This window comes from Echeneis naucrates, chromosome 18 (genome assembly GCF_900963305.1).
Source record: "Echeneis naucrates chromosome 18, fEcheNa1.1, whole genome shotgun sequence".
Taxonomy (NCBI): Eukaryota; Metazoa; Chordata; class Actinopteri; order Carangiformes; family Echeneidae; genus Echeneis; species Echeneis naucrates.
Window position 1 is genome coordinate 13,086,647 of NC_042528.1, and position 52,795 is coordinate 13,139,441.

The 52,795-nt window shown below is 40.9% G+C and overlaps 4 protein-coding genes across 6 annotated transcripts; 1 reads left to right on the top strand and 3 right to left on the bottom strand.

Moving 5' to 3' along the window:
- Window positions 1-1,491: 1,491 nt before the first annotated feature.
- slc1a1 (solute carrier family 1 member 1) lies at window positions 1,492-15,537 on the top strand. The gene is made up of 12 exons (XM_029526158.1): window positions 1,492-1,591; window positions 4,074-4,214; window positions 8,343-8,435; window positions 8,592-8,706; window positions 10,736-10,778; window positions 10,910-11,005; window positions 11,935-12,119; window positions 12,235-12,342; window positions 13,138-13,260; window positions 13,383-13,577; window positions 14,833-14,967; window positions 15,068-15,537. The coding sequence occupies exons 1-12, from the start codon at window positions 1,492-1,494 to the stop codon at window positions 15,306-15,308; spliced, it is 1,575 nt and encodes a 524-aa protein (XP_029382018.1). The 3' UTR covers window positions 15,309-15,537.
- Window positions 15,538-20,031: 4,494 nt separating this feature from the next.
- spata6l (spermatogenesis associated 6-like) lies at window positions 20,032-34,235 on the bottom strand. Its single transcript, XM_029526962.1, has 10 exons — window positions 34,188-34,235; window positions 31,999-32,136; window positions 30,460-30,508; window positions 28,229-28,270; window positions 27,993-28,117; window positions 27,292-27,384; window positions 26,875-27,120; window positions 25,664-25,848; window positions 20,359-20,440; window positions 20,032-20,097 (listed from the first exon to the last, which is right to left on the bottom strand). Exons 1-10 carry the CDS (start codon window positions 34,233-34,235, stop codon window positions 20,032-20,034), a joined length of 1,074 nt encoding a protein of 357 aa, XP_029382822.1.
- Window positions 34,236-34,521: 286 nt separating this feature from the next.
- Window positions 34,522-38,143, bottom strand: trmt10a (tRNA methyltransferase 10A). Of its 2 annotated transcripts, none has more exons than XM_029526627.1 (7): window positions 37,849-38,143; window positions 37,370-37,541; window positions 37,212-37,283; window positions 37,060-37,134; window positions 36,196-36,252; window positions 35,989-36,094; window positions 34,522-35,154 (listed from the first exon to the last, which is right to left on the bottom strand). In XM_029526627.1, exons 1-7 carry the CDS (start codon window positions 38,025-38,027, stop codon window positions 34,937-34,939), a joined length of 879 nt encoding a protein of 292 aa, XP_029382487.1. In that variant the 5' UTR covers window positions 38,028-38,143; the 3' UTR covers window positions 34,522-34,936. The 2 variants fall into 2 exon arrangements, with proteins under 2 accessions (XP_029382487.1, XP_029382486.1); XM_029526626.1 differs by having other exon boundaries at window positions 36,196-36,345.
- A 3,870-nt stretch (window positions 38,144-42,013) lies between these two features.
- Window positions 42,014-51,063, bottom strand: c18h4orf54 (chromosome 18 C4orf54 homolog). Of its 2 annotated transcripts, none has more exons than XM_029526870.1 (2): window positions 46,416-51,063; window positions 42,014-42,933 (listed from the first exon to the last, which is right to left on the bottom strand). In XM_029526870.1, exon 1 carries the CDS (start codon window positions 50,975-50,977, stop codon window positions 46,436-46,438), a length of 4,542 nt encoding a protein of 1,513 aa, XP_029382730.1. In that variant the 5' UTR covers window positions 50,978-51,063; the 3' UTR covers window positions 42,014-42,933; window positions 46,416-46,435. The 2 variants fall into 2 exon arrangements, with proteins under 2 accessions (XP_029382730.1, XP_029382731.1); XM_029526871.1 differs by lacking the exon at window positions 42,014-42,933 and having other exon boundaries at window positions 46,539-46,785; window positions 46,863-51,063.
- Window positions 51,064-52,795: the final 1,732 nt, after the last annotated feature.

Below are 52,795 nucleotides of genomic sequence, written 5' to 3' on the forward strand. Positions count from 1 at the left end.
AAATTAATATTTTGTTTGAACAAGTTATAATCTTACCTAGCTTTTTTTTTATATATCTTGTGCACACAAGTTATTATCTTGATAGAACAAAATATTAACTTGTGCGCACAAGAGAAAAAAATACTACCTTTTGGGACTTTATGGGCTCTGTATGAACCATTCAAATCAAATCATATAATTACAGTAGCACTACTATTAATGTATTAACAGTACATTACTGCAATTTCAAAAAATATAATAAGTTACTGTATTTAAGAGCACTATACCCATAATGCAAAGCAAATTGCGGTAACTAACTGTAACAATGTTTTAAAGTAGTGCTAAAGTAGGTTTATTGGTCATTTTGTGGTATTTTACTGTGAAAAATACAGCAAAGGCTAACAGTGAGGGCTGACTTACATGCAGTGGGCAAACCATCAGGGGTCTGCACCCCTTCCTGTGATAGTTTGGCCTGGGTCCTGGTCTGATCACACAGGCTGCAGATGTGTGGGTGCATCTTTTGGGCTTTGGCCACCAAGTTCAAACTGGTATGAAAGGGTGGTGCACTCTCCTGTCAGTGCATCCACTCCTCAAACACTAGCTTCGTCAACTCAAACATAGTTTTTCACATTGTACATGGGTGTAACCTTATCATCCATGTGTGGTTCAAGTGATGTGAGTTCAAACGTTTGACTCTTTTTGAGAATTCCACTAGTATTTAGTGCTCAGGGAAGTCAGTGCATGAAGTAGGCAGCCACTAGTAACACTAGAAGTTAACAAAGCCTAAAGTCTGTGTAAGCAATAACTTTGTCACTAAACAAGAAAACCAACAAGCAGGAAGGTTCTTGGTAGAATTTCCTCTTCCAGACCTTGGACTGTTGATGGACAACATAATAATGTTGAACATGTTCCACAACATATATCACGCAACAACATAAGTGGTAAGTTGGACAAAATAAAGATACTGAGTAAAGTGACCTTCCAACAGGAATTTGAAACAGCAATTTTACGGCGGTACTTCTCATGAAGACCTGGGACACTACTTAACATAACTATTTGACTCTAGGATGGGGCAACAAAGACGGAGCATATTTCATCATCCCATGAAATTCTTCGTTTTACTTATTTAAACAGGTATAAATCACCTCCGGTTTAGTCTGGTTCTTTTAGTCCTGATTCCTCTGCCCACCACTGGTGGGAGGAGGCTGGTGTCAAAGAAAAAGTAGATAATTTTATGGACACACTGTGTGGGGGAAGGGTAATGGAGGGAGCAGGCGACCATCTTCCTCTCTCCCTCCTTTCCTTCCTCTCCCTCCCCACACACACACTCCCTCCCTCACACCAGTGTTGGCTATCAGCAGTGTCTGACGGCTGCATCCTCTGCTGTAGCAACGCAGCTGCTCCTCCATCCCTCTCCGCCTCTTTTGCACCTGACATCCCAGCTGCAGGCGTCTTTTGTGTTTCCACAGGGACCATTGTTGTTTCTGCCATTTCTGGAGGAATAACAGCACCATGGACATGATCGGCAACAAAGAGCGACGAGGCGTGAATTTCAAAGGCTTGCTGAAGAGGAACTGGCTTCTGATTGCCACGGTGTTATCAGTGCTTCTCGGTATGTGGAAGCCTCTTAATGCCTGCTCATTTATGCTGAAAGAATGAAACACTTTCACCTTCACTGGTGCCATTTTTTATTTATCTTCACTGTACATCCACCCCTCATTATTGTTTTACCATGCAGTACTGTTCTCTGCTGCTGTCACTGTTCAAATAATTCATCCTCTTTTGCATCAGTCTTGCACTGCTTGACTAAACAGAAGCAGACATGTTCAATGTATGTGAAGGAATACACACATTACATTTCCTGTTGATAATTCTTAAAGGGATGGAGAATGGCTTCTAAGTGTGTTGTTAATGGAGACGTAGCCTCTATCCTCTAGAGGCAGAGGACAATTTTCTCCCTGAGTGTCTGGACATGTCTCAGACAGTCAAACGTGACCAGACTGAAGTGACAGCTGATGCTGGATCTTTGTGAGGAGTCCCAGCACGGAGGCAGCACAGCACAGTGCACAAACTATATAGGGGAAATAACATCTGCAAGTGTTTAAACATTCTGGCTTGAAAAAGGCTAAAAGAAGCACATTCATCAGTTCCAAACTAAAACTGATAAGCCTTTACTTTTTTCCTTTACTTGTCAAGATCGATCTCAATCTCATGTCAGTCTGTTACATGCAGAAAAACTGGATGGTGAAAGATATTAGCTAGCCTGGTTCTACATTCATAGTAAATGAATTGTAAATGAGTGTAAACAGCCAATCCTTCCTGCACTTTAGTGACTGTTGCTTGTTAGGAACAGTACAAGTGACAGTCTTGCTCTCTGCTAACTCCCTATGACAGCAGACAGTCACAGGCAGCATTTTGCTCACTTACCCTGTGCCCTGGGCCCCGGGCCCCCCATAGACTGTATTTAAAAATGAACAGGGACATCAAGGCTTTGAAGTGGAGCAAATGCTGAAGGCCCTTAAAGCTGCATTCCACCTGTTGACTATCTGGAAGAGACTCAGCAAAAGTACTTGTACTGTAATGACAATTATGGAAAAATTACAGTAATTCTTACTAGATTTTTGAAACCAAGAAAATGTTTTCTTAATAAGTTTATGGTCTCAGTCTCTAGTGTTTCCAGTTCACATGATGCTCTTTTTTTTTTTTTAAATGATGGTCCTATTTATAGGAAAACAGACCATAAAGCAAGGGATGAATCAATGAGTGGTTACTGTATGATTGACAGACTGTGCCTGAAAATCCACCCCTCCCTCCTCCTTAGCTCCACCTTCTCACCCAAATATGGTTTCTTCTAAATGACAAAATACAAATTCTCAGCTGCAACACCACATCTTACAAAGTAATGGGTAATGTCATGGTGGGTGACACTTGAGATCCACTGTCTTATAGTCTATGACTGTTCAACCTTTTAGCATCTACTTCTATTGGCTAAAACCGGCACATTAAGTTATATGCGTCTTGCTTCCACTTCCTGACTAAAGCTCACTAACAGAGACTATTTCACAAATTGTCTCAACAAGCTTTTGATAGAAGTTTAGATCCAAAGAATCAAAAAGAAAACATTTTTTTATATTATTTCAAATATAACTAATAGGTTACAGCCAAAGCTTAAGTAAGACATAGCCACTAAAGATTAGCTGCCTTATTACATTAGCCTATGACAGTTACAGCAGTTATCAAAAAAGAGAAACAAAAAAGATGCTGTATTGCTGGGCATCATCTCATCATAGCGCAAATATCTGAACTGCAGCAAACATGTGAACTCTGCAGCTGTAAACTGCAGTGGTGGAGGTTTGGACTTGAACCTCTGAAGACGGTGCAGCCAGCTAAACCTGTAAGAGTGTATGAGAGTGGTACATGGTGCACAGTGGGTTAATATGGTGGTGTCATCCTGCCACAATCTGCTGTGTCATCCTGGGCTTTTACAGGCATCTCCAACAGCATTCTCTGTTGAGTGGATCACATAAATCACTCAAATTCCTCAGTGGGATACATGTGGGGTTTATAGCTGGAGAAAACACAATTTTCAGGAGTAAGATGGTGAGAGGATGTGGGGATGATGATAATAGACTTCACATATACTCATACGCCATGATGATAAATAAAGACTGCAGTTGCGCTGGGAATTATTCATTTATTCATTCACCCCAGCTCACAATGGGCGAGGGCAGGGTACACCCTGGACAGTTCGCCAGTCCATCAGAGGGCCAACACACAGAGAAAGACAGAAATGAACAACTCAATGGGAATAATATTATGTTTAATAAACATGCCTCATAGATTTCATATGACAAAACAATGCTGACCAATAAAATAGTATGATTCATTTGTTGGCCATGCAATATAGTCATATATTTATTGAGCAGACATCATACCAGAATAACTGTTCTTTATTATGCAGAATTGTATATTCTGCTTCCACATCTGTATATGCATTGCAGCTATAGCAGACATTTGTCCTGTGTGTTGATATAATCATTCGTCTTCATCAGTCCTTCTGTTTTGACCCTCCTGTCTCTCTGTTAATTTTTCAGGGATCAGTTTGGGTGTCGTAGTCAGAGAGTATGCATCCCTCTCCCATCTTCACAAGCAGTACTTTGGCTTCCCAGGGGAGATCCTGATGCGAATGCTGAAGCTGGTCATCCTCCCTCTCATTATATCAAGCATGATAACAGGTAAATCTGACAACTGCATCAGATAAGATAAAGATCAACTGTGAGTTTCACTCAGGTTCACACAGGAAGTTTGTCTTTCCTGCAGGTGAATACCAACCAACTGCTGTCCATCCAGTATGTTTTATTGGCCAGATGCCAAATTAAAGGAATTAGATTTAACAGTAAGGCATACATGATTCAGCTAAATTTATAAATAAATCAGTATAATAAAACATATTGCATACGTAGAGGGAATATAATGATATTGGATATTATCAAATATGAGCGCCAGTCTTGTTCTGTCACAATGTTTTATTAACTATTTCTGGTTATTTATTTGTCCAGCAAAGATGGATGCTATAATCCTGTATGTACTGGTTTATTTAACCCAAAGAAGGAATCTGTTCATGTAAATCTGACTTTACCAAGCAGGCGTTTGTGCATGTGTGGTAGAGTTTAAAAGCAGAACTACCACTATTTAATATAATCCACTGTAGTTGTGTAATTTACACAAGAAAAAAAGGAGGGTTACTTGTCCCCCAGGTGAAGAATGACATTTAGGAGTATTACATGTGGTTGAACTGATCCTCTCACCTTGCTTGGATGGAGCTCTATGGCTATCTGTGGCTATCATTTTCAAAATGTTGATACACGAAGATACAAGGAGTTTAGCAGTGATAATGCAAATGGCCAAAAGTGAACAGAATTCATGATCACAAAAACATATTTTCTTTTATTGTCTTCTTAGCCTCCTGTTCCCAGACAATTGGAATATTACATCCCTGGGTTTTTGTCTCAGTGCACCTTGGTTTACATGCAGGTGGCCTGGGAATCAAACACACAACCTTCTTCCTCAGGCTTCCTCAGGCACTAACCTTAGCTGCCTTAGTGATTTCTTGCTTTGGAATCTTTGCTTTAGACACAAAAAAATTGGATAAAGGATTAAAAGCAGCATCGGTTTTTGCATCTACTCTAAAACAATGGAGAAAAATAAGCAAAAAGCATTTGATAAGTAAAACTGAGAAACTACAGGAGTTTTCTTACATGAAATAACATCTCTCACATTCAGATACCTTTTGACTTCTTAAAATCTAATGTTAGCCAGAGAGTAGCAAGAGAGTAAGATCAAGAATATCCATCAGATCTGGTCTCTGCCCCTGTATACAAAGATTTCAGCCCAGATGCGGGGACATTTAAAAGCCTCTACAGGGAAACCAGAGCAGACAGGTTTTATCAGAGGAGGAACATCCTTCGATGATTACCTTTTTCTTAGAAATTCATTTAAACTGAACACTGGCCCTATTATCATAAAGTCTATTTAAATTTCTCAGAACGACTGCACTTTCCACCATTACTGAGCTCAGGCTTGTGAAACATTCCCCTCTTTTGCTACCTTCTTCCTCATGTTCTCAAATAGGCCAAAGATCCCGAACTTATGAGAGGAAGTGGAGGACAAGATAATTATTGGATATTAATTTGTGATGATGAAATCGGCCAAGTGGTAGAGTGAATGCTTTGCATGCAGGGGCCATTACTTACGAATACAGGGGCCTGCATTCAAACCCCAGCCACAAGGCAAACCAGGTTCCGTGCCTAGGGCCTTTTAGTGCGGAGTTTGGATGTTCTCCCCATGCTTGCCTGGGTTTCCTCCCACCGTCCAAAACTATCATGTTTAGGCTAACCAGTGACTGTAATTGTCCGTAGGTCTGAGTCTGAGTGCTTGTTTCTTTCTGTCTGTCTCTGTATGTTGGCCCTGCAATCGACTGGCCCTCACGCTATGTGAGCACCCCCCGTGACCCGGACATAGATAAGTTGTAGAAAATGAGCGACAGTGAGTGAGTGAGTGCCACAGGAAGGGCATCTGGCATGAAATCTGTGGCCAAATCACTCATGCAAGTCAAATAGCTAACTTGCTGTGGTGACCCCAAATAGGGGGAAAAGCTGAAAGAGAGAGAGAAAAAAAACTGTGATTATGAAAAGTATATTTTTTCCATCTAAGGATTTTGTTCCATTGTTTGTTCATAATATCAATTCCTAAACTGCTTATGGCTCCTGGTATTTGTTTTTCCCCTCTGTAGTTCCCTGAGGTTTTGCTGCCTGCATACCATTATTTCTTTGTGTGGTATTGCTTACACATAAAGTAATTGAGGCCTCTTTTATTCATCAGGGTTGCACACATTTTGTCAGTGATTATGTGTGGTGGCAATCCCTCTGTCTGGGAGTGAGTACAGTACATCCTGCTTATGGGTGATGGGAATGCTTAGGAAGTGCCATATTTCAACCTCTTGTGTCTTTTATGTGAAATGTTTGTTTACATAGAAGGAAGCATTTCTGATTTTAAGAACCAAAAACCATCTCAGTAGAGATTCATATTCCTTCTCTCAGACCTCTCTCTGAATTAACAGCTGACCAGTGAGCCAATCAGAAGAGATACTCTCTTCTGGTTGGCCTATTGTTTTTCTGAGTGATCCACTGAAAATATAGAAAATTTCAGGTAAGCATTCAGTGAAACCAAATGCAGAAAGATTGGATAGTTGGTCCAAGTGGGCAGGACCTGGGGTGTGGCCAGACACTTTGCTTTGAAGTGACATCCCAAAGTTTCAAAAGTCCTGACAGCTGCTTTCAGACCTTACTATCCACTATCCTTCAAAAACAGAGCCTTAACACATTTCTTTGTGGACTGAGGACTTTGATACTTTCACAGAACTAAAGTTTAAAGTTTTAAGTTAATTTATTTAGCACAATGATAACACAAAAAACAAAAGGTAAAAAACAATAACAAAAGAAAGTGCAAGGTAGTGGCAAGAAGCCCAAAGTGCTTATACAGGGCCACTACTTATATTATTCAAAGAAAATTCACAAGACTAGAAACAAGTAACCATGAAACACAAACAAAATAACAATAATTAAATTACCAATAAAATGAGAAAAAAAGAAAAAAAAATTAATAAAATGGACATGTGTGGGTGCATGTATATAAATGTGAATACTAATTAGTGAGCTTCGCAATCAGAGCTACCCCTAAACTCTTCTTGTAAGCATGAATTGTATGGAGGTATTAAATAGTTTATTCCAAAGAATTGTGCCCCTGTATTTTAAAGAAACATGACCAAGGGTGGTATGATACTGAGGAGGATGAAGGCTAGTTAAGTGTCTGGTAGTATACTTGATACTACTATATACTAACCCACTGAAGGACTTAGGGATAGAATTTGGAATGTATGTGGAATGTCACTCACCCACTCACTCATCTTCATCCGTATCTGGGTCTCGGGGCTGCTGGAGCCAATCCCAGCTCACATCGGGTGAGGGGCAGGCTACACCCTGGATGGGTCGCCAGTCCATCACAGGGCCAACACTCAAGAACATACAGAGACAAACTACCACTCACACTCGCATTCACACCTAGGGTCAATTTAGAATCGCCAGTTAACCTATACACGCATGTCTTTGGACGGTGGGAGGAAACCGGTGTACCTGGAGGAAACCCACGCAGACATGGGGAGAACATGCAAACTCTGCACAAAAAGAACCCAGGGTTAGGGTTAGGGTAAGGGTTAACCCTAAACCCACAACTTTCTTATACTTAATACTCTTGTACTTAAAAATAAAAATGCGTATTTGGTATATATTGATCTGAAAAAGTTTTAGGAAAAGGGGAGGTGAAGGATCTAGTTGTCTTGAGAAGGTGGCAGTCCTAACAATTCTTTTCTGAACTAGATAAATACTATGGAGGTTGGAAGTATAAGTACAATATTACAGTATATGATGTGTGGATAAATCAAGCTATAATATAAAATAAGTAGGCAGCTCAGATTTACCAGGTCACAAATTTTTCTCATGATCTGCAGCTCTGAGATAGTAATTAATTCAAAGTTGGTGGCTGGAGTGGGAGCAAGGTGTCATGACTCAAATGTTTTATCTTTCATTAATAAAAACCATTCTACAGACTGAAAATCCAAGCATGTTATCTTGGTAAAACTGTACTATTGACATTCTAAAAAAGAAAACACCATTATTTAACTTTTAACCTTTATGTTAAGAACTTGTCAATGTTCTCATCACTTTTCTATAAAAGGAAGTCTTGATGAAGAAAAGTGGTAGACCTCTGGTGTATATTTAAATGAACCATTGTGCTTTTGTGTACAGGTGTTGCAGCCCTGGATTCTGAGGTATCAGGCAAGATCGGTCTGCGAGCTGTTATTTATTACTTCTCAACAACCATTATTGCAGTTGTACTTGGTGAGCTCTACCTAGGTCTTCTTCATTTACCTAGCTCTGAGTCTCGCTGTTGTCTTGCTGATTTCAGTTGTTTTAGCATCAAGAAGTAATTCAAATGGTACGTAAGAGTGGTTAAAAATCTTGATGATTATGATGGCACATTTCTCATCACTGTAGGAATCATTTTGGTGATGACCATCAAACCAGGGGTCTCTCAGACAGCTGAGCATATTGACAGAGCTGGGACCACTCCTAACGTAACAACAGTTGATACACTCTTGGATCTCCTCAGGTAAACTCATGGTGTGACTGCAGTTTTAATGAGCATAAAGTCAGTTGTCTATCAACTTGACTTTATTTTGTGTCCACTAACCCTAACCCTAAGTCAAACTGTAACAACCTACATACCTCATAGGGCTGCATTCGACACCATAGATCATAATATTTTACTGCAGAGACTGGAACATGAAATTGGAATTAAAGGAACTTCACTAAGGTGGTTCAAATCCTACTTATCAGATAGACATCAGTTTGTTCATGTTAACAACAGCTCCTCCTCATGTACTGTAGTCAGTCATGGAGTCCCACAGGGTTCGGTACTTGGACCAATCCTCTTTACGCTTTATCTGCTTCCTCTAGGCAACATTATCAGGAAACACAGCATCAACTTCCACTGCTATGCAGACGACACTCAGCTGTACCTATCAATGAAGCTAAATGAAGTCACTCAGATAGTCAGACTGCAGGCATGTTTTGAAGACATAAAAGTCTGGATGACTGGAAATTTTTTACTTCTCAACTCTGACAAAACAGAAGTTATTGTACTCGGTCCTAAACACCTCAGAAAAATATTATCTAATCATCTCATCAGTCTGGACGGCATCACTTTGGCTTCCAGCTCCACTGTAAGAAACCTTGGAGTAATTTTTGACCAGGACATGTCCTTTGTCCCTCACATAAAACAAGTTTTATGCAGCTTTCTTCCACCTGAGAAACATTAGGAAAATCAGAAACATCTTTTCTCAGGATGATGCTGAAAAACTAGTCCATGCATTTGTAACTTCTAGGCTGGACTACTGTAACTCATTACTATCTGGATGTCCAAACAAATCTCTAAAAGGCCTTCAGTTGATTCAGAACGCTGCTGCACGAATATTAACAGGAACTCGGAAAAGAGATCACATCTCTCCTGTGTTAGCTGCTCTTCATTGGCTGCCAGTAAAATATAGAGTAGAATTCTAAATCCTTCTTTTAACGTATAAAGCTCTTAATGACCAAGCTCCATCGTATCTCAGAGAGCTCATAGTTCCTTACTGTCCTAGTAGGCCACTCCGCTCTGTAGATGGAGGTTTACTTGTGGTTCCTAGAGTCTCCAAGAGTAAATCTGGAGGCAGATCGTTCAGTTATCAGGCTCCTCTTCTATGGAACCAACTTCCAGTATCGGTCCGGGGGGCGGACTCTTTAGTAATTTTCAAGACCAGGCTTAAAACTTTCCTGTATGACAGAGCTGATAGTTAAAAAGTTAAAGTCCTCTACTCTTTAGCTATGCTGCTATAGGCCTAGGCTGCTGGGGGAAGGACTGAGCTCTCTCTCTCTCTCTCTCTCTCTCTCTCTCTCACTCTCTCTCTCTCTCTCTCTCTCTCTCTCTCTCTGTCTCTCCCTGTCTCTCCCTGTTACCCTCTCTCCCCCTCTCCCTCTTTCTCTCTCCCTCCCTCTCACTCTCTCTCCTTTCCTCCCCCCTTGCATGCACTGATAAGAACCATCCTTCTTAAAAAACACAGTTTCACCCAGTTCTAAGCATTTATACTGCATTTACTAACCATGTTCTGCCAAAGTCTCTGTCTCTCCCAGTTCCTCTCCTCTCTCTCCCTGTCCTCATCCTGCAGGTGGTGACTCATCACCATCCCATGTTCCTGCAACACCTGCTGGTCCCATATAGCATGAATTCTGTACTACAGCTCAACTCCATGAGCTTCATGCAGCAACATATTACTGCCTACACCCCCCCCCCAATGCCTATCTCACTCTCTCTCTCTCTCTCTCTCTCCCACTATCAACCCAACCGGTCGAGGCAGATGGCCGCCCCCCCTGAGCCTGGTTCTGCTCAAGGTTTCTGCCTCTTAAAGGAAGTTTTTCCTTGCCACTGTCGCTCATTGGGGGCTCTGTTGGGTCTCTTTAAATAATTTTATGAAGAGTTTGGTCTAGACCTGCTCTATATGTAAAGTGCCTTGATGTAACTTTGTTATGATTTGGCGCTATACAAATAAATCTGATTTCATTTCATTTGATTTGATCCCCAATCTTGTCTTTTTCATCAACAGAAACATGTTTCCAGAAAATTTGGTGCAGGCTTGTTTTCAGCAGGTAAGAGGCTAGCCATTCTCCTGCACCTCCTATGCATTTTCAAGTGTCCCTTAAACTGATGTCACAGTTTTGTGGATACAGTGTATCACCATATGGGTGAAATTCTGATGTTGTAAAATGTGACCAAATAGTACAAGACTAAGCGTAAAGAACTGGAACCTCAAAAAATTTCAGCCGAAACGACTACAATTCCACCTCTCACCACTTCTATCATGGCGGCAGTAGAGGTACGTGTGCATGTTACTCTGTTCTGTCACTATGACATTAATATATGTTTCCCAGAGTTCACCAGTGTTTTATTATGCGACACTGTGATGTAGGGGTTTTTAACTTTACTTCCTTTTTTTTTTTTTTTTATCTTTTTAGGACAACAGTATGTCCTTGTTTATGCATGAGCTCCACTTCATATTCCATGTGTCTGCATCTGGCAAATGACATCTGCTCTAACTACATCAGAAGAGCCTATAGTAAATTTAATGTACAGAGGAGCGAGTTGGCTGTGATCCAAAAAGTACTCCAACCTGAACAACCACACAGTGTTGTTCGTTAACCCTGTGATAGAACCCGAATTAGTGTCTCCTAGAGTAGCACCCTTACGGTGGATCCCTTCTTTGTTGTTGATGGTTGTAATAATAAACGGTTATGCCTTTGTTACTTTTTGGCAAAAACACTTGGTTACGTCACAGTCTAGTGTAATGGTTGCTATAAGAACAGAGTTTAGGAAGGAATGTCTTTGCTCGGGTTAAAACGACAACTTTATTAATATTGGATCAGTTACACTGTTATCTAAAGAGAAGCAACAAGCCCTTAAGGTTGGTTAACCGTCCCAGATAAAAGACACAACTGTGTGAATTTCCTGGATTTAGTTGATCCATTCATCTACCTCTGTCTTCTCCTAGCACAGACGCTCCTTCTTTTTACTATGTCACCAGATTTTTTCTTAAGTTCTTGCTATATTTACAACGGCCACTACAATGACAAAATTGAACTTTGGGTCAAAATAAACTGCTGCACAGATGACCTGTCTCCGTGGATCTTGTAAAAAAGACATGTCCCTAGCTTATGGCCGGAGCCAAGTGCAATGACTCTGAAAGGAGCTTCGTGGCTTGGCCTTAGCTAATTGAATGACTCACCTTTTTGTTTCCTTTCTTGGCAGAACATCACTAAGGACTATAAAATCATTGGAACATACTCGGATGGAATCAATGTACTAGGACTCATTGTGTTCTGTGTTGCTTTTGGCCTTGTCATTGGGAAGATGGGTGAAAAGGGACGAATACTCCTTGAGTTTTTCGATGCCCTAAATGAAGCAACCATGAAACTTGTCCAGATAATTATGTGGTATGAATGAAAATCCCATTTTATTATCAACTCGTCATTTCAAGTTCAATCCAAAGAAACAATATCATTTTAGCTTCTGTACCCCAAAATGTTCAAATGACTTGTGTTTCTTCAGCTACATGCCAATAGGGATCCTGTTCCTAATTGCTGCTAAGATCATTGAAGTGGAAGACTGGGAAATCTTCAGAAAGATGGGTCTTTACATGGTGACTGTGCTGAGTGGGTAAGTCCATTACTCTGTATCCACCTGTTCCAGACACCAGGATTTATGGTTGACATTTGGGCCGATTTTCCCTCCCAGTGATACTGTAAAAGCGGAGCTCTGTGTGGACACTGATAAGGACCAAGGGCATTTAAAACTGCTCAACCTGCAAATACAGTAATGAAAGCTCTGCTCACATGTCTAAATCAAAATGGCAATTAAAGATTGTACAGTAAATCCCAGGTTAGCCAGGGTTAGTACAAGGCTCTGAGATTTCCTGGGACAACATCGGGTCCATTCTTGTACACAGTGTTCACATTTTCTGATTTTTAAATCTCGAAGTGAAGATGAATCTCCACAGCTCTGCCTCTCAGTGGCATTTTGGCTGACACCTATTCGAAATGCAGTTAGGTCAACTGACAATTGAGTCTTCACCCCCTAAATTCAAGGCCCCCCAATATCAGTACGTGTGACTCCATTATTTCTGGTGGGTTTTTCCATTAACTGGTCTAATTCATTCATTCATCTTCAGGTCTCCAGTCCATTGCAGGGCCAACATACAGAGACAGACAGAAACGAGCAACCACTCACACTCACACTCAGACTTACAGGCAATTTAGAGTCACCAAATAACCCAAACATGATGTCTTTGGATGCTAACTAATGAACAATAATGAACAAAAATTTCATGACACTAATGAACTAAAAACAAAAAATTTATGAGTATAGTAATATCAAAAAGTCTACTGTTGTACTTTTAATATATTGTCCAGTAATTATATATATATTATGCATTGTGTCTGTTTTGTCCCTCAGTCTAGCTATCCACTCCACCATCTGTCTTCCTCTCATCTTCTTCATCATTGTGAGGAAGAACCCTTACACATTCACACTGGGAATGGCCCAGGCCCTGGTGACAGCGCTGATGATCTCCTCAAGGTCAGAGCCCTTCTCACTACTTGTTGTTGTTAATTCAAATAATTCTCAGTGTATTGCAACACTGACACCACATAAACAAAAAAAACAAACAAAAAAGAATCAAAACACTGAATATCTTCCAGCTCTGCCACTCTACCAGTCACCTTCCGCTGTGCCGAGGAGAACAATCGTATCGACAAGCGAATCACCCGCTTCGTCCTCCCTGTGGGTGCCACCATTAACATGGATGGAACGGCACTCTATGAGGCAGTGGCCGCCATCTTCATTGCCCAGCTGAATGACTATGCTCTAGATGTGGGCCAGATTGTCACTATCAGGTACATTTTTGTTATAATTGCGCATTATAATACAAAACATAAAATAATGAAGGGATAAATAAGCAGAATAAAAATTATAACCTTCCACAGCTTTCTGTAAGGTTTATTATAAGCGTATGGATTTGAAGGGACCTGATGTCAGATTCTGCATCTTCTGTCAGACTTAGAAAATTAAACAATTAGCCAAAGTTCATTCACTATTCATCTTCTACCGCTTATACATTTCTGGGTCGCATGGGGTGCTGGAGCCAATCCCAGCTGACATTGTGCAAGGGCAGGGTACACCCTGGATAGATCGCAGGGCCGAATTACCCAAAGGGGAAGTTCTTCAGAAATTATATAAAAAAAAAAAAAACTAGAGGCACCACGTTACAGGTGAATCTCTCCACCACTGAGACTAGTGCCAATTTACATCCCTGTTTATCCAGAGTCAAATAAATTATGAACAATTTCTGTGTAATTTTGCCAGAATTTTATATGTGAAGTCTTGGGTTATGGCTAAAAAAAGCTTCTGAGGTCACAGTGACCTTAAACAATAACCACCTAATTTCAATCAGTTAATGTGAGTAAAGTCCAAGTGAATCTTTGTGCCAAATATAAAGTTCTGGGAGGGAATTGCTGAGATATCAAGTCTGTGAGAATTATATAAATGGACAGACAACTGTAAAACATTCTGACTCTTGCCAATGTGCTGATGTGGTAAGTAAGTAAATAGACTCAATCAGTCAGGACAGTAGCAGCCTGACAGTGCTGTCACAGACAAACTCGCTAAAATTATTTTGCATTTAGGTTCGGGGATTACCAGTGGCAATGTCCACAAAAGAAAAGAAGATCCATCTGCTGTCATTTCATTAATGAAATGTATCTATTCATAGATTTTATATATTACTTAGTTCATCTCTTCTCCCAGGTGAGAAACAAATGAAAGTTTCTGCTATAATGTCTACTGCTTCCAAGGTCAATGGAGAAAGAAAGGAAGTCAAAGCTTCAGCAAGCCCTTTCTCTGCACTAAACGGAGGGATATTTTTTAGGCCAACATATGTCTGTTTGTAGGCTTCAGGGGCATCAAACATAGGATAGAACATTATAAAATTGGGAAAAAATTGTTACTTTAGCTTTAACAAGGGAGTGAATTCATGTTCACTCTTCTTTCATGCTGAAATCAGTTGCACCTGTAATGTAAGCAGAGATGTCTGCAGTTGTCTCTTTAGCTCTGCACACAATACATTTGTGACATTGTGTTTCTTTGTTTCAGTATAACAGCAACAGTTGCTAGTATTGGAGCAGCAGGAGTCCCTAACGCTGGCCTTGTTACCATGGTGATAGTCTTAACAGCGGTAGGATTACCTGCAAGTGATGTCACTTTGATAGTGGCTGTGGATTGGCTCTTGTAAGTTTACCAGCTTTCTGATTTCCCCACCCTTCCTGCATAAACGTTTAATACTACTAAAACTGATGGTGTTAGATTTACTATGAGTGGCCTGTTTCAGGGATCGCTTCCGCACTATGATCAATGTCCTGGGCGACGCATACGGAGCCAGCATTGTTCAGAAACTATCCAAGAGGGAATTGGAGAGGATGGATCTGACGTCAGACGTGGACGTGGCCAACCCCTTTGCTCTGGAAGCTACTATGGATGATGATGAGTGTGAGAAGAAATCGTATGTGAATGGAGGCTTCACTGTCGACAAGACAGATGCAATCTCCTTCACCGAAACCTCACAGTTTTAGCCTCTGGCTGGCTCAGAGGTGCAGAGAAAATGCCCCCCTGTGAGGGATGTAAAGCAGTAAACCTTCCATCACATATCAGCACCACAACAAGACAGGAAAACTATCCAACCAGACCCATCCAAGCTCAAACATCAGCAATAGCAGCCTCCATTTATATTATCCAAGATGATCACAAAACATCAGACATTTACTATCACAACTCAAGTGCTTCCCTCTTACTCAAATTGTGCCAAGATTAATAAAAGTCAGTTTTATTTTCAATAAGAGTGTGTTCTTTCTTACAAAGATGCACTCGTAAAGAGCTCTGTGTATGTATGTGTATGTGTGTGTGTGTGTGTGTGTGTGTGTGTGTTGGAGAAAATTCTTTTTAGACACTGCTGTGTGTGCATCGTATTTACAAAAAAGGAAAACATTAAATCAGTCCTATATACTCGATTTGAATTGAATAATTCTCTAAAATGTTTGAATGATTTTATTTGTGTGGCTGCTGTAAAATGTCCCATGATGCACTGCTTGTAATAACTGTCTGTATATCTTAAACTGTGCCAAACATATAGGGTTTTTTCCCGAGTTGCATGAGGTAGTATGTTAAAGATGTGGTAACTGCTGTCTGCAGAGTTTTTAGCCCTGAGACCAGAGATGGTGGGTGGAAGCTCCTGAGGTCAATGAACACTGTGAAGTTCGAGGATATTTTTTCATAACCAAATCATCAGTGTTGCAAAATATCACAAATAGGGTCTGTTGTTTAGGCAGCATGGGGAAAACATACAGTGTGTTAGATACCCCTGGTTGTACCTTCACAAAGCAGACCATTTTAACTGTCAGCTATAGGATGTACAAGTCATTGATCTGATAATCAAAGTGTTGCTTGCTTGTTTGTTTCTATTTTCTTTTCACCACGTCCTCGGGTTGACAAATGAATGGCAAACCTTCTTAATATGAGCTGCAGAAATGCAGCTTAAATGCACACCTGTAGATGCTTTCAGCAAACTAACAAAATTATATATAAAAACTTTTTTTTCATTTTTTTTAACATATAATGTTTTTAATGCTACAGCATATTTTTTTCTACTTTGAGCCTAGATGCCTCACTGTTTTCTCACTTACTAAATATGGGTGCAGACAGTTGTGATTGGCTTGTTACACCAATGTAACACAACATATGAAAAGGCAAAAAAATTAAAAATTAAAAAATAGGGCTAGGAATTTAAAATGTGCTAATTATCCATAAAATATAGTAAAGACATCACACAGGCCTTCCTGTTCTTCTCTTGCAGGACTAAGGGCCTAATTAAAGTCTTTCTTAAAAAATCCTGTACAAAATAAAAATATTTCAGAAAGTGCAATGAAAACCCATGAGTCTCTCACCTCCACTGTCACTAGCCAATCACTGCCCCACATGTCTGCACTCCTTTGCTGCACTGTTACTTGTGATGCTTATGGCATAATTGTGGTCTTACGCTATTCTTCAATTTAAATATGCCCTGGGCACTTGACAAAGACGTTTTTGCTGAACTAGAGATAGCGAGTTTGTTCGGGCCGTTAAGTTGCATGCTGGTACTAGTTAGCATCTAATTCCCTCCTGTATTCCCAAAATATTTTATAGGCTACGCATTGTCTTTGTTGAGCCCATCGCTATAGTAATCCATTTCTCCTTTGCTGAGCTTGAGAACGAACGTTTGAACGGAACAAAGGTTTTCAGGGCTGTGATGACTTGCCCTGTCCAAAGTAGAGCCATTCTATATTTTAACTGTTGGCCAACAGACTGCATCATAGCTTGTGTTACTCAGCTCATTAATTTGCCAAGGTTTCAGTAGAGCACCATGTGACACTGGCCCAGATAGAATATGAATGGTTTCACTTACTCACTTTCTCGGCCCACAGCTTGAAGGTAGAAGTGTTTAATGGTGGAACCTACTGAGCTGACCTATCATGGGACCTATGCTGGTAATGCACCATAGTGTACTATTGTTCCCTGGTCATAAACAGAATGCCGGTCACTGACTATTGGTCCATGAATGATAATCAATATCAATTTCTGTAAGTTGAAGTTTAATGGTCTAATTCCAACATCCCTCCAACCTAATGCGTTTCTTATGTTGGCAGAGAATACAAAGCTCAACATCCGAACTCATCCACTATATCAAGCTTCTTGGTGGTTTGTTGCTCAGACTGTCATAGAAATGAAACTGCCAGTCACTTACAGCACAAGACCATAATAAAAGGTATCAGCATCAGCTAATGTTTTAACACTTAGCTGCAAGAGTGATGTGGAAACTTAGCCGCACCCACTGCTCTTGTCAATTCTAGCGAATTGTATATGGTAATTTCAGTGAGAGCACAGATAAAACAGCTGAGATTTCCTTTGCTTATTGTCAAAAACAACAACTACTGTGTCAAAGGCTTATGTTGCAATGTTGTGCAGAACAAAGAAGTTGCAACTGCTCAATAGTACATTATCTTTCAACCTTATCCTTAACCAAGTATCATGTTTTTGTTGTGATAGATCTATGGTCATGGTGTGTTGGAAACTCACAATGTGTCTATTTTTTGATGAATAAGAATGAAATGTTCAATAAAATTATGGTATTTAAAGAGCTCTGTCAGGTTTAGTGTGATTTCACATTCTTGCCTAAGTGTCTTACCTTTAATGCTGATGGGCCTCAGTTTCAGTTTCTACCAAAATGGCCACATTTGAATGATTGTGGGTGAACAAAGAAGATTGATTATATTTCTATAATGATCAGAGACATGCAGACAGCCTTGTATTCACCATTTCTAAAGCACACTATGATGGTATCAACCTATCCCTTTGTGCACATACAGTGTAATTAAAGTACTGAACCAACACTGACTACATTATATGTAACTGCAAGCTAATAAAAGATAGCTGCTTGGTTTCCATGATTTTGGTGTCTGCATTCATATTTATCAAGATTAGAATAATCTCCAATGTTGCATCACAGCTGATGCTATTATATCAGATTTTTTTGAGGATGATTTTCTTATTATTATTTTTCAGAAGATGACAGTATGGGTTGCAATACATTTTGATACTAAACTTTGCAACATGTCATATTTAGAGTTTTGATTTAATGCCAGAAGCAATCAGACATTATAATAACATTTGTTGCATTCTTTTTTGCAGTGGTACAGTGACAACAAAATGCTTGGTAGATTTTTTTTTCTCAAACTGTAAATATAGATCTCACCTGAAGGCTGGATTGCTGTAACTCGTTACTATCTGGATGTCCAAACAAATCTCTGAAAGGCCTTCAGTTGATTCAGAATGCTGCTGTATGAATATTAACAGGAACTAGGAAAAAAGAGATCACATCTCTCCTGTGTTAGCTGCTCTTCATTGTAAAATATAGAGTAGAATTTAAAATCCTTCTGTTAACATATAAAGCTCTTAATGGCCAAGCTCCATCATATCTCAGAGAGCTCATAGTTCCTTACTGTCCTAGTAGGCCACTCCGCTCTGTAGATGGAGGTTTACTTGTGGTTCCTAGAGTCTCTAAGAGTAAATCTGGAGGCAGATCTTCCATCATCGGTCCGGGGGGCGGACTCTTTAGTCATTTTCAAGACCAGGCTTAAAACCTTTCTGTATGACAGAGCTTATAGTTAAAAGGTTCATGGTAAAAGGTTCAAGGTAAAAAGTTCATTTAGTCTTTAGCTATGCTGCTATAGGCCTAGGGGGGAACACTGCACACCTCTCTCCCTCCCTCCCTCTTTCTCTCTCCCAGTTCTAAGCATTTATACTGCATTTACTAACCATGTTTCCCGAAGTCTCTGTCTCTCCCAGCTCCTCTCCTCTCTCTGTCCTCATCCTGCAGGTGGGGAATCATCGCTCCCATATCTTCATGAATTCAGATTCAGCCTACTGACCTTCAGCTGAGGCGTTCTATCACCTACCACTTCCACTGTCTTTGCAGAGAGTAAAGCCCATGCTCATTCCTCTTATTTATAGCATTATATAAAGTATATATATACTTTAGTTAAAAATTGACCAAGCAAACGATCAAAAAAAAAAAAAACTGCTCACTGCCAGCAATGCCTGCACAGGACACCAAAATAGAAATCTGTTTCTGCAGCCATTCTGCAATCTATCACAATGTTCCTGACAAAGCCAATGCTTAATGCCTCAGAGAAATCATGAGCAGCTATTTCTCTGATATACAGCATCAGTTCACACAGCTGTATCGCCGTAGACACAATTTGCTTTTAATAGCCTTCAGGTGATTTAGCTAAGGACTCTGCAATGTCGTCTTGATAGATTAATGATATAGAGTTGTACTGCTTCCAGCATTCCTGCGTTCAACTGAAATATGACAATGAGTCTCATTTCACTGCGGTTTATTTTGCCATGAAAGGAAAGAGAAAGCAAATGACAGGTTACTGGGGGACAGTATCAAGGCTCATTGATGGTTGGGGCGAGTGAAGGTTGGACCGTGTGCTCAGCTCCAACTGAAGGAGCTCAAACTGCTGAAAAAGTTTGTGCTGTTTCTGCTTATAGGGCTGCATGGCCACAGACTGGTCAGGGTATCGATGGAGATGGAGAGACAGGGAGCAGTCTGACATGAAAAAAGGGGGCATTTCAGTTACATGGTAGACATTAATCTTTAGGACTCCAAGATGGCCCAGTGGAGAATAAAATGAAAAGTGAAACTCATGTATAACAGAGAGCAGCTCCACCTCACCTTTCTAGAGCCTAACCGGTTCATCATGGTGGACCTGTAGAGAAGGACCTTCTTGCCAAAACCCTGTCTACCTCTGAAACTGTGGCCTCCTGAAACACAACAACAATGGTGTGAGTAGAATAGAATCCCTCATCTTCCAGTGTTATATCATCAGTCAGAGTTGAGTGGGGGAGTGGCTTGTATCTAGAAGAGTAGCTCACACTCCCATCAGCAAGCTGTCCACAACTGCAGATAACCTAATCTGTGATGAGTGACATCGCAGAGCGTTTTGCAGAAAGCCTTAGCCATGTGACTTAAACACATATCAGTGCTGTTAATATCCAGTTCTGAGACTGGTGCTCTTTACTCACACAGACAAGTCGGTGAATGGCTTTCGGCGTTGTAAGGAGTCCTCGAACACGCTCATTGACTTCCTCCCATTCTCTGTGAGAACTGGGGTCAAAACAAAAACATTACATGAGAAGGCAAATCTAAATCTCATCTACATTCATCCAGCACTAAGATGTTCTAAGTCCATGTTGTATTTACCTTGTTTAACCTTGGATAAGGACCAGGATTCTAGCTCTATGACGATTGGCTAAAATCCAAATTTCCAACAGCTCTTCACTGACAAATGGTAAAATCTAACTTGGATAACTTAGTCATTAATATTTTTGTATACTGTTGATTATATTCTCTTCCTTTGTAATTAAACTTTCTATTGTACCAACCCCAATTATCATGTTCATCTCAATTAAATTGGTTAGCTAGATAATAAAATAGTTCCTGACTTGATGGCTAAGGGATGGCTGGATTTAAATAAAAAATTAATGAATAAAAAACAAAAAATTGTAACAAAAATCATGTTTTATATTTAGTAATAGTATATATGCCATTCATTTATATCAAAAATAATATGATACCAATATTGTACATGAGTGGAAGCTGCTAAACTAAACGGTGTACCTTGCCTAAATATAACATTATAATTATATCATGAGTTTTTTCAAAAACCATAAAACCAAATCCCAGCCCCATGATGATATCATATATCATGACATTTGGGCTGTACTACTGTGATGTTGACCAAACTAATTGTACACTGAATGTCAGAACCTTGTTGAGAGCCTGACCTGATGAGTCTGACTTGCTCTTTAGGAGACCACCACAGTGCTGAAGGATCTTGTCCACAATGGCCCTCAACAGGATTATGGTTTTCTGAAGAACTTGAGTCCTCCACAGGTCTCCTTCCAAACTGTAAGGAAGTAGAAATCAGTCAACTTTTGCCTCTGCGATAAATACCTCACTAATGCCTCTGCAATCCAGTCATCTCAATCATTAATACTACTCTCAGTTTGAGTTACTGAGGCTCATTCAGGGACTATTGATCAGACACATTTCTGAATAATTTAATCTCTGTCAAAATGTATTCATTGGATATTTAAAAGACTGTCAATGACTCTCAGCCTGTGTCCAAAACCACTTCCTCACTCCCTACTCCCTATATGGGGAGATGAATGTAGTGGGGCAATTCTAGGATCAGAGCTTCAGGGATGCTTAGCACTCAGAGTGCTGGCCGGCCAGGCAAGATAAATTTCAGTTTTGTACATTTTAACACAATTTTGGACCATCACTCCGACATTTGTGAAAGAAAAGCATAACGCATTTTGAGGGAACACTGTGACAAAAGTTATTTAAATGCTGAGCTACAGCAAAAGAGGAATGGATTGGAATCAAAAAAGAAACATATAACATAGAAAAGCAGCCTTTATCTCTGAAATTATCTCCATAATAATAATGTAACCCTAAGGTACAATGTTGACTGACCACCTGTAGCGTTTCCTAGCAAGAAAAAACGTCAGCTAACATAGTCAGTGATCTTCGACTCAGTGCAGCAGAAATAAGGACTGGTGATGATAATAATGTGTTGGTATTAAGTGGTAGAGTTAAAGAAATATGTCACATATCGTGGTTAAGGCCAGGTACTTCACACTCTCGAAGGGTTTTGTTAACGCTCTCTGTAGATAAAGCGCTCAGAGACGGCAATAGGGAAAGGTTGGAGGGATGGGGTGGATCAAACCATTTTGGAAGCATGGGGAGGTTCTGCATTTCGTCATCTTATTAAACGTGGACATACAGTGAAAAAAATAAAAGCAAGAAATCTCTTAAATTTTATGGGTGCTAGAGTTCAATTTAGGGGTCCAACAAGGGCTAGAAACGCCTATGTAGTGGACAATATAGTGAACTCATTCACAAAATGAACAATCGCTTTTGACACTACTTTTGGCGCCGTTAATTGCATCATGGCTGTCGCGCAATTAAAACGTAACCAACTCAAGGATGAAGACAGAAAAAATAAAACTTTTCTGTTTACCACTGCATTTTGTGAAAGGCTTTTGATAATCTTGCACTGCGCTGTAATTTTTACTCTCGTATTTGGTCTTCTTTTATTCTATTTTTATTTTCTATTCTCTTGGCTCTTAGGTAGCAGTTTTTAATTGTAACCTAACGTTACTTGAATGTCTGATTATACTGTGTTTTGCACAATGTTAATATTCTGTACATTCATGTAACTAGTACGTTTAATTGCCTTGTTTTTTTTAAATGTGCTATAAAATAAACTATAATGTTCTGCTGTGATCCCCATTTTTGCCGCGAGCGCAATGCATCATGGAATATCTTGCTTGGGTTGATTACTATTGGCTATTCACTGTTTTTCACAATGCATTGTGGGATACTTTGAGTGCACTACATTTTGTCGCAAAACATTAGGACACCACGACAAAATGACAAGCTCCCCATATAGTGCACTGATTAGGGATTAGGGAGTGGTTTTGGACACAACCTCAAGCTGTGTCCGAAACCACTCCTCCTAATCAGTGGCTAACTATCTAAGGGTTAAGGGTTCCCCTGGCCCTAGCAGGAGGTGGCATTGTCAGGCACTTTGTTATTTTCATTTTATTTTTTATTTTTTTTAGGAGTAAGTCTAGTGCTGGGTCTTACACACTGTTTCCCCCCAACAAGAAGGTTGTGGGTTTAGTTCCTGGCCTGGGGCCTTTCTGTGCAGAGTTTGCTTGTTCTCCCTGTGCTTGTGTGGGTTTCCTCCAGGTACTCCGGTTTCCTCCCGCAGTTCAAAGACAGGCATGTATAGATTGATTAGTTACTCTAAATTGTGCGTAGGTATGAATGTTGTTTTCTTTTTAATCTCTGTATGGCTCTATGTGTTGGCCTTGCAATAGACTGGCAACCTGTTCAGGGTGTACCCTGACCTCACCCAGAATGTTGGCTGGAATTGGCTCCAGTACCCCTGGTGACCCTTACAGACAAGCAGTAGAAAATGAGAGCCAGCTGATTTAGCAACTGTGCTACAGCCAAAGATGCTGCTCAGTGAAACTCAGCAAATGTATAAAAAATTGTTTGTCAAAAAAAACCTCCAGGAGTTGACAGAGTTACTTCTGAATTGCTGGCCTGGCCTGAGAAGAGGTACAAGGAGGTAGTAAACAAACACCACCTTCCCCTCCCTCAATATTTGCTAATTAAGTCCCTTTGACAAAACCACTTCACCTCCTATGACTACTGTTCTCACCTGTGTGGGTGTCTGCTGAAACAGGTCAAATGTCCTGTGCGTGTTAAGACACACTTGGATAAGGCACTGGATCAGGTATTTCTCCTCTGACATCTTGGAGGAAAAAAAGTGACACCTATTCCATTAAAACATGTTTTTAAAGTAGGGCCACATCTAATAAACTCTATAGCGTTAGGTCTATTTATAGCTAGGTTTATTTTGTAATTTGTGTTAATTCCTGTTGTGGTTCATCGCTTCGCGTCAAGTTCCTTTGTTCTGTTTCCCGCCAATAATCTCCACACTCGTGTCCACCTGTATTTACACCCATGGGTTACGCACATTCCTTTGCCAGATTGTCATTGTTACCTACATGTGCTTTGTGCTCTTGCGTTTGTTCTTTGTGAAATGCTAAGTGTATGACCTTTTTTGTCTCACTGGGTTTTAGAACTCTGCCTTGCCCTCTTCTGATTTGTTTGCCTGTTTTTTGGACTGCATTCTTGTGTATGACCATGCCTGCTCTTCAGTAAAGATTCTTGGAACTTAGACCATTTTGTGTTTGTGTCTTCTCTTTGTGATTGAGTCTACTGGTAGTCTTTGGCCCTGTCACTCATGTTCTACAGGCACAGGCTATTGCATTGAACTGAAAAATGGATTACTGCAGAAGTACATTTTTTTATTGTGATTGCTTACCTTTGTTGTGTGATTTTTATTGAAGAGAATTAATAATAATGAATGGAGTTAGTGAATGTAAATAATATGTAACCAACTATTGGATAAAGATTTACTTCTGCCAGTTGGTGTGAATGTCACTAAAACAAAAAAGAGGGACAGTGAGCTACTAAAAATAAAGAGTTTACAGCTCTTCACAGAAACAGGATTGTCAAAACAGCAGTATAATAATGATGACACTGTTCATAAGCAGTCATGGGAAGGTTTTTTCAGACAGTAAAAACCTTGCAGCTTTTTGTAATGATTTTGTACCTGTGGATGCAGGCCCAAGTGAAAGTGAAGATGCTGCAGCCAAGTACTGCCTACCAACTCCTGGCCATGAAGACGGCGTCTAAAGACAGATGAATGTTACAGTAGGTAAGGCTGCCATGAGATGTTGGTGGCTTCAGTTTTTGCAGACTATAGACATCAGACATGATCTCGTTGATGAGAGTTAGATTTGACTCAATTGCCAGTGAAAACGTGAGCTTGGGTAAGTCAACTCTTCTTGGATATCCTCAAGTTGTATGAGAAACATCTGTGAACTGCCATTTTCAAGTCTCTCCACAGATGTTTTATAAGGTCAAGTGACTTTTACTGAGAGTAGCTTTTGTTGAGACTCATTGAGAGGGGACTGAGAGATGGTCATCTGTCCAGTCCCTTATTACTCAGTATGGGGAAAGAGATTGAGGCTGACGTGCTCCTGAGAAGCTTTAATGGTGATTACATACCTTTATCCTTTATGATGCCTCATTATCTGTCATCATTCTAACTCGTGGTGCAGTTGTTGTTTTTCATTCATTCATTTTCTACCGCTTATCCATTCCCAGGTCAATTTAGAGAATTAACCCAAACATGAAATCTTTGGACAGTGGGAGGAAACTGGAGTACCCAGAGGGAACCCACGCAGGCATGGGGAGAAAATGCAAACTCCACATCGAAAGGCGCCTAGCCTGGGAAATGAACTCACAACCTTCTTATTTAGGGGCAACAATGCTAACCACTATACCACCATGCTGCCAAGAGTGAGATACTAAAACTGAAATATGTTTCAGGCTGTTTTTACTGCTGTGCCGTCCATTCTGGACACACTTTTCAATCACACGACACATCACACACACACACACACACACACACACACACACACACGCCCTAATGTGTCCCCTGCCTCAAGGTCTATTTTCTTGTGCAGAGTCTTGTGGCCCTTGCTGGTCTAAGCAGTTTAAATAACAATAGTTGAGTCCCTCAAAAGGAAGGTAAATAGCTTTCTCCAGAAGTGGATGGGCTTTCCAAGCAGCTTCAACAGCGCAGCATTGTATGGGACAAACAACACCTAGCAGCTTCCGTTCAGTGGACTCAAGGAGGAGTTAATGGTGGCTCGCATGTGGGAAGTCCTCCAGTACAGGGACTCCAAGGACGCTAAAGTGTCTGCAGCCGGCATTGCGGTAAGGACAGGAAGGAAGTGGAGAGCGGAGAAGCCAGTGGAGATGTCACAGTCACGCCTAACGGCATTGGTCGGCTCTGTGGCAATGTGGAAGAACCCATTGACTAAGCCAATGAGAGGAACTGCGCCAAGTACCAGGAACTGCTGGAGGAGCACAGGGGCAGAGGATGGTAAACATTCCATGAGCCCATAGAAGTTGGCTGTAGAGGATTTGCTGGACAATTTTTCTGCAAGGTCTTCACTCGGATGGGTATCACAGGAGCAAAGAAGAGCAATACTGAATTTGTTAGTGAGGCTACAGAAAAAGCCACTAAGTGGCTTTGGTTAAAGAAGGCTGATCTGTGGGTAGCTGCTGGGACTCAAGGCGGGCCCTGATTAACCCTGGCTGGGTTGCCTGGGCGAGGGTATGTGTGGTAAGACCTGAAACACCTCCTGATCCCAGGTCACAACACTGATGATACATCACAGTGCATCCTGGAGACGTTTCTTGAAGAGATAGAATAAAGGTTTAAGCCTCTTCAGCATTGGCTTTACTTTACTGAACAGAGTCTATGTCCACATTTACAGGCAGTCTATTTTGAGTACAAGTCATACACCTACTCAGTTTAGGGTCAGGTCGGATAGTGTGTCCTCTCCTCAATCCTGCATGCACGGATATCTAAGCTACAACCTGATGCCTACTTGTGGTTTATGTTAGATAGATGAACCTGTTGGTTGAGATGGATTCACAGAAAGCAGACTGGCATTTGGCTGTCACGTTTGAACACAGACAGGTGAATTAATGCCTCTGTGACCCATTAATTCAAGTAACAAGTGCTTTAAGAGATAAATAGGCTCATATACAGATATGTGGTCATATGGAAAACTGATTGGGAGCTGAGTCCTTAGACCAATCTGGGGTTTGTTAAACTTGCATGATTCATGATCATATTTATCATGGATCACTGAATGTAGGATTTGTGGTAGAAGTCTGTATCATCTTCTGCTGATTTTAAAGTTATCCACCTCAGATAACATTAAAGTTGTTCAGACTCATTGTGGCATAGTTAGAGTTGACTCAGTAGTAAAACATCTCACAACACAGTCGAGCAGCAGTTATATAGGAGCTCTTGTCTGCCCTCTGCTGCCTGTAAATGATTTTTTTTTTTAAATAAAAATGTCAGTTCTTACAGGCTGGGAGCTGCTGGCTGTGTCTATGAGGGCTAGGTGAGTGTGAGCTGAGTCCAGGCTGAGCCGGGCCAGATGTTGGGTGTTTCCAGCTCTCAGTGGGGACAGGGACTGGGATCTGGCATTGCTGCATCTCTCTCTGTCCATCCTACCACCTTGTCTCCTCAGAAGGGTTTGAGGTTGATTCCTCTGAGGGGAAGAGATCCTGGGTTTGCTGGAGCACTTTGTCTTCCTCCTCATCACTGCCCTCTGGATACAAAACAGCATAACGTTTAGCTTGAAGAGATCTTTCTTTTATTTGAATCATCATTTTGATTCTTGTATTTCTGTATGCTGCTCAACATGCTATAACCTGAGAAATTATGCAGTTTATGATTCATTACCAACATTTTGAGCCAGATATTATGGTATAATTTTTACCAAGGGCTTGTTTGGGTATATGTTGATTTCTGCATCAGGTGAACACTCAATGATAGTAGTTTTAGTGGAGAATTCCAGCCGTGGAGCAATACCCTGAAAGGAACACATGAAACTGCAAAGTTCAACACAGACGCTTGGTCATCACTTTTTGGTCCAGAAGATGTAATTACAACCAAAATATGATATTTTCAAAGTGCAGATCCCACTGTGACATAAAGATGATTACATACATAAACCTACCTACTCACATTGTGATTTCAGTGCAATGTCTGTGTGACTAAGGCAGTGACCTTCTGCTCATTTGCACTATTGCATATTACGCATGTTATATGTTGTTAATGCTATGCTGTGTTATGAGTATTGTATATTTTTGACTAGTATATTTTATCCTGTATTTTGGGAGATTCCACAGACAAATGTCCACCAAAGTCATATCAAGTCAATCACTGTTACAGTGACTATGACAGTATATATTCGTTTCAGGAAAGGTCTTAAAATGAACAAAATGAACAAAAGTAAAACTATATAAAGTATAAGCAAAGTATAAACCTTTAATGAATGTGTGCTGGTGCTGGCTTCATGTGAAAAAGCTACACATAGTAAGTTTAAGTCACATGGTGAATATAGACTACAAATTGAACACTATAGACACATTAGATAAATAGGCACTATATGGTGTTGTTTTAAAGGGATGGACCCACTGGAAAGTGAGGTGCTCGGGTCATCAGGATCTCCTGGTCCACTCCAGAGAAGGACGGGACCAGTTTAGGCTCAGGGAACAAGAACTGTCGAGCATCTTCCTCAAAGCAGGCCAGAGTTTCCTCTCCTAATAGCACACACACAGAAATACATTCTGATATTCCGGTTGGATCTATTAGTGGACAATGTGAAGCTTCTCCAACTCTATAGTGAACAAAGAACGGAAAAACTGACTCACTTGGAGGGCCCAACTGCACCAGCTCCACTTTGACCATCTCATCTGAAAAGACAGAAATCTAGAGTATCATCTTCACAACACATTCCTACAGTTTTGCATATTTATCCTTACTACTGTTGTTATTTGTATTTTACAAAGTACAACCCTATATTTTATATTAACCCAGTTTGAATCCCGGCTGGTGAGATTCTGTTCTGTCACTCTGCCTCTGTCTGATTCACCATTTCCTGTCTCTCTGTACTACACTATCAAATAAAAGGCATAAAAATCAGCTACTGTGGCTATGTTTAAATAAGAAATGGAAGATGGTTGTGACTTTAAATTTCCTATGGATGTGAATGTGAAAGTGAATTGTTTTTCTCTTGTCTCTCACTGGTGACCTGTCCAAAGTGTACAACACCCTGGCCAAATATCAACCAGGATTGACTCCAGCCCACCCATACAACCTGCCCACAGCCCTGCACAGACAAGCGTTATACTGAACTAGAAAATTCCAGGGAAATTTTCAAGTGCCGCGGGACCCATTGCCCGGACGAGCAACCCACGTACCGTCCTGCTTTCGAAAGCCTTCCTGATGAAAATTTGGTTCGGAGAACTGATTGAGCTTGATTCAATGAGTGCGTCTGTATATTTGCCCCTGATTTTGTCTGTGTATATCTGTGAGTGCGTGTCTATATCTGTCTCTGTCTGTGTCTGTGTATATGTGTGAGTGTGTCTGTATATCTGTCTGTGTGTGCGTCTCTATATCTCTGTATGTGTCTTTGGAGAAGAAATCATTCAAAGTGATGGCCATAGCCAACAGACAGAGTGAGATGAGACCAGCATGACAATTGATCTATGATTGTGTAGTATGCGTAGGAGCTATCATAAAGCCTGTTGTCACAAACAGAGTTCAAAGTCTTGTGACCCGTTTAAACTTTGAATGGCGTTTCTGTGACAAAGTATGACGAAGCAGTGAGGCTCCAAAGTGAGGTGGGTTTGATCCACACCAACAGCTGCACACAGACCTGAGCTGAGGGACCTGCGGTTGCCACGGTGATTTGAGAATTCGCTCAGGTCAGAGCTCAGACTCTCCCCAAAAGTCTCCAAAAAGTGGCTTTTGACCACCTCCCGCTCTACTGCGAATTGCGAGCAAACCGTAGCTCCGGTCCGAAAAGCGAAAACACCGTGAGAGACAGAAGAGTCGGCAGATTCCGACAGTCTTTATTTGAATGAAAAATTCCTTAAAATGAGCGTGTAGGGACAGTGTGAAGACAGACCGAGATTGTTTTGAGGAAAACCTTGATTTGCATTACGGTCAATTGGGGCAAATTAAATAAAAAAAAATTTAGCGAGGAGCTGAGCTCTGAAAGTGACATTTTATGAATCCCAAGACCTGTGTCTACGTTTTACCAAAAAATGATTGGTCTCCTTTGTACGGTTTGGCCGTGAGCTCGAGTTAAAAATGAAAATGTCGGTTACTTCTTCACTCTGCTCTCACTCTAGTTAACGAGCGGCTCCACTCTAACTTTGAGGAAAAAGTGATTCGGACTGCTCCTTTGAGGGCTTGTAGTTTGCAAAGTATACTGTTTAGGAGAAAACATAATGTTTTCTCGATGTTGTGGGAAGAGCACAAGATTTCCTCCGTTTTAAAGTTTCAATGACATTTCTAGGTGCAGGTATGACAGAGCTACGCGACTGAGAAAATAGGTTAATTTTTGTGGCGATTTTTCGTCGGCTCCCATTCATTCTGTATGGAAAATTTCGGCTGGTTTTTTTGGGAATAACTTTGGGAAAAATCGGAAAATCTACTCGCCAGAATTTAGCACACTATTCCCAATCGAGCCACACGTTTTGATATATATATTGTTGGGGTTCGTCCAGCCGTACGACCCGCATTAATTGCCGAAAATCTGACGGAATAATAAGTATGGAGAAGATTAAGTAGTGTCTCGTGCTTTGCACAGAGTGAGCTAAAGCCCGTGGCACTAAATAAGGCCCGGGGACATAACTGAGTGGTAGAGCACACCTTGCATGCAGAGACCCCAGGTTCAAGCCAGATTGCAAACCAGTGGTAGACTCATGCCAGTCCCAAGGCCAGTTAAATGGGGAGGGTTGTGACAGGAAGGGCATCCAGTATAAAAACTGTGGCCATATCAGTCATGCAAGTCATGGACTGGACTTGCTGTGGCAACCCAAAATATGGGAAAAAGCTGAAAGAAAAAATAAATTTTGAATGAAAGATAACTTACGCTCGAGCATTACAGCAATGTCTCCAGGATCAACTGCATCCCTGAAAATCTGGAGACAAATACATTTCCTTCTTTCACAAACATAATCAGCATATTTCCAGGAGTTGATACAGTCATATAGAGTTTATGTATCTAGATGAAATCACTAATTGCAGACAGGTCTCAGTGGACTTGATTTCGTAATACCTGGCAGTCCTGTGTTGGACTTCACAAATGACTGCAGTGTTATTTCCACAACTTCAACATTGGGTGCACCTGTGGAAACTTCACCACCAACTGGCAGAGGCCCTAGATGGGCATTGCCACAGGCTGTATAATCTTGGTGATCCTGTTTATTGCTGCATTTAACCTTCTTGTTAAGTCATCAGAGAAGCTGTGCCAGGGTGCAGTGCTATTATGTGGCATCCAGCAGATACAGATTAGAGCATTCATGGAAGGTCTCACCATCACAGCAAACTCAGTACCTGAGGGGAGATGGATCTTGGAGGACCTGCTTGGACACCAACAGGGCAAAGATGGAGTTTAACTTTGTTTTGGAGTTTTAAACTTTGTTTTGAGGAAGGGGCAGGTGCAGGACCAGTTTCATTTTAAGATCAAAGATACCATCATCCCAACAGTTCAGGAGAGGCTGGTTCTTCGCTTAGGGAAGTGGTACTCCAAAGCATAAGAGTGTGAGAGAGATGCTGACCCAAACAGACACCTGGATGAAGTCTCTGACATCTGGAGCATGGAAGGACATCGGGTTGAGTTCCTGTTGTGTTCTGTCCATGATGTCCTGCCTACTCCATCAAACCTCCATACATGGGGGGAAGCAGAGAGCCCCAAGCACAAGCTCTGTGGAGAGTTGGAAAACCTCAAGCATGTCCTCTCATTGAGCCAGTCAAGCTTGGCAGACGGGAAATTCCAATGGCATCACAATAAAATACTTATGGAATTGGCAAATGGTGTGGCAGAGGCACAGAAAAAACAGAAACAACAATGATCAGATGGACACCACATTGTCCAGTTCATCAAATCAGGACAGAGAAGCAATGGGATCCTGGCCTCAGTGAACAACTGGGAGATCTGAGCAGACCTGAAAAAGTGGCTAAAATTCCCAGAGAAAATAGCCCAGACAAGCCTTAGACCAGATATTGTTCTCTGGCCTTTAAGTACTGAACAGGTGGTGCTCATAGAGCTAACAGTACCTGGGAAGAGAGGATGGAGTAGCTGAAGGTCCAGTTTAGAGTTGGGTGGTGGCCAGGAGGGGCAGATCTTGGAGACTGGAGAGATTATGTGGGCTTGAATCGATTAAACACCAGTAAGTGTGGTGCCCACCTGAAGATTTACCCAACTCTCCCACCCAACTCTCTTGCCCAGTGCTGTTATGGGGCCAAGTACTCCAGACAGTGCCTTAAGAGAAGGACGAAAGGAGAGTGATGTGGCTGGTCCACAGATGGCGCAGGGCGGGGTTATTGATACCTTTAAAACAGCACCACATCTCATGTATTATGTTTTCAGATATGTTTCTGAACCAGATGGATGAATTCAATGACTTGCCTTTTCAAAGGTCATCTTCTCATGAAACAGCAGAGGGAAGACAGCAGACAGACACTGAGACTGGCAGTACTGGTCCATGAAGTATATGCTGAGGTAGATATCATCTTTAGCTGACAGGTGAACCCCAGGACAGGAAACCTGAGAAAGATGGAGGAACATAAGTTTAAGGTTAAAAAAGGGGGATATCACTTTTTATTTTGCTTAAAAAGTCAGGTGAAAACATTAGAAGTTGAGTTTTCAATGAGCTTATGGAGCCATCATCAGTTAGTTAGTTGAATGAATCAGTTAATATTGTCTTTGTGACATGTATGTTTTTGATATTCACAGTGAAGACCCCTGACCTTAATTGATAATCTTGTCATTCAAACCCAAGTTTTTCCAACCGAAAACTCTGCCTTGAAGCGGGACATAATATTCTGTTCATTTAATTTTATGCTTGCAAGGAGCACCTGTAACAAAACAATTTTCCTTTGAGGATAAATAAAGTATTCTGATTTGTATTTAGGAGGAGTTGGGACAGAAGATGACATCTGAGTGGTTTTTTAAATCTTAATATAAATGGAAGTGCTCTCTGTCCCCGTGATTCAGCTTTAATTAAAGTGCTGACAGGAGCTATTTTCAATAGGATGTAACCATTTTGTTGCTCAGTAGCCACATAATTAGGAGCACCAGAGCTGTGTCTGAAATGATAAGCATTTTTTTGTTACTTCCTTTAGTAGATAATGGATAATTAAATTCAATAAAAATCAGTAAATTAAGATTTTGTAAACTTACAACCATGCTGCCCATTAGTAACAGCACCATTTTTGGACTTATGAAAAATTATGCATTGCATTTTAAGCTTCTTAGCAGAAAACAGTCATGGGAGTGGTGGAGTGATTTGCAGCATGACCAACTGCTGACCTTTATTAGATTTGATTACACAGTTTTCTCAAACTGCTGGCTGAAATTATTTTGTAATGTAATAAATATTTACAATAATAGGCTGATACACATTCGCTTTCTGTCCTTGCCTCACTAGACTTTTCATTTGTCATTTTGATAATGTTAAAATGTCCAAGGGCCTACAATCCTTAGTTCTATTTTCTGAATCCTAAGTATGCAACTTAAATATTCATGCACCGGTCGGGAAAATAATAATAATAATAATAATAACAATAATTTATGATTACAAAAAATTTATAATTTATTCAAATGGCAGTATATTACCCAAATATAAACCAGCCAGTTGTGAACTGCTCTTGAGAAAATAATACCTTTCTTTCACATCTTGAGAGTTATATAATATGAAGAACAACTTGCAGGTAATACCTAAAACTGCTATGAAGCTGATCTTTAACTCAGCTTATTTTAATCAGTGACTTCAAGTTGTCTACAAACAGTTGAGTTCAAAACATGCAAAACTGGCTCTGGTATTTTCACATAAGATTGTTTGATAATTATAATTTGTGTCACATCAAGAGGCACATAAGTTAGATCAATTGAAAAATCAAATCAAAATCCTGAGAAATTTCCCTGTAATTGAAGTGGTTCAAGTATTCATTCCATATGAACGTGTCTCCCTTCAAATGGAAAATTATCATTAATGTTTCTCACTGTAAACAGCGTACTGGATGTTAATTGTATGGCTGTTCCAAGTGACATTCAGATACTTAAAGCTTACTCCCTCTGATTTTAACTACAAAGCTGAGTAATCTAACCACATCAAATCAAATCAGATTTATTTGTATAGCGCAAAATCATAACAATGTTACATCAAGGCACTTTACATATAGAGCAGGTCTAGACCAAACTCTTTATAAATTTATTTAAAGAGACCCAACAGATCCCCCGATGAGCAAGCACTTGGCAACAGTGGCAAGGAAAAACTTCCTTTAAGAGGCAGAAACCCGCCTCGACTGGTTGGGTAGAGAGAGTGAGAAAGAGAGGGCCCTTTAATGAATTCCTTTCGTTTAATGACTCACCTGCTAGACAGCGAGGCAAAGAATTGGCACATTTAACACGCCCATTGTATAATATATGCCAAAGTATAGAGCGACCCTAGATGCTTCCCACGCCATGGTACGTCCGGCCTGAACAAAGGCGTGTGTTTGCTGCGTGAACAGCTAAATAAAAATCTGTAGCAGAACGCGTCCTTCTCGCAGCGGGTGAGTTCAGGAATTCTTAGAAAACATCATGGCAAATCTTACCGCTCTTAGCTTTATCTCAGCCACCACTTTCAGCGCTTTTCGAGCCATAGTTTCCTTCTCTGCGTTTAAAACAAGCCAGCTGCAGCACCGGTTCAATACAACCAACTCTTCTCCAGCTCCGCGTCACCTCAGATGTGTTACCATAGATACTGCAACTTCCGGGATTTGTTGCCGGGGCAATCTGCGCTTCCGTCTCCATTCAGGTAATTCACACAATTTATTTTTATTTGGATTTAACTGTAATCTTATATAAAATATTTTCTAATATTTCAAAATATTGCCTAATTGTATTGTCACTCTTCACAACAATTCACAAGCAAAACTTAGGACTCCATTGTTGCCCAATGATGACCAGCATTTGACCAGGTGCAGCTCTGTGTCTTTGGCTCTCTTTATTTTGCTCATATCTAATAATATTTCAAGACCTCCTTAAATCTTTTCTGATAAATAAATCCATTTGGCACAAGTCCGACAGCTTCAGCTCCAAAAAAGAAGTAAGCCTTGTCTTCTTAAATATAATCTCAACTATATACTCTGCCAAGAACTATAGCAAATTAGAAACTTTCAATCTATATCAGCAGTCTATCTAAGAACAAAATAATGAGTACAAAGGAACATTTTCAATAAATATCTAGTTAAAAGGAAAAAAAAGTATTAATTTTTTTATATTCAGAAAGGCAGGAGCAAAAAATTCTGAACAGAACTTTAGCATCAATAAATCAAAACAGTTTCAATTAATTCCAATGGAATCAGACATTAGTTTGGAGTTGTCCATTTGGGCTGTGTGTTGTGTTCTTTTTCATTTGCGCTGGTGTGTCGGGGTCAGAGTCTGAATCTTCCTCCTCTTTTTCTGGAACTGTTGCACCATCCTTGCCAACGGCCACGGCTCCTTTCCTCTGAGGTAGGACGGTGAAGAAAGCCTCCTGCCAGCTGCTCTTCTCCAGATATGCCAAGATTATCTCAAATACTGCAGCAAGGATAAAAACACTGAGCTCACAGGGTTTTATTTCATGAGTCTTACTTTTTTTTTTTTTGCTTTGCTAAGTATCCTGGCTGTTATGTTTTCTTTGTTTAATAAACTCAATAAATTTCACGTACTCAGTTATAGCATAGAAACACTATGGGTGGAAAGTTGTGTTATGACTTTGCAGTTTGTTAGTTTGATGTTTTGTTTGTTTTTTAATTCTGACATTTTAACTCTTGGCCTTACTAAGATCGCTATTTGAGAACACCATGGTGTAAATAAAGATGATGTACTCTTACTTGTGTGCTTTTGTAAAGGCTAAGACAATCTTATAGGGGCCACAGACATTTCAGCCTAGCATTTTGACCCTCTTGCTAATATTGTATAGGTCCCAATTTTGGCCACCAAAACAGTCCTGATCCTGGAATTCTGGACATCTGATGGTGAGCTGTGGTATGCTGATGAACATGTTAGAAGGAGACTCTTTAAATCCTGAAAGTTGTGAGTTGAAGCCTTCATAGATGATAAGCTGTCTACACATTAAAGTTTGGTTTTTGTTAAAGTCTCACTCATCCTCACACCTGCTGCCTGATACATCTATAGACTGACAGGTACCATGGTAACCAGATAAACAATGTTATTCACCTCACCTATCAGTTATGATTTGGTGATGTAATGATAGTTATAGCTGATCAATATGCTTGTATATGTCAAAGTGGATTCTAACAAACTTGAAAGATGTTGACAATCTAAACCAGCGCAAACCAGAACACATTAAAGCTATTTATTTAATGGTTTGAAACTGCTCCCGTGCACTGAACCGATACATGTACTCACCATGGTTCACTGCCAGAACCTTCCGACTGTTCATCTTGACAAAGCTGCTGAGAGGAAGCTGAGCGTGATGAATCCCCAGCTCTTTTGCCCTCTCAAAGGTAATCCCCTGCAAAGCACGGAAAACTGAGCAACTCAAACAATGATGCAGAACATCATTATGGTCCAACTCCAATATCATATTTAGCAACACTGAACTGAAACACAAACCTTATGATGATTGTGGTCCACTAGGCCTCCGATCACATACGCCCTTTTTTGGTCCAGCTCCTCGAGAACATTGGGAGAGTCTGATGTTAAGTAGATCAGATCTTCTTTAGCTACAATTTCACTGTAGTGCTCTGTTTTAATGGTGATGTCCTGCACACAGACAGGTAAGCGATGCACTTAGATATATGGTTCTAGCCCAAGTCTATACATAAATTTCATCACATAATCCCAACAGGGAAACATCTGCTTGTTCCTAAATTCAATCTGCAGCCTGATAAAACCCCAAACATACAGATGGAGCTTCACTGCCATGGCAAAGACCCTGCAATTACAATATATGGACAGAGGTGTCAGCGACGCTAATAAAAGACAGAACTCTGAGAGCATATACTGATTTTATTTATATTTTATTCTGTTCACTACAATTTAATTATCCTAGTTATTTCAATTCCTCCGTAAAAATGTAATCACATTAGTCATTTTGTGTTTTGTGACTAGAACTTTCATTCCAAATGTTTTTAACAGGGGATTCTATCAAATGGAAGAGAGCCTTAAATTGTAGATACAGCTGGCAACAAAGAAAGTTGGGCTTTCAAAAAGGAAAAGAAAAAAAAAGTGAAAATAGTTACCTCTTTTATTAATCCATGGACACTTTCTAGGTCCAGATGCTAGTGTTCTTTGTATACCAGAGTTTACAAATTTGTATACCAGTTTACTCTGGTATACAAATCATGAAATTTTGGATTTTGACTATGCCAGGCTGTACAGGGAGGATGGTTTTCTTTGGAAAATGATTTTATTGCCAATTAAATTTCTTTTGATGAACTAACAGATTAACTGACAGAGTGTTGCTTCTTTACTTACCTTCCAGTTTACCCATCCTTTGTCCTTTTCATCCATGCTCTGTTTAAGCTGACCCCCCAGGCTTGTAAGATAAAACTGGAGAAGTGACAGCTGTCAATCCACAGACAGGAATGTACCTTGACTTGTCCATTTGTTGAACAGGAGCCACTTACCTGCACAGGATGTATTGCTCGTCTGTTCTCAGCATAACAGCGCTGGATCTGTTTGTGAAGCTTCCGGACATCCTGCAACAACAACACCAGAGGTCCAGAATGGCCTCATCTCATATCTCTGAGTGTGCACAAATCAGGCCCCTCCCAGAGCTGCTTACCTTAATCAGCATGAGGCTGTCAAAGCTGCAGTCCACCACCAGCCTAAGGGAACTGGGCGTCACCTCTTTGCGTGGACGTTTCCTCGCACTCAGGTTGTCTCCTCCTTCCTCCTCTGGTTGATAATTCTGCCTTTGGAAGCGACGTTGCTGCTTCCTGTCTTTCCGTCTCTGCCTGCAGTGAAAAAATGTCATCTACTGCAAGTGGGCCTGATATGACATCAAACTGCAGACTCCCACATTGTTTAACTCATTCAAAAATATAAGTCACCTTAGCCAGAAACCCAAATGGTAACTGTTCAATTTAAAATGAGCAGTGAGCTATAGATTGACAGATGAATGGGATTTGGCATTAAACTGCTGCTGTGATAGTGATTTAAAAGCCCAAAGGTATGACAGGCTATATAAACAGAAACTGTCATCACGCCTCTGAAGCTAAATGCCTTGATGACTGTGACAAGGATGAGAAACACTTGACTTACTTCCGCAGCTCCCTCTCCTCCTCCCACTTCTGCTGCTTCAGGAGCTTCTTCCTTTGCCTTTTGGACAGAGTCTGGTTTTCTGCTGCAGCTTCTCCATTACTGCTCACCGTCTTCTCTTTAACTAAGCTATCGTTGTGATGCTGGGTTATAGCCTCAGCCTTCACACCATCATAAGCCATCAGTGGAAGGCACAATCGACTGCTGCTCTGCTGTTAGCTAGTTTAAAGGCGCCTCATCGGTCTGATACCCAAACAGGAGGAAAATAAAGTAAACAAGCTACTCAATTCAGCAACTCTTCCACATGTACGTAACGTTGGCGCAGATTTGACGTCATTTAACCGCGCCAGATGAGTTCATGACTATCGGAAATATGAGTCTGACCCACGTAGAGAACAGTGACCTCCACAGCTGGTCCGATTCTAGCACACATTCTAAGTCACAAAACAACATTTAATAGTATCCAATGTCAAATCCCATTAAGTGATAAAAAGCCAGTGAGCTGGCCCTCACCTTTGAACAGAATATTATTTTCAATATAAATAACATACATTCATACGCAAAGCAACAAATAATTTGTAAATTATTGGGAATGTTACAACTTTTTGTTGTTGTTATTATCTTAAATTTGGTGCTGTGCTATTAATGGTCTTTCTAGTCATTATTTCCTCCTACATTGCTATTATGCATTTTATGTCACCTGTTCAAAATTGGCAATAGTAAGGAATAATTAGATGTCTGATTTGACTTGTCAAAGAGGTCATAAGATTTACGAGTTCCATTCCATTCCCTTGAATGATGTGTAACTATCTCTGAAAGATCAATTTAATATCATCTAATATCTGCTTTAATGCATAAGTGAACATTGTCATGTTGTTCTTCTGCTCCCTAGTAGCCCTTCATTGCTTAATGTAGCTCTTTGTAATTTCATATTAGTGTACCAATTTAATCTCATATAGATGTAGCCCGGTCTAAAATCATAGAGGGCATCAAATAAATAAAACAGCATTTATAGTTGAATAATACAAAAAGTTCATATTTTAATATTAAAAGTTCATAATATTAAAATAGGTTAAAATATGTAATGGGAAATGCATAAATATATGTACAGTTTAACATGTTAAATATGGTTAAAAAGAGTTAAACTATGTTCCTTTAAAATCCATTGAGGGGAAAACTAGTCTGTTTGATCAAAAAAAAAAAAAAAAAGTGGCACAGGTCAGGGTAGTGTGTGTTTGACGAGCGGATTCACTGTTGTCCAGAGAGGATTATTAGTATTATTTGTTTTATCTACAAGGTCAACAAGGTCGACTACTCGTGGTCCTGATAATAACTTATTCGTAACCAGAAAAAATTAGATGTGGAGAGAGAGAGAGAGTCTTCCCATGCGGACGGACTCTGCGGTTTTCCTTCGTTTCTTCGTTTGTTTCCTGTGGTGATGTGTGAGAACTGCTCAACGGTGCCTGCTACCCCCACTAACAACTCATAAGGGCTTCGTGAGTACTAAGTACTTTATTTCTGCTCATGTCCCCGTGAAGCGGCCATTAAAGTTTTTAGGCCTCACCGCACCCCAGCTTTAAACCAGACCTGCAACGGGTTTACATTATAAGGTATTTTTAAAAAGATATTTACTTTGGTTAAAAGACATTTATTTTGGTAAAAAAGACACTTATTTTGACTAAAAGGGAGTTAAAAGGTGTTTACTCTGACTAAAAGTAAGGTACAAAAAAATATTTTGGTGTAACTTAAAAGCATTTAAATATATTTTGGTACTGAATTTAAAGATGTAAAATTGATTTTTGAAACTTAAAGGGAAAGGTTTAAAAACATTAAAGAAACCTGATATTTCATTTTGTACATATTTATAATATTTTGAGCAAAATTTTTATATTTTATGTCGTAAACAGAGTTATCAAATTTTGTTTCATTTTGTAAATAAATATCTGTCAACAGATTATTGCATTTGAAGAACAGTTGTGTGGTGTCCTTATTAACTTTGTTGGGGAAGATTAATATAATGTAACAGTTCAATAACGAACTCAGGCCCTGTCCCACTGTACTGTACACTCAAGATAAAATATAACATACCTACGTGGGACCTGGGTTACATAGAGGTTATGTAAAACACACATTAAATAACAATTTCAATGTAATATATTTGTATCCCTGTAGATTCTTTTGTTTGCAAAGTAGTATGTCCCTTTAAAACCAGCAATAAATGTATTAAGTGCTACACAGGAACCTTTTATAATGGATGTTGATTTAAAAATAAAATACATTACAAAATGGTCAGAGATTTGCACGCACGATGGATCTGTAATGGAATGTTATGGAGACAAAGTGGGATTATGTGCTTGGTGTGTATACAGTTCGGGTTTTGCGATCTGATCCTGCACCCTAACCTCCATCCCCTCCTAACCCAGTTTCTATATCAGCCTAAATCCAGCAGTAAGCCACAAACACTTACTGTTTATTTTACACACATTCCTCCATCAACAGCGCAAACCCAGTTTTCAGCCTCACAAACACGCACAAAATTGCTCTCTGTCAAGACTTGGTGGTTTATTTATTATTATAAGACTTCAACGACAAAGTTGTGATTTTATGAGAATAACATAACTTTTGCGAGGAAATTGATATTTTAGTACCTGCTGCAAAAGCTTTCCTCTTCTGCGACAGAAGGAAACAAACTCAGAGCACATTTCTGTCATTGTGCCAGCATGTTCTCTCTACGGTCCAGATCCTGGTGATAACATGGTGATGATGTGTCAAAAGATTGTGTTGCCTTATTTGTGATTTCTTTTTTTTTTTTAAGTGGAGTACAGTTTAACAAAGAGTTAAAAAATTTCTACCTTAGCGTGATTCTCCCTCTTAAATCTGCAGCTTTACATCAAGCTTCCTGAGTTTTATTCGTTCCACCACCTACCAGGATCAACTTCCTCCTACTTTTGGTCAGAAAGTATCATAAATGAAGAAGATTTTGAGATCAATATCAATCTTGTGTGTGTGTTAAGTACAGTGATGGAGTCTGAATATGCTTAGTCTATCTGAACAAAGCCAGACTGAAGCAAATGGAAAACAGGTAAGACAATTTAAAACATCTTATTTGAATTCAGGTGAGTTAGATGCTGGAACAATTTCTTGATTATCAGAAATCTATCTACCCTGCACCATTGCAAAATATTTCTTGTTTTATCAACTATTGTCAAATATATTTAGCACAGGTAATGGTCTGACATAGTGGTGCCAAACCTGGCAACCGTTTGTTGACCTGATTCTTTTATTGGAAGCCCAATAACAAACTAGAGAAATCTTCAGTACACAGTTGAAACATTTATTATGATAATAGGTAAAGTAAGGCCGCGCTGGCCTCGAAGTGTCAGAGTTCCCACAGGATCTCAGCCAGCAAGAGCCCCGATATCTAAAAAAGTTTCACATTTCTCTTTTTGGCCTTGGCCTGCCCCTACAGAGGTTGGACTTTCACGAATATAACTGGCCAGTTAACAGGGTCATGTACAGGCCAAGCACTGTCCATGTCTTGTTTTTAGAATGTGTTAGACAATGTGTGTGAGTGTTGTTGTGGGTGTGCATCTACTGTAACAGACCTACTGTAGCTGACAAGAGGTTTCATTCTTTCATCCATACTTTCACCATGCAGACCAATTATATCCAGTCATGTTATCTGAATGTGATATACAATAATTAAAATATATAATTGCGGACCTTCAAGGACATCACTGTGTAACATGAGCTCAGTGGACTGGTGCAAAACACAAACTTACGTGCAGTGGAAAAGTACAGAGTAAGGATACATGCTGTCTTGAAACAAAGCCAATTATAATACTTTGGTGATGTAGCAGGTCTCGCCTTGGGCTCTGCTGACAGATATAGATCCTCTGATAGGAGAGTTCTGGATATATAAACCAGAAATCAGAGAAGTGGGACAACTGTTGCTGGCTCTCCACTCATCTGGATTGTGAGCTCCACTCCCGAGTCCAGTCACGCTGCCAGTAAGTGCTGCCACCCAGTGTCCATTTCACGCAACAGCATGTCATTGTGCGTTTAAATAGCAATAAACCAAAATGTGGCCCCCAGAGGAAATGAAGCAATAATAATATCTAAACAAAACATTTATTTTGTGAGTACCACAGTAACACAATTAGGAAGACGCACTGGGCATAAATGACCACACCGACCTACCAACCACAAACTCTTATTTTTACATGTGCTTGTTTAAAGCATAACCAAACAATATACAATATCAATCTGTGGGCTTTAGAAGTGTTGGTGAGTATGTTTTTGACACTTGGACAGAATAATCATCAAATTAGTCTGATTTTGCAGGTTCATACAGATCTGATCAAAATTGGATCCCTAACATTGAAAACTTACCTGACTGGAACTTCCAGTCTGAAAGTTCATGTGTTATCACTTTTGAATGAGTGCTCAAGATGTAAATTCCTCTAAAACCACTAATAACTGTTTTTACAAATCTGTTTCTTTATAAGTTTCTTTTTTAAAAGAAAGAACATGATTAACTGATAAATTGGACAGTCAGACTAAATTTTTCTGTTTCAGCCTAATGTTAAGCTAGGCTAGTCATGTCCTTCCATCCTTTACTTGAGCCCCAACCGCAAGTGATAACAGTTTGCAAAAGGGTTTCATGTTTAATGAATTTTCACAATGCACAAACATTTACAGACAGTAACTAATGCAACATAGCTTTCAGTACTCGTGACACAATTTTGTACAAACTTTGTACAGGTGGAAACACATCAAAGTGAAAAATTTCCATCAAATCATATTAAAGTCACTGTAAACATTTTTCATTTTTCTTTCATCATCTCAAGACATGAAGCTTCCAACTATGCAGTGGCAACTACCTTCCCTTCAAAGTCTCAAATGTTCCTCTTTTCTCTACATAACAACTACTTTCTTTTAACTTCACAATATTTCCTCACTGTCCAGACAGATCATTCAATAGTTTCACAGCTGCGCAATGATGTGATGACCCCGCCTCAAACCTGCTGCTGAGCTCCAAAACACCCACAATCCTTCAGTGACAAGTCATGGCATCTCACCCTCAATCTGTGAAAAAAAAGTATATTTACACTTCAACGCATATTTAATTTCTCTTAACAACCTGAACAGCAGAATGAAGCCACACATTCCTATAATGCACTAAAATACAAAAACTCTGCACACTTAATACATGTTTTTCAAAGTGCTGCAACAAGCATAAGACACACAAAAGAAAAAGAAATGGCTTTTTCTGATTGACAATTCATAAAATGCATTGCCATCTTTAGGACCATTCTGAAAAACAGTATAAAATTTGACTTGTACAATTAGCAGAGACCATAAGATGCTCAGATGGAAGCAGTTTGTGTACAGTAAGAAAGAAACAACATAATTAAAAGTCTATAAAAATATTTGTTTTGTCTTCACAGGGAAATCCCAAACTCATTATTATCAACAGCAGTTGAGATTTTATTTGTTCGGTGGTGAGATGACTGTCATTCAGTACAATGGATTAAATGCAATTCAATGAATTTCATTGGAAAATCTACTTAATGAGAAAATACAAAGGCAGCGTGGTGGCATGGTGGTTAGTGCTGTTGCCCCACAATAGGAAGGTTGTGGGTTTGGCTACCGGGCCTAGATGAAAGACAGATATTATGTGGTTCTCCAGTTGTGTTTACATTCATTGTAGTTGAGTAAACTCATACTGTAAAGGCAACAATTGAGCAAAAAAAATATTTTCACTGTTGATAAAATGTTTTTGAGGCTAAAACAGTGACAATGGTCTGGCACCTTTTTATAGCACAACATTTATGAAGCTAAAGCTACATCTAAGCATCAACAAAACTTTGAGAATCCTTAGATATAATACAACATCATTCAACATAGACACTAATTCAATTCAGCTCAAGAAAATCTGATGGTGTTTGAATTAAGTAACATTCAGTGACATATTTTCAAAGTAGCTTCAAAATGAAAGAAATGTGGACTGACCAGCAGATCCAACTATTATATACAGGGCAATCACTCAGTTTTTATATTATCTCTTAGGGATAACACATCAAAATAAAAGTCAAATGGAGTAAAAAGGTAAAGCAGTTTTCAGGTATAACAGAGTAGGGTAGTCCCTGGGCTGATATTTGACATGTATATGTAAATTTTTAACAGTCAGTCATGCTGCCGAGTCCAACCGTCATTTCACTGCTTTCCTTACTGTAAAAATGTATGACATAACAAATAAAATAAAACTGACTGTTGTTAAGTGGCAGTGGATGCCAGAAACACCAAATACAACAATATGGAACAATATTGTGATATGAAATTGTTGATATCTTGAAACACCTCAAATCAAATTGTTACAGCGAGAAGGAGCAAGGGTTTGATTATGTGTGATGCAGGAAGATTTAACACAGGACATTAGTTTGATGAAGATAAATCTTCAGTTAACTCATTTTGGCATTAAACTTTGACATTCTGTATATATAACACGTGCGATAATACTGTCATGATACTGCATAGAATTTAGCACACAAGCAATGATAGTCCATCGGGACAACTTTTTGGTTTAATATACTGCTTTGGTTTAGTATACTGCTTGTGTGCAATAATGTTAGCAGTATACCTTGAGTCAACTGATCAGCTCTTAGGAAATCAAGTCTGAGCTTGTAAACCTGCTTCCGTCATTTCACCTTGTCCATATATAGTGCTAACTGTTCTTAATGATGAAAGTGCCAGCAAAACTAAACTTCAGAAATGCAAACCTGACCTAATTGTGTTAATAAATTGCGTTGATACATATCACTATGCTGAAAGTCACCATTACAATAGTTGTTTTGGACTTGGCCTGTTTACCTAATACACAGTCAGCATTCCAGTATGTGGATTTCATTTTCAGATGAGAAGGGGAACTCCGAATGTCCAGTCACAGTGCAGCTGATCTGCTGCCATGTTGCATGGTGTGTTTATGTAATTGCTGATCAGAGGCCATGTGAACCTGGCTTCTCACCCTTTCTGTCTTTAAATGACTGGTCCTATAAAAAGCCATCTAACCCTGCTGCGACTCTGACCTGACAGGCAGCCTTATGATGTCCAACAGCAGCTGGAGCTCTCTGGGAAACACAAAACAAACGCCTGCCACTGCCTGACCTTTTACTCCACAATCACTAAGTCCACCCTGCAACACACACAGGCAAACACACACCTCACCCAGGAAGAATCTTATATCAGTATAATTCTCTGTCACACTGCTGTCATGGCAGAATTTACAAATCAACTTGGGTTGAGGTGCTCAGCTGCAAAATTTATAATCACAGCCTCATCTTCTCCTGGTTGTCAAATTCTAGTAACTGATTGGTTGTGTCCTTTATGTCCTCATCCAACTGACACGATAATTTGCAACTTGACAATGGTTCATTTTCATTTAGGGTGTGTGTTAAATTGCTTTTTGAGGTGATATGAAGGCAGGTAATGACACCAAAAGTGTTCAAGAGCTTCTTTAAAAAGTTAAATATTTAATATCCATACCACAATGGAACAAATTTTGTTTTGAGGTTGTTTTTTATAAAATTTGATCCTGCTTCTTTCCTTCGAAAAACAGTCTCAGTTTTAGTTTTACAATATGCTTTCAAAGTCAGTTTATATTTGACATAACCAAAATTCCCACTTTGCCAAAACATGAACAATCACAAGAATATAAAGCCCAACTGATTTAAATAAATAAGTCAACTAATGAATAAACAATAATATTAAATATTATTATATTAAATATATATAAATAAATTGGTTTGTTTTATTTCAAATAAAGAAAAGTGGTCTGGTCACTTTTATGTAACATTTTCTTTTTCTAAAATTGAAGACTTTATATTATAATAATTTTATAATTTTATTCTATTATAATAATTATATCAATATCATTATCAATCAATATCGGCTGATGTTGTCCAGAAAAATCTTCATTTTAAAATAGAAACTGCTAAAATTAAATCAAAAACTGTCTTCAATAAAAATTTTCATTAAATCTTTGTAAAATTATGTCTGTTAAATAACCTACTTCATACATGTTTAATAAACTAAGATCATCACGGTATTTTCACTCAGACACATTTAGCTCCTGCTGCTCCTGTCCACTTAACACCACAACCTACATGTCTCCTCTGGCCTCGCTGCTCCACCAGCTCTCTCCAACACAAACTCAAAAAGTTGTACTTTTCTCTGTATTTCAGCAGTTCTTTCCAATTTTCTGGAAAAAACAAAACAAACAACACCCCCCAAAACCATAAATTCTAAGTTTGTGGGACTTTCCAAATTATTTAAGGGGTCATAACCCAAACAGCCTGAGAACCATTGAGTCACAGAACCTCCATTTACTATTGCATTTTAGTCATAACACCCATTATGGTGCAATAACAAATGAAGGTGAATCCACTGTAATTGTTAAAATTTATCATACATTAAACAAGAAAATTGGGAGCTGAAGAGCAGTTTTCCTTTAAATGGATTTCAGTTTGGCACCAGTCGATCCTCGCACACATTAAGCCAGAGTGACTCACCTGTCCAGGTGAGCAGCTGTTTATCTGTGTTCCACCACAAAACTCATGGTAGTCCCATCAAATGATGGTGGGGCTATGATTCTGGGCCCCTGCTGGGAGGTGATGCTGATGACGGGCTGTTTGATGCTTGTGAAACCCTGTGGTGGCCTGTTGCTGGAGGCCTGCTGCTGGGATCCAGAGACCGCCTGAGGCAACTTTCCCGTGGCCATGTAGAAGGGACTCTCCATGTACATGCCCTCCGTCTGCTGCAACAAGGCCTTCTCTCCACCCTCAGCCTCTGACATCTGGGACTGCACCATCGTCCGGGCTGGGATCACTGAGGATGTAGGCATGAAGCCTGGATAGATCATGTAGGTGTGTCCATATGTACCTGGGCCGAGAGCCAAAGGTGAGATCGGCATGTGGACAGGGGGCAAGGGAGGCTGCGGCATGGGCACGTCTACATACTGGCCTGTTTCTGGGTCAAAGAGGCGCTTCGTTGCTGGCTGCACAGGAGTTTCCACCAGGTAGTAGTTCCCGGTGGTGGGATCCAGGAGCATCTTCCTCTGAGTGGCCTGGAAGGCTTCTATGGTGGGAGCGGGGGTGATAGCTGGGGAGAAGCAGTACACCTGTGGCTGATTGGTGGAAATGCCCAGTGGCAGGGAGTGATAGATGGTTGCAGAAGAAGTCTCAGGTGAGCATGGTTCCATTACAATACTGGAGCGTCTGGGGGTCTGTTTATGGTCCTCCTGGCTCCTGTTTGGGTGTGTCTGAGTGGTGGACTTGTATGCTGATGTTTTCTCAGCAGATGGCTGCTTGTTGCTGCTGGTGAGTGACTTGCTTGGGATGGTTAGGTAGTTCTCACTGTCAGCTGGGGTGCCTGAATACTCCAGAGAGGATCTGTTGATCTCATTCAGTTCAGCTCCATCGTGTGCGCCGATCCTCGGCTGGCGGATCTTTAATGACACAGGGAGCTTTGGGGACTTGGGGATGAAATTTTTAGTGTTTGACGGTGTTTGCGTGACCATGTTTGGCTGTGTCACCTTTGTGGTCGTGGAGGCCTTCAGGCTGGAGCTCAGGCTGAACACGTTCTTGCTGCCTGTGGTGTTGGTGGTTTGCAGTGAGTCTGCCACCAGGCTGTTGTCACAGCTGCTGGATGACTGAAGGGTCTTGACTTGGTCTCTGTCTTCCCGCCTCAGCAGGCCTTCAGTGCTGAGGGAAGCTGCAGCTCCAGGAGCCATCTTATCTGTTTTGGGATAGGAGTCCCTTCTGACCATCGTGTCCGCGTTGAACCCTCTCGGCCCTTCGTCCTCTGGCCGGCCCTGCTCCTCGCTGGCTAACAGTGACAGCACATGGCTGTCTGTCAATGGCTGTGGCTCATTCTTCCTCTTCCATTCATTTTTTTCAAACACATACAGCTGCTCCATGGTTTTCACAGCGGCCTGCAGTTTCTCCAGAGCCGCCTGGTTTGCCATCTTTGACTCAGGTTTCTTCTCAGTGATTTCTGATGTTTTTTCCTGTTTCCTGCTTTCAATCCTCAAACCAATGCTTTCCTCCAAGGAGCTGCTTGCACCTGTGGGGGTTTTCCCTGCTGCCCATTGCTGCGGAGCAGCTCTGGCGCCCTCTGGAGACGACCGGTCTGTGGCTATTGGCTTAGTTATGTCAGCACTTCCAGGTTTCCCATTAGTATTTGTGTTCACAGACTGACATTTTATCACTATGGGGGACACAGAATTAGTGGTTCGGTGGGGCCCCTGTATCTTTGGCTCCTGGTGACTCTCAGAAGAAATCAAGCTGGATTTATTTTCGTTGTTATCCAAAGACACAAAGTGATAAGAACTCTTAACCAGTTTACGCACGTCTCTCACTTGATGAATGGGCGTCTGGAGCTTGCCTTTATTATCTCTAATGTCTCTGACCATGAAATGCGGCACTTTGTCTGAGGACTCACCTCTCCAGGCTGAAGCCAGCGCCTGGCATTTGAAGTCGTCGGTCCTGGGCAGGCTGCTGCAGGTACTAGGAGCGCGCAGTCTGGACACGCCGAAAGGCTCCGATTTATTGACGCTCCTTAAATTGATTTTAATTTCTGGAGATTTGGACTTAGTGACACTCCTGGAGTCCGCGACGTATAAAGTGTTGTCAGAGGGCAACTGTATCCGTCCTTCGTCGCCACATTCGGGATAATTCCTGTTAGGCAGCTGCTGGCCGGTCTCTCCTTCGCTGGGCAGCAGGTGGATACTTGGCACAAACAAATGAGACATTTTGGTCAGTTTACTGCTGATCGGTGCGCGCTGATCCCGCTGAGCCGAAGACGCTCTCTCCACTACACTTTTGTCGGTTTTATTATCCTTTTGAAACTCGAGCTCCTCGTCCTTCCAGCATCTGAACGCGCTATTTTGGCTCCGAAGCAGAGTACTTTTAGACGCGTCCAATGAGCCTTTTTTAGTATCGATTCCGACCTCATTTCCCGGCTCCAAATGAGTTTGAGGTAAGGCAGCGGCCAGGTCCTGTCTCCGGCTGTCGCTCCTGGTATCACATGAGCCGCTGTCCACAAAGTCCCCCAACTCATCCACGCACATTATGGCGTAGTCCGAGCCGCTTTCTGAGAACCTGGAGCTCTGTCTGCGCAGCTCCCGGCCCCCCTTCCCTCTTAGGCTGTCGCCCTCCTGGTGCACGCAGCTCGGGGAGGGCGTCTGATGCGGCTCACTGATCTCCCCCCGCTCCATCTTGCGCTCCTGCTCGAACTGCATCTTTTTAGAAATCACATTTTTGATCAGGCTCGAGGCAAATATGGCTTTCTTGTGCGTGTCTTCCATGGTTTTGGAGCACGGCTTACTGGCCCCTCTGCTCTGGCTGCTTGGCACACTGTTGGTAACTTCATCTGGGGAACGTGATCCTGCAGCGTTTTGAGCAAAGTTGGTGCCTCTTTCTACCCCAGACATTCCCGAATTGACATTGCAGCGAAAATTCAGGGTCTCAGTGAGTCTGATCACTCCGCTGTGGCCCTGGCTGAATTTCCCCATCAGCTCTATTTTGTTTGTAGACGACGCTGCACCATGGGGGGTCCCAGCAAGGGTGAGGATCCTACTGGTGGGCGGGTCCATGCTAGCCAGTGCAATGCCCTTATAACCTCTACTGCCAAAGCTTTTGGCTATTTCAAATGAAGCTGCGGAGTTCTGATTGGAAACAACACTGGGGTCCAGGGCCCCTGAAATGTTCATGTTGCCATATTTCAGATCGACAAACGTGGACCACCTGTTTATCCCCAGGCCATGCTCTGATGCAGAGGAGTCGCTGGAGGTGTTGAAGTTGATGGCATCAAGGTCGGGACAGGCCAGGCTTTTGAAGGCCCTGGCTGTCAGATTGCGCACTTCCTTGTCGGCCTCGTCCAGCTCGCTGACAGCGCTGGACGTACCGCTGGAATACCCGGTGACCTCTTTCCCCAGCAATTTGCCACCAAAGTGCAATCGTCCGGGTGCAGCTATGAGACTCTTCGCCCTGTCACACAGCTTCTCTCCCTTCCCATCAACCCCCCTGAACACATAGTGGCTCAAGCCTCCGGAGCGCCTGGCATGATAGAGAGTATTTCCCTCCTCTTGAATGTTGCGGGGGTCATTTATAGCTCGAGAAGTGGTTCTGATTGACAGGTGGATCTGCCCCCCGGTGCTGCTGCCACCGCTCTCCTGCTGCTGGGGCTGCTGGGGCTTTGACACACTCTCATTTGAGCTGGTCAACTTGGCCGCCTCGCACAGATCACTTTCCAGCAGAGTGCTGACTGCTGCTGCGCCCGGGGAACGGACCCGGCCGTGCCCTCCCTGCCCGGCGGCCCCGGCAGCGTCCAGAGGAGCATAATCCACAAAGGAATACACCTGGTTGTCATCTTCAATGTCCCAGCCGTTGGACGAGTCCACGCTGAGGTCGTAGTCCCCATCATGGTCCGACAGCTCCGAGAGCTGGATCTCGTGCGTAGTAATGTAATGGGACTCATCCCCCGTCACGAACGGGACGCAGTCATCAGAAAGCACTGAACTAACATCATCATCATCTTCATAATCATCAGACTCACTCCTCCGGCCCAGATACTCGTCTATACAATGCCGGTCTTCATCTCCTGGCGCGAGGTTCTTCCCATCTGGCTGCGTAATTGCAAGCCCGTCTCCATCTGCTAAGAGACAATCCTCCGTCTTTGGGTTAAGGCAAGGAGGAACTGATGATGGTGGTGGTGGTGGTGCATCAGGGGAACCCTCCTTTGCAACTTTCGCACACTTCGCTAGTCCAGAGTCATCTTTCTTGTCAGTGAGATCCTCGCCTTTAATAGCCAGATCTTGGTTTGGTTCAGTTGTGCGTGGAGCTCCGGCGCCGCTGCTGTTTATGAGGACAGACATTTGGTTGTTGTCACCAATGCTACAATCTTTCTCAGCCGCAGCCCGGCCTGTCTCCGGGTCCGCCAGCCTCAAATCTACGTATTTTCTTTCGTCCGGCTCCCCCGGAGCACGGTCGCCTTTGTGTGCCGGTTTCTGGAGCAGGTGTCTGACCCCGCGGAGAGTCGCCGGAGGCACTGCGCGGCTGTGCCTAGTCTTCATGACTCCTGAAGCGGCTGCTTTTCGCTCACATTCGGTGTCTGGCAGAGAAGTCTGTCCTGTCCTCTAGGCAGAGAGGGTGCTGCGCACAGAACCCCTATCCTGTTGGACGGACACCGATGACACGGAGGCGCTCCACATATTCCAGCTCACCAAGGATCTAAAACGGAACAGAGACATTACTAACTACTGTCTGGGCCACATGGTTCTCAATGTGGGGTTCGCTGGCCAATGGGAGCCGATGAGTGGAGTTCATTGAAGATTATTAATACTCACTCTGCATGGCTGCGTCCAGAAAATGTCTCTACATTTCCATTCTCTGTAATGTAAGAACCAAACATTGGCTAAAAACTGCATTTAATTTTCCAGTTCCCCGTTGGAACAAGTTAAAACTTCTCAAGCCCCTTAACCAGACAACAGACAACACACAGGCGGTAGAGAATCGGAGCCACTGACGGTCAGAAAGTCTTGCCCCCCCCCCCCCCAAGCAAAAATAAAAATACTGTAAGCTGCATCCACAATCAACTGCTACGTTGCTATGCCGTTGCTGGGAGAGCTGTCAAAGCTGTAGCATACGTATCAAACCAATGAAATCACACATTACGAAAAAATTATGCGCATACGAGAGAGCTAGAGTGCGTGTGTCTATGTGTGACCGGTAGACAGCTCACCCAATTAAGAATTTCTGGCGCCGTTACTGATCTGAACATGAGAGGAAACATGAGTTAGATCCAGAACTTAAACCCATCAATATTTACATTTTCACAGTTTCTGGTTTTGCTCTTGAAGAAGGAGAAGCTATGCGATATGAAGGTAATTTATATTTCAATGAAATAGTAGAGACAAAACATAACATGCAATCTAATTAATCATAAAAGAATCTAACTCCTGCAATGAAAATAAAAAGAGAAAAATACATTTCAATTGGATACAACTGTAACCATTAACTATAGCTATCATAACTATAATCAAATCAATCATGAAATGGTCATACTTTGTGTGAGTTTTAATGTTTGTTTATGACTTCAATAATAATAATAATGTAACATTTAATCATAAAATTACATTCCATACTTCAGGTGTTGGGTGAAGTTGTCACTCAGGGTTGGCCCCATTGTTTGTGAGCTGCCATTTTGAAGCCTAATTTGATTCGAGAGTCAATCATAAGCCACGCCTCCTGCTTTCTCAGCTATCTTCCTCTTAATGGAGCCATCATTTAAAAACTGAACATTATGTTTCTCTGAAGGTTTGAATGTAGAGACTCAGATAATAAACTCATTATTACTGCGATAAAGGTGAAATTTCCCATAGATTTCATCACAATCTGACTTATTTTTAAAACGAATGGCATCACGCCCTGTTGGTCATTAGATACAATGCAGGTTTAAGGCTCTTCAGCTTCACTTTTCAGCTCAGTCTCCATCTTTGTAGCCAACCTATCAATAAACAGCAAGACAGACTACGCACCACTCTAAAACGAAACTAATATTATGAAAAATATTACACACATTTTGTGGGAAATACTGTGATATTCTGTATAGACAAATATTATCAGAGGCCTACAACCTTTAAAAGTTTTATCACAAACTTAATGATATTTGTCAGTTCAAAGGGATTTGTCCATTTAGGTGCAGGGCTGCGATGTAGGAGGCAGAGAGAAGCCAACTGACTAACCTACAGATAGCATTTCTGTGCAGACAGCTCTGGCTGTTTTTAAAAATACGCATGAAGCTCAAATATAAGCACCGTGACAAAATGTGAAAAGTGCAGCACTGTTACAATGCACGGTTACCTTAGACCAAAGCAGCGTGGAAAGTAAAT

What these genes read in the sequence shown, in the direction of transcription:
- spata6l (XM_029526962.1), bottom strand. Translation starts at nt 34,235, where the DNA reads ATGGCTCGAAAAGCGCTGAAAGTGGTGGCTGAGATAAAGCTAAGAGCG. An exon ending in AGAAGATGACCTTTGAAAAG is followed by an intron (nt 30,509 to 31,998) that starts GCAAGTCATTGA and finishes ATTTGTCTCCAG; the next exon opens with ATTTTCAGGGATGCAGTTGA. An exon ending in GGTGCAGTTGGGCCCTCCAA is followed by an intron (nt 28,118 to 28,228) that starts GTGAGTCAGTTT and finishes GTGTGCTATTAG; the next exon opens with GAGAGGAAACTCTGGCCTGC.
- trmt10a (XM_029526626.1), bottom strand. Translation starts at nt 38,027, where the DNA reads ATGGCTTATGATGGTGTGAAGGCTGAGGCTATAACCCAGCATCACAAC. An exon ending in GAGGAGAGGGAGCTGCGGAA is followed by an intron (nt 37,542 to 37,848) that starts GTAAGTCAAGTG and finishes TTTTCACTGCAG; the next exon opens with GCAGAGACGGAAAGACAGGA. An exon ending in ACAGCCTCATGCTGATTAAG is followed by an intron (nt 37,284 to 37,369) that starts GTAAGCAGCTCT and finishes TTGTTGTTGCAG; the next exon opens with GATGTCCGGAAGCTTCACAA.
- slc1a1 (XM_029526158.1), top strand. Translation starts at nt 1,492, where the DNA reads ATGGACATGATCGGCAACAAAGAGCGACGAGGCGTGAATTTCAAAGGC. An exon ending in TATATCAAGCATGATAACAG is followed by an intron (nt 4,215 to 8,342) that starts GTAAATCTGACA and finishes TTTTGTGTACAG; the next exon opens with GTGTTGCAGCCCTGGATTCT. An exon ending in CTATCATGGCGGCAGTAGAG is followed by an intron (nt 11,006 to 11,934) that starts GTACGTGTGCAT and finishes CTTTCTTGGCAG; the next exon opens with AACATCACTAAGGACTATAA.
- c18h4orf54 (XM_029526870.1), bottom strand. Translation starts at nt 50,977, where the DNA reads ATGAAGACTAGGCACAGCCGCGCAGTGCCTCCGGCGACTCTCCGCGGG.